General features: G+C 37.0%; 5 protein-coding genes across 5 annotated transcripts; all 5 read left to right on the top strand.

Moving 5' to 3' along the window:
* The first annotated feature begins 5121 nt into the window (after window positions 1-5121).
* Window positions 5122-7792, top strand: LOC133817259 (phytoene synthase 2, chloroplastic-like). The gene is made up of 5 exons (XM_062249724.1): window positions 5122-5687; window positions 6040-6090; window positions 6572-6744; window positions 6843-7078; window positions 7256-7792. The coding sequence occupies exons 1-5, from the start codon at window positions 5327-5329 to the stop codon at window positions 7608-7610; spliced, it is 1176 nt and encodes a 391-aa protein (XP_062105708.1). The 5' UTR covers window positions 5122-5326; the 3' UTR covers window positions 7611-7792.
* A 7326-nt stretch (window positions 7793-15118) lies between these two features.
* LOC133817258 (proteasome subunit beta type-3-A) lies at window positions 15119-17735 on the top strand. The gene is made up of 7 exons (XM_062249723.1): window positions 15119-15275; window positions 15382-15563; window positions 15665-15772; window positions 15870-15959; window positions 16473-16557; window positions 16976-17070; window positions 17439-17735. Exons 1-7 carry the CDS (start codon window positions 15270-15272, stop codon window positions 17485-17487), a joined length of 615 nt encoding a protein of 204 aa, XP_062105707.1. The 5' UTR covers window positions 15119-15269; the 3' UTR covers window positions 17488-17735.
* Window positions 17736-18978: 1243 nt separating this feature from the next.
* On the top strand, window positions 18979-20783 carry LOC133817257 (uncharacterized). Its single transcript, XM_062249722.1, has 4 exons — window positions 18979-19464; window positions 19625-19744; window positions 19867-19967; window positions 20057-20783. Exons 2-4 carry the CDS (start codon window positions 19647-19649, stop codon window positions 20614-20616), a joined length of 759 nt encoding a protein of 252 aa, XP_062105706.1. The 5' UTR covers window positions 18979-19464; window positions 19625-19646; the 3' UTR covers window positions 20617-20783.
* A 26170-nt stretch (window positions 20784-46953) lies between these two features.
* LOC133817256 (uncharacterized) lies at window positions 46954-50158 on the top strand. Its single transcript, XM_062249721.1, has 7 exons — window positions 46954-47844; window positions 47938-48127; window positions 48281-48384; window positions 48471-48573; window positions 48678-48988; window positions 49178-49483; window positions 49582-50158. The coding sequence occupies exons 1-7, from the start codon at window positions 47071-47073 to the stop codon at window positions 49915-49917; spliced, it is 2124 nt and encodes a 707-aa protein (XP_062105705.1). The 5' UTR covers window positions 46954-47070; the 3' UTR covers window positions 49918-50158.
* A 16285-nt stretch (window positions 50159-66443) lies between these two features.
* Window positions 66444-69066, top strand: LOC133817255 (phytoene synthase 2, chloroplastic-like). Its single transcript, XM_062249720.1, has 5 exons — window positions 66444-67037; window positions 67426-67476; window positions 67900-68072; window positions 68170-68405; window positions 68494-69066. The coding sequence occupies exons 1-5, from the start codon at window positions 66662-66664 to the stop codon at window positions 68861-68863; spliced, it is 1206 nt and encodes a 401-aa protein (XP_062105704.1). The 5' UTR covers window positions 66444-66661; the 3' UTR covers window positions 68864-69066.
* The last annotated feature ends 2476 nt before the right edge of the window (window positions 69067-71542 follow it).

Below are 71542 nucleotides of genomic sequence, written 5' to 3'. Positions count from 1 at the left end.
ATAGTTTTCATTTTCAAAAGAATTAGAACCACATCATTCAAAAATCAAAAGTAGTTGTAAATTTGAGAAAATGGAAAGCCACTTGTCATGAATATTTTAAAGATTTTTTGTTTTTAATAAAACATCAATCCACATTTCATAGTTGAACACGATTCTTGTGATATCATATCAATTGTTTCTTGTCAAACCTTTTATCTAATAAATTAAAACGTTGGTATTCTCAAAATACCAAAATGAATATTAAAATACATATATTTATAATTTTATAAAGTGGTATTTGCGTTATCCATATCTAATGTTTCACATTTGTTCCACTTAAATACCTAGTATTTAATATATGTTAAAGATAAATATGTAATATTTTTTCTTTGTGGCAAAAATACTTATAGTTGCTAAAACATTACTTTTATAAGTACTTCATCTGTTAGAATTGTTAAACATGTTAACTAAACAGACATTTATCTCTCTATAATCGATCAATTTCATAATATTTAAAAAAAATATTTTAAATTAAAAAAAAAGAATTAAATAGACATTTTAAATCAATTCAGACTTAAAAAATTCATATTTTGATAATAAAAATACTCAAATTATGGAGTGATACATATATGGTGAGTCAACAGCTAACAACTTCAACAGATGAGGTACTGATAAAATAAATGTTTTAGCAACTTTGAGTATTTTTGCCGCAAAAAAAAGATTAGATATTTATCTTCAACATATATTGAATATTGAGTATTTTTGCTGTAAAAATAAAATATTGGGTATTTATTTGTAACAAGTGTAAAACATTGAATATTTATGCCGCAAATACATCTTTTATAAATATAGGATTCCAGTATATCCCTAGAAAGAGTAATGGTAAATAACAATGGGAGTCTCATACTTTACCAATTGTATTATTTAGGTCCCAATTTTTATTTTATAGTAATTAGATCCAAAAATTTGTTTTATGACTCACATAGGTCTCCAAATTTATATTTTATTAAATAAATCCTAATTTAAAAGGGTAAAATAAGATTTAAAAAAAACACCTATTTTTTTTGTCAATAAACCCTTCTTTATTACCAAATATTATATTTTATTTTATTGTAATGACCTAAATATTCTTTTGAAATATAAAAAAAAATATTTTCTATCATACATCTAAAATATTTAATATATTAATTAGTTTACTATTTTTAATACAAACATCTATATACATTAAATTTTACAAACATTAAATTTATTAAGGGGCCTCTATCTATATCTTAATCTTTTCTCATAAATTGTTAAAAATTCTTTCCACCTTTATAATTTATTGCTTATTTTTTTTATATGTGTGGAAATAGTTTTTAACAATTTATGAGAAATTTATATATGTATTTAGTGAGAAAAAATGATGTTATAGATAGAAGCGTCTTTAATGAATTTCATGCTTCTAAAATTTAAAGCATGTAATTTTTTTTATTAAAAATGATAAACTAATTAATATATAATTGATATATTATAAATTTTAGAGGTATAATAGAAAATATGTTTTATTATTATTTCTTAATATATTATATAAGAATATTTAAGTCAATTACAAAAAATAATATAATTTATAATAATTAGAAATAAAGAAAGGTCTGAAGAAAAAAAGTAGATTTTTTTGTTAAAATTATATTTTAACCCTTATAAATTAGGATTTGTTTTATAAAATATAACTCTGGGACCTAAGTGAGCCAAAAAGTAAAGATTGGGATCTAATTACTACAAAATATAAGTTAGGGACCTAAGTGATAAAACTGACAAAATTTAGGACCCTAAGTGATATTTACCCAAAAAGTAATCTAGTTCATCATCATTATGAAAAACATCAACATGGAATGCAATAAAAGAGGAAAGAAGAAGTGGAGGAAAGAAATGAAGATATGATTGTAGATTTATCTTTAATCATTAAAGATTAACTTTTTTATGGTATTTTTCTCTCCCAAAAACTTGTTCACCATGTTCTATTTGTCTCCTATGTGATCTCCCAAGTCTAGTCTATCAAGACCTCTCTAATAGGCTCTAAAAAATCACTTAAATAGTTATGTTAAAACATCAATAACTCTCTTAATGAAATTTTAAATGTGATGATTCAAAATAGTATAGAAAGATAAAAAAAAAATTACAAACGAAGGGGAGACCTAATATTAAACTACTCTAAATTGGACACCATGGTACCTCATAGTTTTTTCATAAATTAATAAAACTCAAAAGAAAATAAACTTTAAACACGTTGAATTAATGCAAATTTCATTAAAAAATGATTCTATTTCGTAAAGTTAATAATTAGAAGTGAAAAATGAGATATTAATAATAAAACATTTAGAAAAAATATTTGTATTGAATGTAATATAAATATTTTAAACAATAATATAAAAAAGCGAAAAATGTATAAGATAAAAATTATATATGAAAAAATATATATCATTCAATATAAGGTATTCCAAAAATGAGTCATTTTTCAAAATTTTTTATTATTATTACAATCCATTATTTAGGACCATAAAGTATATTTTTCTCTATTTTTCATATTCCAACTCAATAATTGGTATATATCATTCGTTTAATTCAATGTGTTGGTCGCAATTTAATATAAAAGACATGTATATATTTATATAAAATAAGAGCGGTCTAGACACATTTTTTTACTCATAAATTACATACATAATTATATTGACAAAATTTTTTACATAAAAAAAAGTGAGACTTATGCATCATGTTATGGGCTAAGGGCAATTACAATGGGACCGTATGATGTGTGTTAATATCATCCAACTGAATTGTATTTGTCCTATTATTATGCTGTTAAGCTACAGTATCTCACCAGATAATAGATTATTGTAGCAATATCAATTTTTTTTTACTTTTTTTATATTAGTATTTAATAATAAGTATATATGTATGTTATTTTATATATAAGATAAAATAATATAGAATATATTTTTTTAGTGTAAAATTTAGTGTTGTGGTTAGAATAAAAAAAATATGATCTTAAAATTATACTATTTTGATGTTGGTTCAATACCAAAATGCATTTTATGGTTGGACTTAGCCTAAGTACAAGTCCAATGGACTACAAAATGGTCATAATTTCACATCATATTACATTCCAACCAAACTGCATTTGTCTTACCATTTTGTTGTTAAGTTACAGCGTCCTATCAAATATGGTGGATATTATAGTAATGACAATTTTTGTTGTTGTTTTTTATATATTATTTTTTTGCTTTTTATATTAGTATTTTATAATAGATATTTATGTATATTATTTTATATTTAAGATAAAATAATATAGAATATACTTTTTTGATGTAAATTTTAGTATTGATGTTGAAATGAGGAAAAAAAAATAGTGCTAAAATTTGATTATTTTTGTGTTGATTCCACATCAAAAATAAGTTTGATGGTTGGAGATGCTCTTGTAATAATTCTGTTTTATTAATATGTGCATAAGTTATATATAAAATATGCGAGTCAATTATTATTATAACAAAAGATCACATCACTACCAGTCGCATGTGCCTTAAATTTCAAATACGTTACTATGCAACCTTAGACCAGCGAATTTGGCAAATATATTCATTTCATATTCTCCAAATTTATGGTTAAAAGGATTGACAAATCTTCCCACTCAAATTAAATAAACAAAACATAGATTATATAAAAATGTTCTTAAAAAATTCTTATATTTATTTTTGTTATCAAATTTCTTATATTGAAAAATCTTATGTTTTTTAATACTTAAAGTATGAAGGGCCCATATAATCCTTGATTGGTAGGTTATTTTAAAAGCAAATTCAAAATAAGTTTTGGAAAATGAATCAACTTTTACACATAAAAATTGAAAATGATTTTTTATCTTTTCCTACAATTTCCTTAACTTTTAGAAGGTCCTCCATCATTTTTAAATGTAAAATCACTAACTAATTAAAATTTTAAAAAATAAAATATTATTTTTAAAATGAGAATTTTCAAATCAATTAACAATCTAAATATATTATTTTTGAATGTTGAACCAATCTAGCCTTAAGGCAACGTGACCAACTTTACTCCTTTAGTTCCGTAACCAAACCTACAAGATAGTATTTTAGTATTAGCAAACTAAAATATACTAACCCTTTTTTTTAATAAAAAAGTAGAATAACCTTAGAAAAAAAAAACCATGTAAATTGGAGTTCACACTTCATCAAATGCATGAAATAATGAAATACACTTTTGTGAACTACTGCAGTTAATTATACATTTTTAAATAGGTAAACTCAATTTTTTTTACATGATAATATTCACAATAATCACTACCAACATTTTACAAATTTTAAAAAATATTTAAATAATTTAAAGTATTAAAATTAAAATCTAAAATAATATTTATGCTCATGACATATCGTTATTAAAAGTTTGAAATCTTATTTCCACATTCAAAATTATTGAAATTTACAAGAAATTTAACGTGGATGATTACAATTTTTACCATCTTGTAAAAAAAAATTGAAATAATAATTTATACACGTGTATATAAATGTACAATTTCACGTGATGGTGTATATAAAAAAAAGTGTGCACCATAAAATTTGTGCTCTATATATATTTACAAGTTAAAAAAAAAATTGAACACCATATAAAATAAAAGGTTTTTGGGTTGGGTTGGCCGTCAGTCCCGTGTGGCTGTAATTGTTAATTGAATCTCGCGACTACTCTCATTTTCCTCCACTCAATAATTTCCTTACTTTTTTATTTTTTTCAGACCAAACTACGCTCTTAACTCTTAATCATTTTAAATTACACTCTTAACTTTTCATAATAATTGCTTTATTATGACTAATTCTAACTCTAAACTCAATTTATAAGCTAAGTCCTTCTGTTCTTGTACATGAAAAATCTTCACTTTACTACTATTAACTAAGATTATAACTAATGTGATGCTGAGTCATCAAGTCAGATTTAAACTTTTCAATTACTATTTTTTGTTTTTAAGTCAATTTTTTAATATTGATTTTAACATTTTAAATCCTTAAATTAAATTTATGAGTCCTTGTCCACATATTTTTCCGAGTCAGAGTCAGCTGTTATCCTTTTCTCTATAAAGCTCAGTAAATTTGCAATAAACCAAAAAATAGAGAGAAAAAAAAGTTGTGTTCACTCGTTTTTGCCAAATCACAGAACGCTTTTTCCTTTTTCCTCTCAAGGAGCCATTGAAAGGCTCCAAAAGGCCTTTTTCTGAACTGGGAATTCGAGTTCAAGAAGAAGGAAAAGGATTGGAAAAAGAAGAAGTTATTGGTGAAAAAAGAGAACACGTTTTCTGTGTTCTTCAAAAATGGCTGCTGTTCTTTGGGTACAGGTTTGTCTTAAAGAGAACGGTAACTCTCTGGTTAGCCTTGCACCCAAAAATGGTGGACCGAAGAGGCCCAAAATGTGCTCTAAGCTGAGTTTCTCAAGTGGGTCTTTAGCGTTATCGGGGACTATTGCACACCCAGCAAGATCTTCAGAAGAGAAAGTGTATGAAGTGGTGCTGAAACAAGCGGCTCTGGTTAGAGAACGTAGGAAGCCCGAAGAGAAATCTCTGGACTTGAATCTGCCCATTAAAACTGACGGAACCACCAATTGGGATCTCTTGAACGAAGCTTATGACCGCTGTGGTGAAGTCTGTGCTGAGTATGCCAAGACTTTTTATCTGGGTACTTTTTCATTTCTTTTCTCTTTCTGCTTGTGTTTGATTGGTTCTGATTTGTTTCCATATTATCCTTGTTTATTTTATGATAAAAGGTTTGTTTTCTTTGATTATTTTTTTGGTTTTGTTTTCTAGTTCCTTAAGGTTAAAAAGTAGTCTCCCATTATGGTTACTTTATGTATTTGTTTATTCCAATGCTTTAAAAAAAATGAATAAAAAATACAACCTTTAATCTTTCTTGTTGTATGATATTTTGGTTTTTCCCATAGAGAATTTTGTTTTAGTTGAGAATATTTGGAATGGTGAGAAATGTTATTAGCAAATTCTAATTGAGCTTATTTTTTCTCCTTAATTTTCAGGCACTTTACTCATGACACCAGAACGGAGGAAAGCTGTTTGGGCAATTTATGGTTCGTATGACTATTCATTCATTTATAGCTGAATTGCTTGCATTTTACTACCTCTTGGCTTAATTTGTCAGGTTTGTGGTCCACAAACTTTGTCTATTAGTTTTGTTATCTAAGTCTTTTAATATCACCCTAGCATTTCTGAATGGTGTCTGTCTGTGCTTTATCCTAGAGTCCAGCCTAGTTATGTGGTAAAAGACCTTAAATATATTCTTTGTTACAATAACACAATCACTAACTATGCTTTTTATGAAGCTAAGTACTTTATCATATGCAGAAAAAAGCAATGCACCTTAGGTTTGGGCGTTATTGAGTTTGATATTGGCCTTGTTCCTTACACTATTTAGGCTTATTACAGATCCAGAACCCCATTTCTTTTGTCCTGCTTACATGATGTACCATCTCAAGTGGCTGCTGCTATTGAGTCTTTACTCCCAATTATTTTCAAATTGTAATTGAAAAGTGTATTCTCTTCTCCCTACAGTGTGGTGCAGAAGGACTGATGAGCTCGTTGACGGGCCTAATGCTTCGCACATCACACCAAAGGCTCTTGACAGATGGGAAAAAAGATTGACTGATCTTTACGAGGGTCGCCCGTTCGATATGTATGATGCTGCTCTTTCTCATACAGTCTCGAAGTTCCCTGTCGATATACAGGTATAGATAGACACATTATTTGCTTGCATTTTAGCTTGTGAGAATGTCTCTTACTAGAAGTGGAAACAGATTACTTAACAGATATTATCTTTGTACAGCCCTTTAGAGACATGATAGAAGGAATGAGGTTAGACTTGAGAAAATCAAGATACATGAATTTCGATGAACTATACCTTTACTGCTACTATGTTGCTGGGACTGTGGGACTTATGAGTGTTCCGGTGATGGGGATAGCACCGGAGTCAAAGGCTTCAACTGAGAGCGTTTACAATGCTGCATTGGCTCTTGGGATAGCTAATCAGCTCACTAACATACTCAGAGATGTTGGGGAAGAGTAAGATGCTTGTTACACCTTTTTTTACTCTTTACTTGACACTACTGAATCTTTTTTGTTTTTGTTTTAGCATCATATTGAAGTTTGACTGATCACATCATCTCTTTCCATATAATTACTATTTCTGATTCGAGTAACAATGTTGATGAACTTACATTGCTGAGTTGATGGTGCCAGTGCTAGGAGAGGCAGAGTGTATCTTCCACAAGATGAACTTGCACGCGCTGGTCTTTCAGACGAGGACATCTTTCGTGGGAAAGTAACCGACAAATGGAGGAGTTTCATGAAGGGACAGATAAAGCGAGCTAGAATGTTCTTCGACCAGGCGGAGAAGGGTGTGGCAGACCTCAGCGCAGCCAGTAGATGGCCAGTGTGGGCATCTTTGTTGCTATATCGACAGATATTGGATGCCATTGAAGCCAATGACTATGATAACTTTACAAAGCGTGCTTATGTAGGAAAAGCAAAGAAATTCTTGTCACTTCCCGCGGCATATGGTAGAGCACTTGTAGGCCCCTCAAATATGGCTTAGTTTACAATTAGAGACAAATTTGTGTATCTTTAGATTTTTGTATCAAAGTCTCAAAATTGTACATTTCTACCTTATAATATTGAAGTTAAGTATTCATTATAGGCTCTCAAAGATGAAATGTGTAAATCTTTAGTTCAATTTTGCCCAATGATAAATAAGTAGCTTTTGAATATTTTATTGCACTTACTTTGTTTTTCTTCGTATAATTTACAGATTCAGTGTTCTTACTATGGTATAAAATAGAAATCAAATGCTAAATAAATATGTAGGAGCTTAAGTCACATTTCAACTAGTAAGTCATAGCTACATTTAGTAACTAGCAAAAACTAGAAACACGACGGTAACTAAGCAATAAATCAGTATTATAATAGTAACTACTTACTAATATGATAGTAACCACTTAAAAATTAATCAGTTACTAGTTACTATGAAACCCAACAACGTGTAATAAAGCTTGGGGCAGAGCTTCAGGCGGAGCTTCTCGATGACGATCTCACTTGGGTGGAGCTCCAGGTGGAGCTTCTCTTGGCGACGATCTCACAGGGGTGGAGCTTCAGGCAGAGCTTGAGGTGGAGCTTCTCTCGGTGACAACGGGGAGAAGGTTGGGCTGGGCGAAGGGCAAGGTGACGGGGAGGAGGAGGTTGCGTAATGGTGAATTTGGGTTTCGCTCTTAGTGGTCGAAGCTAGAGGCTAGAAAATCTGAGTATGTGAGTGTTCAAAATATTTTTTTTCTTTTTCTTTTGGTTGAACAGATTGTTGTTGCATCCGAGTTTTCGAATCTCATTTGGTTTATGAATATGATGAGATTTCATTGGTTTTGAAGATTATTTTTGGTGTTTTATGATTTGGATTTTGAAAAGCAAAGGAAGAAGAATTGGTGTTATTGAAAAGAAGAACGGAGAAGAAGAATAAGATATGAGTTTTGAACTGAAACAAAGAACACGAACATCTTCACCTTGCCTTGCTCAAATAGATCTGAGTTTTAATTTTTTTATTTAATTATTTGGGTAAAATCAGATTTGATGTAACGTCCAAAATTTCTTAATATGGCTTAGTACCTGGATTAGGGGGTCAGGGCAATAATTGGTTTAATGTGTTATCATGTGATTATATGCATGATTATGTGAGTTATGTTATTATAAGGTTGTATTTACATGCCTGTGGCCCTGTTTCTTATTAGAAGGGAATTTTCGTAATTTTGGCCCGTTTATGTCATATTTGTATATATGTGCATATATATGATATATGTGTGAGACCACATTATTATGTGAATATATTTGAAATACTCGGTACGTGGCGATCCTAGGAAGCAAGTTAGTGGTTTAGTCATAACGGGGTCAAATACCCGGTTCGGGGAGAGCCTAGGAGTAATTTGGTACTAAGTACATTACCTGGATTGAGAGGGTAACGGGAATTTTTTTGGTAATTATTTGAGGATATTGGGGGTGACGGGAATTGTGAGTCGTTAATTATGATTAACGAGAAAAATGGTAAAAGACCAAGCTGCCCTTAAGGGGCTTTGAGTGAGAGATGTGGCCTTAGGGGTATAGTGGTCATTTCCTAGCTTAAGGGAGGATTTATATAGAACCTAGTAGAATGAACAACTCAAACTCTCAGCTCTCTCTTTTCTCCTTCGATCATTCTCTCCCTCTCTTGGTTTGATTTTGGGGCAAAGCTAGAGTATTCAAGCTTGGAGTTCTGAAGCTTAGGGTTTGAGATTTAATTGCTGCAACTAAAAGGCTTCAATTCACAGCTGAGGTATGGGTTTATAAACTCCGCTCTTGTTAGTTTTCTATATGGTTTTGGTTGTTATTAAGCTTGAGAGTTTTAGGTTGTGATTGGGTTTTTTGGTGGTGTTTTGGATGTGTTAAAGCCTGGGTTTTGATGCTAGTAGTGTGTTGATAATGGCTGGGGGTTTTAGTTTTGGCTTTGGGAAGGATTTGTTATGAGTTTGGGTTGATGGAAAAACAGGGGTGCTAGGTTTGCAGGGTCAATTCGCGACTGTGTTCTTGGGGTTTGAGGCCTGTGCGAACCCCAGAGCCTAGGAATGGCTCTATCCTGGAGGCGCGCCTCGGCCCGCCCCTGAACCCAGACAGGGGGCTTTCTGTCTAGGAGGCACGCCGCGGCCCTTGAGGGCAGGTCGCGGCTCGCCTGGTCCTTTTTGGCTAGCCTAGGTTTTAATGACAGGGTTTTGAACCTTAAGGCTTGGGATCGAATCTACTACCCGGTTTGGTAGAATTCGAGATCCCGGAGGCTAGGATTTGGTCCGGAAGCCTTTAATTGCTCATTGTTGATGGGATTTTATATTTGAATATGACTAGGTTACCGCTAAGGGCTAAAGATCAGGATCGTGCTTGAATGTCGTTCTTATTTTACATTATACTCATACCTGAGGTAAGAAAATTGCACCCATTATGTTGTTGGAAAAAGCTTATACATGATCTTTATTTATTTTCATGTATATCTAATACTAAACAAATTAATACAAGACAGCCTAAAAGATGTTTCTAAAATTGAACTCAAAGAGAAACAAATAATATAATACTTACAGTATACGCAGCAGAATTAAGAGTCCTTCCTTCAGTTTCTCTAACTCTTGTATCCTTTCTGTCGCAGAGTATTATCAAGAAACTGAACCGATCTTCTATTTTCTTAACAATCTTCCAATGTATCCTTAGAACCACCTAGACTAGTGTGGGAAATTCTCAACACATGAGATAGATATAGAAAGAAGAAGAGAAAATAACAAAGTGGCTTAGAAAATGACTTGTGTTTAGAGAGAATATAAAACTATCAGAAAATCTGACTTGTGACTTATCAAACTTCTTCTTTTGACTTCTCTCTAAGCACTCCTTTTATAGACTCAATTAGACCATTTAATTTAATTAAAAAATCAATAAAATAACAGTCATTTTGAAGCCCTAGGTCGAAATTATCATGGGCTATAGGCCCGTGAAATTTCTCATTTGATTATAAGCCCATTGGACTTAAAATTAAGGCCTGTATTATTTATATTGATTTAATTAATTAAATCATTATTTAAATCCTTTATCAAATTAATTATTTATAATTTGAACCTTGATTTAAATTTATTTATTAATTTAGATATCAATTTATCTTAATTAATAAATCTGCCATAATTTCTCTTTCCTTCTCAAAATTACACAACTCTGTGAAACTATCCAAAATTAACCTGGTCAACTTTGATAATTCTAATTGATGATTAAATCAATTAATTTAGACTATCTAGATGATTTTATCCAAGGTACAATGGGGACCATGGGCCTATGAAATCAAGCTCCAATAAGTTATCATAAATCTAACAAATAAATTTACTAACTTATTAATTCCTCGTGACTCCACTATAGACTTGGAATTGCACTCTTGATTTCATAGAACGCTCTATAACAAATATAGATACGCTATTAATTATCCATTGTTACAACCATAATTGTCACTCAATCCTCTATAGACGGTCTACAAGGAGACAGGACTAAAATACCGTTTTACCCGTCATTGTATTTTATCCTTAAAACACTTAGTTCCTTGTAAATGATATTTCAATAAACTAATTTAATTACTGAAATGAGATCTCTATCATTTAGCACCTTGAACCAAACTAAAAGGAAACCATCATTTCACTTCTTCAGCAGAAGCTATAGATGTTCATATCTATAATTAACACTCCCACTCAATTGTACTACCGAGTTCCCAAGATGTAAGTATGGGCTAGTCCGTAGGGTAAGCTGGTAACGAACAAGTCAAAGAACTCAAATAATACAATCAGTTAGAATACTAACCACTCAGAATTGAGATTGAATTGACCTATGGTCAACTATATGATATGACTAGAATAGATAATAACGGTATGTTTACTTATCTTATCAACTGTCAATATCGGTCCTGTCCGATGTAACAAATACATCCGATCTTATCTACTTTGCTAATGTTCTAGAAAGAACATAACACTGTAATGTGTAAGTAGATCATATCGTAGATTGGCAAGTCAGTGTAAATCTGGGGCACTGACTAATCTTAGGACTAACTTATTTTTGAACATATAATCATATTTATATTCCACTGTGATTACGTCACTATAAATAAGATTAGCTATATGCTCGGGATTTAATAGAAGTTTATATTAAACAAATAATCATGAAAATAAAACATGTGAGCAAAGTGATTGACCAAGTCAAAAAATGATTTCTATTCTTTTATTGATAATAAAACGAGATTACAAAGAATTTGAGTTTTAATTAGGGCATAAAACCCCAACATATGTAACATACATGATTAGGGCTTGGCCCGAATGTTGAATATGGTTTTGATTGCGCATTGACCTCTGTAAACGTGCATGATTATGATTATGCCTGTGATTATTGATGAAGCATGTTGAGTGCTCGATATATGGATATATGTTATATGATGAATGCTTGTTTGCATTATATACTTGAGAAAATCGTTGACTTATCAGTTAAGGATGCCAATAATGCTGAGCACTGGTTGTAAATCATTGACTTATGAGTCAAGGGTGGCAACAGCCCGTCGAGCACTGGTTGATATGATTAGATCTAATTAGGAGAGCATTACACGCTCGTTCGACCCAATGGTCATAGAAAACTAAAGCGTTTGACTAGCTCTATGGCTAGTTACGCAGAGCTAGGGCAAATGACCCAGGTTGACCTTATGGTCACATAGCTAGGGCAAAGGGCCCCAAGTTGACTCTCTGGTCATCTATTCAGGGAAAAATACCCCAGGTTGACTGTATGGTCATCTGATTAGGGTTGCGAGCCCCAGAATGATTCTATGATCATTTATTGGAACTTGTATGTATGCATGAGTAGGTTATTACTGTTGGGTATGCTAGATCTACATCTGAATCTGTATATGTTATTCATGCACTTGTATTAAGTTTTATTGTTGAGCATTGACTCACGGGTGATATGTGGTGCAGGTAAAGGAAAAGAAAAGCTGGACCAAGCATGAGTTGGAGAGCTTAGGTGGCGACGTGTATATATGCGGCCGCTTGACCACCACAGCCAAGGCTCCCAGAGGAACTAGGGTTTAACCCTATTTTTGCTGCTTAGGTCGGCGGATTGTAACTTTTGAGTTGTAATGACCATTTTGAAATTGTAAACAACGTTGCAAACGTTTACTATGGGATCTCATGTACAATTTAATGTTTTTAATTAAATAACCATTCATTTTGACCGATATTTTAACCCTGGCCCATTAATTACATTTAGATGCATGTTTATGGCCTAATGACTCATTTAGCGAGTTAAGCACTATTTAAAATACACAATGTAACAGTCTTAGCTAACCAAAGCGTTACATCTAGGATATGAGATTTTGCGTCTTTTGTGTTGTGATTTGGTTGTGATGAAGAAGAGATAAACACTGATAGATTTGAGTTTTTTGAATATGAAATTTTGTGTTTTTTGTGTTGTTATTTGGTTGTGATAATGAGAATATGAACAAATTGATAATTTTTATTTTGTTTGATTTAGTTTTTATTTTTGACTTTGTTTAATTTTTGTTTTAGTGTTTTTAGATAAATAGGTTTTAGTTTTTTTAATTAAATTAAAAATATTTACGTTTTTTTTTATATTATTTATTCTTATTTTAAATTAAATAAATTCAAAATTTTATTTTTAATTCATTAAATAATAAAACTCGAGATCATTTTGGTCATATTTAAAAATTGTTTGATCAAAATTGGGTACATGGTATCATTTTGTTCAATTTTACAAAACACATAGTCTAATTTGTCATTTAACAAAATACATGGGTTGATCGAGTATTCAAGCAAAACATAAAAGTGAAACTGGTATTTTCTCTATAATTAAAAAAAATACGAGCGTTGAAGAAAATATTAAGGAAAAACAATGATAATGAATCATAAAAAATTTGAACATTGTTATCGAAATTGAGAGGATTTTTTTGTTTGTTTGAATAAACATCATCAAATTCATAGAATATGAAAAGTAAAAATGGAAGAAATCGTGAATAACAAAAGAAAAAAAAAAAAAAAGGACAATAACAAAGAAGAAAATAATATGTTAATAGAACATCAAAAAATTGAAATAATGATATATATAATTACATAAATAACTATAAACAATACAAGATAATTAAATACACCACTCAAGTAAAACTATGGTTTAAAATTAAAAAATATTTAATATAAAATAAGAAAGTTATAATTTTAATCAAGAAAGTAACAACCGATACAAAACTTAAAAATTTCCAAAATCCTTTACCAATCATATCTTAGAAAGAAAAAAATAAGAAAAAAATGACCCATAACATTGTAAATTTTGTTTTATTTTTTAAAAAAAGATATTGACGAGGATAATACTTAAAATTTTTCAAAAGTTACACTTTAATACCAAAATAATTTTTTTGGCGGTAATAATACATAAATCTACAATTTTGGTGCAACTGTTAGTACTCACCGTTAACTACACGTTAAGTATCCACGTGATACATTTTTATATTCGTAAATTTAAGTATTAAAGTGTAACTTTATAAATGATTTGAGTATTATCGCCGCCAATATCTCCAAATTCTTTAAATACTATAAAAATCATTTTAAATTTTAAAATTTTGAGTTTCAATTTTAATTTGGGTTGTTTCGAATTTGTAAATTTTAGTTTTATTAATTTTTTAGATTTTTAAAAATTTAAAAATATATTTTTTATAATATTTAAAAAATTTAAATAATTTAGTCTAAAATCATCCAAAAATCCATACGTGCCACCTTGATACTTAATGGGCACTTGATACTTAATGGGCAGTTAACGGTGAGTACTAATGATTACACAAAAATTATTGATTTATGTATTATAGCATATTTTTTTTGGATATTAAAGTGTAACGTTTGAGAAGATTTGGGTATAATCGCCGTTAGACTAATACAAATGTGTCACGTAGATACTTAACAGACAATTAATGGTGAGTACTAACGAATGCACAAAAATGATAGATTTATGTATTATCACTGCAAAAAAAAAGATTTGGGTATTAAAGTGCAACTTTTGAAATTTTTTGAGTATTATCGCTGCCAATATCCCTTTACAAAATATAGAATTTTACAAAAATTACAAAAATATGGATAACAGTTTGTAACACTTCTATTATTGCTTGTTACAATTTTCTATTTTAGTTGTAAATGTTGTATACAAAATTGTAACATATAGAAAACTTTAGTTATAAATTTATAAATTTTGGTTACAAAAAACTGTATTATTACAAAATTGTTTTAAAAAAAATATTGTATTTACGATTATATTCCTCCGTATTTTTTGTTTTTTTTTTAATTTCATATTTTTAGTATTTTTCTAAATCTTAGGTATTTTTGTAAACTAAAAAAAAAGTCATATTTTTGAATAAATTCATCCCTACTTTATGGTGAGCAAAAACGGGCTATCTTCCTTCCTTTAGTAGTCAATACCCAATAAGCGAAACGGCCCAAGCCCATTATTAACTAAGAGCAAAGAGAAGAAGAAAGAAGAAACTAAAGAAAAGAAAAGAAAAGAGTCTCAAAAAGCTTGGATTGAGCCCCAAGCCACCGATTTCCTCTGAAAAAGCGATCGACATTGCAAACACACCTCACTCAGACCAATTTCAACTACAACGAAACCCTAATTTTCTCCCATGTCGGTAAGTTTCGCTATGCATTTCTCTCATGCAGTGATTCAGTGATGTAGGGTTGTATTTGATTCGTATAGGTGTGTCTATCTCTGATTATACTTTTGTGGATGAACAGATCTTCGAGTACAATGGAAGTGCCCTGGTTGCCATGGTGGGCAAGAACTGCTTCGCCATCGCCAGCGATCGGAGGCTCGGAGTTCAGCTCCAAACAATCGCCACTGATTTCCAGAAGATTTACAAAGTCCACGATAGGCTTTACCTCGGTCTCTCCGGCCTTGGCACCGATGCTCAGACTCTGTAAGAACTCCCCACCCCATTCTCTCGCTTCGTTTTTTTTTCTTCCCTTTTTCTGTTAAGGGTTTTAGTGCTATTACTGAGTTTTTCTTTTAATGGGGAAGGTACCAGAGGCTAGTGTTCAGGCACAAGCTGTATCAACTTCGTGAGGAAAGGGATATGAAGCCCGAGACTTTTGCCAGCCTTGTCTCAGCTATTCTTTACGAGAAAAGGTTTAATTTTTATTATTATTGAAGAATCTCACAGAGATGAAAATGAGTGAAGAATTAGGTTTTTTATAGATTTATTTATTTCCTCTCTCTAATTTAGGTTTGGGCCATATTTCTGTCAACCTGTTATTGCTGGATTGAGCGACGAGGATAAGCCTTTCATCTGTACCATGGATTCAATTGGCGCTAAGTAAGTTTGTCAATCATGTTAGTGTTGCTATTATTTTGAAGTTAGGATCTGTAGAGGAAAACCCCAAGCTTTTCTTTAGTATCCTTAAGTGAATACTTTCTTTTATATTAAATGTCATAAATTGGGATTTCACTTTTACTGTTTATCTTGTTAATTTCATATTAGTAACCATTAAGGAATGTAGAGATCTTTTTCTTTTAGTTCATTTCAAATTTACTCTGGTTGAGAGACGTTTTTTTATTCAAACCTTGAAGCTTGTTGAAGGGGTTGTTCACAGTCAATTATTGCCACTTTTCCCCCTTCTCTGTCTTTATTTGTGAAATGTAGAGCCATTTTCGTTCACGTCCTTTTTTAATGTGCTCTTGTTACAGTGGGCCTTTTATTTTTATGTAAATCTCGGAGCTTGCCGAATGGGTATATTGGTCAATTTTAGGCACTTTTATGTTTCTACGAATTCCCCACTCGTGGACTTATTTGAAAACAAAGTGTAATATTGATGTTACTTTTGTGCAGGGAACTGGCAAAAGATTTTGTGGTTGCTGGCACTGCATCTGAGTCTCTTTATGGTGCTTGCGAGGCAATGTTCAAGCCTGACTTGGTGTGTTTTCTTTCTTAGCTTTTCTTTCTGCCTGGCAGTTTTGATGTGGTTGTGTATTTGTTTTGAGGTTGCTTCATAAAAATTAGAAATGGTAACTATACTTCTTGTTTGATTTTGAGTCAAATTTTTTATACTTACTGCGTGTTAAGAGGTACCTTCATTATTCTGAAATTTTATGAGGGTTTGGAGTATTATTATTTACACTTTGAAGGGGTTCCGTTATAATTTGGTAGTACTTCAGTAAGGCGAGCGTGTAGCTTAGTTTATAATTTTTTTCCTCTTGTATTGCAAACTTGTTGATTATGAAAATCATATTTCTTGTTGCTTCTGTTTGGTGTTTCTGAACTAGAAATGATTCCTTTTCAATTATCGTACAGAAGGAGAAACTATAACATTCTTCTTTTTTATTGTCACTCAGGAACCAGAGGATCTATTTGAGGTTGTCTCACAAGCACTGCTATCATCAGTAGACCGAGACTGTTTGAGTGGATGGGGAGGCCATGTCTATGTTGTGTAAGCCCATCTAAAATACATTCTTAATTACTAGAAAGCAACATGTTCTTCTCAATTCAAACCTGTAACATAAAAGTCTAAAAGACTTGATCACAACTTCTTGGTGCTTTTCTTTTGCTGCTGTGAAGTGCTTTTTTGCTTATTGATTGATAGTAGATCTTAGAAAGGTTGACATCTGAAGGTTCTTGAGCATTTTTTTGGATTCATTTTTCTCGCTTGAATCAGTTCATTCTTTCTTCCGTCTGTTCTGCCATCATTCAAATAGTTCTGATTCAGCTGATATCATCGTGTATAACCTGAAATTATTGCTATTTGTGCATTAACTCGTCTAACATATATTATTTTATTTATCTGGTAACTTTTCACAGAACACCCACTGAAGTGACCGAGAGGATCTTGAAGGGAAGAATGGATTGAGGTTTGCTATTACGCCGAAGCGAATCTGTTAATCGAAGCCTTTCAATTTTCTTTTAGGTGGTCAGTGTTCCCATGTCCTTGTCGCTTGTCGATGGGAATGTGGGAAACCATAAAGCTTTTCAGATGACCAGGGGATGGGATTTACTTTGTGTCAACGACTTGTTTTATGTGCTCTGATAATGATTTAAGAACTGTATTATCAATTGATATAGTTGCGTTTCTCATCAGTAAGAAAGAATTCATCGGAAGCAGAACTTGTTTTTCGTTGCATGTTTATTCCTGACACTGCATTCTAATTTGCCATTGAATTTCGTTTGGAATGCATCTGCTGACCCTCGAAGCATCATATACGTATAGGAATTGCATTTTTCTTTATGGTCTTTTTATATTTTTCAGAGGATTTGAATTATCAACATTTCTCATATACTAAACTATTATCGCAACTGTTTTTTAAAATAATATTTTTGACTAGCAGTGTTGGCAATGTTGCCGCATAGATTGAAATCGAATATTTGATCCTACTCGGGATATGAGTAGAAGTGAAATGAAACCGTTCTGGGAATCCCTAAGCGAATGGGAATTTCATTTGGCACTGCACGAACGTTGGGTATCGAAGAGGAATTCAATTCTCATCCATCTTGAATTTAGGTAGTACATCCAATAAAAGTTCTGACGAAGAAGAAGTGACAATAGTCTACTGTACTATATAAAATGGTAGGTACAAACACTACCAATGGAATGGTTTACAAGCCCCACAAATGGGGCTTTATTAACTAAATAAAAACAGATCAATAACAAAAAACTAAAATAACACAAGAAGGCAGCCATAGATCTTGACTCAACGACCCTCAAGCCGTAGAGCTAACCCACCCACCATGAATGTCCCTAGATCCAACCCACTGACACATCGACCAATCAAATTCAACCCACTATTGGTGTTTGGCCACCCCACCGGTCGCACGTCACCCTAGACAAGGATCGCCTCGGTCTCCTTCTGAGCACCAACACTACCACAGCAACAGTCGCCATCACTAAGGGAGAGAAGAAACAACAACGCTAGCGAGCCAAGCTTAGCAAGACTGCCATATGCACCCAACCGGTTGTCGGCCACAAAGAATGATAAGGGAGATACGCACCCCTCCTAGCATCTCTGCTTTACCCGAAGCACCAAGGAGCACTCTACCAACCTATAAGTAGAAAATCAGCCTTAGCTAGAGCATGATTGGCGTGCACAAGACATGCTGTCAGCTTTTACCGAGGAATATAGAGAAACGCTTAAGCTCCTATGGCCGACGCCAAGAGCTTTTTTCTAAAAATGCACTATTACTATCTTGGAACTTTTAGTACTTTATTGTTTATTATAGAACTAACTCAATACTTTATTATTTAATACCTTATATATGATGTATATTTTCACCATAGTTTATTTAATTATTTTTTTCGAATTAAAATACATTTATAAAAAAATGGTAGTAATACCTTGACGCTTGTGAAGAAAATTATATCATGTTAGAAATAAACATTAAAATAATATAAAAACATACAAATTAATTGGAACTTTGATTATCCACAAGATTATTTCTTTCCAATTCTAATAATACAATTGACAAACATATGCAACAATACAAATATATATTACAAATAATAGTAGAACTCTGTTTATCAGTTTATGTGTGTATTTTCTCAAAACTATTTCCATATTTGGTTGAGGCCATGGAACTGGGCCAAACCTAAAAGGAAGGCAATATTGGGCCTTGGATTGATATGAGATGGCAACATCCTAATCATAGTTGATTTATTTTGGTGGGAAATATTTTGAAGGACGGTTGCTTACTTCGATATATCATCCAGATTCAGTTATTTTCAGATCCCAAAAAAAAAAAAAAAATTGAAAAAATGAAATACTGAGAAGAATCTTTTCTTCTGGCTATTGTTTTGCAGGCTATGGACAAATGGTTCTGGAGCAAACAATTAGATGTAACACCCCTCTTCCTCTTCTTTGACGAACTTTTTTAATTATATATGTATTTCAAGTAACACTTATAAATCTATTGTTTAATTATATATGTATTTCAAATAAAATGTGCATGTATATCTTAACCTTAATTGTTTTCTTCTTCTTCTTTCTTCTTTTCAGTTTCTAGCCTGATAAAGATCAAATGGGAAATGTGATTGATTCATTCTTTTCTGGGTTTGGTAAAGTTGTTGGCAACCTTTTTGGTTCCCCATTAGATTTCCTGGCCGGAAAGTCTTGCAGGTTAAATCAAATTTTAGACTTAGAACATTTTTTATGTATTTAATATAACTTCACTGGTGATTGTTATGCATGTATTAATCTGGAATATTTTTTGTTTCATGTTTCATAATATATCTAATCAGCTCAGTCTGCGGCTCCACATGGGATTTCATTTGTTACATCGAAAATTTCTGTGTGGCCAACTTGCTTAAATTGCTCTTGGTATTTCTTCTGCTCTACATTGGTGAGTCTCTTAATAAATTTTAAAATTAGCACAAACAAAGGCAATAATTTGCTAAAATTATTTTGGTTTGATTATGGTTTTTCATGCAGTTCTCTTATTCATCTACTTATCATACAAATTGGGCATATGCGAGTGTGTGTGCCGGAGCCTATGCAGAATGACATGGGCATGTTTTGCTTTTAGTGCATATTCTTGTGACTACTTGTGCACTTTCTTATGGGTCAAACTCCTTTCGGTCAAAAGAAGGAGACGAAGACGAGGACGGGAAAGAGACCTCGAAGTGTTTGATAAAAGTTCTAGCAGTATTGATGAAGAAGAAAATGGCGGAAGTTTGTGTGACTATGGTTCTAATCATCATAATAATCACCACAAGACTAGGAAGAGGTCGTTATCTCGTCCAAGGAGGAGGGATTACAAAGGTGCCCATTTGAAGAAGTCGTTGAGGCCTAGGAGCCATCGAGTTGGGATTAGAAATAGAGATTTGGGTTTTCATAAAAATGGCACTCGAAGAAGTCTTGTTAAAGATCACGGTCATCTTCATCACCATCGTGATGATTCAGGAGATCATTCCATTAGGGTTATTAGGACCTCAAAATTTGTTCGTAAAGGAACAATCTCTAAGGGAAGAGGAGTTTATAAGAGAAGGTAGGGACAGTTCATTTCATTATGTTCTCTACTGGTAAATAATATGCTAGTTTAGTTATGATGCCTCTGCTGGTAGTTTGTATGATATTTCTTAGATAAATGGCACAATTTGTTTAAATTATTATTGTTTACATTTTAAATTATTTTTTTTAAATGTAAAAAAAATATTTTACTATTTAGTATTTCTGCTACCTAAACTATGACCTATACATTATTGTGTTCCCTAATTTTTTTGCCGTTAAAAATTCTGGTGTTGTTGTAAAGTGGGACGTATGTCCAATATGGTTAACGACGTGCTGACGTGACTAGCTAACGACGTGTCACATGTATATTTCTAAAAAAAATAATTTAAAAATATTAAAAAATCTTTTTTTTTAATGAAAATTAATAAATTAAAATTAATGGAAGTGAAGGGAGAGAGAGAGGCAGAGAGAGAGAGAGAGAGAGAGAGAGAGAGAGGGAGGAGGAAGGAAAATGGGGGAAAGCTCTTAGGTTTCTCGATAGATGCTTTTGGGTAGAATTTTTGAATTTAGAATCAAAGGTTGCCATGGAGATGGAGCTTTGCGATGGAGAAGCTTTTAGACAAAGTGATTTGGGTGAGAGAAAAGAATGAGGAGAAAGAGAAAGGAACAAGGCTTTGCGATGGAGAAGCTTTTAGACAAAGCTTTATGCATGAAAATATACCTATATTAAAAATTATGAAAATATTATTAAGTATCCCAAAAATAAAAAATTGGTCTTTTTGTAAAATTTTGATCATCTTACCTCTGCGAGTAATTTTTCTCTCTCTCATAACCTATCTTTCACGTTCTCTCTCTATCAAGGCGACACTACATACAAAATTTAAGATTTTACATGATTTAATCTTGTAGATCTCGAAAAAATATCTATTTTTAAAAAAAATCATTTGACTGAAAAGATACGAGTCTCTAAAGTTTTTATCAAATTTCAGCATAAATCATTGATTTGGCATTAGTTTGGTATTGATTATGCATCGTTTTAGTAAAAAATCAAGTTTTCATGATTACATCACAATAACATCGAAAAAGCATCGATATGGAAAAAAAAAAATCAAGTTGTCATGATTCCATCGATTTGGCATCAAATTTGCACAGTTTTGCCCAAAAAATCAAGTATTCGTGAATGCATCACAATTGTATCGAATTTGCATCGTTTTCATTAATTTTGGTAAAAAAATGATGGTGTTTATCAATTTTTTGCCCAAACAGATCTCTACCCGTCAAGATTATGCACCCTATGAATACAAAAACTTTTATACACAGTAAAAATTTCAAGAACATAGCAAGAACTAGAAACGTTTTTCTTTCATGCATGAAAATGGAAGAGAATTGTATAAAAAAGAAGTAAGGTTCGACAAACTTACACAAAGTCGATCTTGGGAATGAAGAGATCCCGAATTGAAAGATCGGAAGTAGCAATGATGCAATGGAACCAAACGATCTAAGGTTGCTTTGTTTTTTTGGCTTGGAGAACCTACAAAAATTTGAGGTTCTGGTTCAAGTTTCTTTTCTGAAAGTTGAGATTGTAAAGTGGGGATGGAAGAGATGAATGAGAATGTAAATAGATGAAAATGTGGCATTGGGGGATTAATCTAATCCCTTGAAATAAATTGAATGGTGATCCAATGGACCATGTTTGATTCCGAAAATTGGCGGCAAAAAGGGGAATAGGAAAGAACGTGTGCAGAGAAAAGAGTACTTGAGCACTCTCAATATGTAATCCCCTAAGGACATGTGTCCACACTCGAGTGCGGTAGGTAGGCACATTTCCCAAAAGTGGAGTTCAAAAGTTTACTTCTCATAGAATTCAAACCAACACTTTTGAGGGGGCAAAATGTTACGCCCGAATTTCGAACATAAATAAGTAGACTCGAAATATAGGCTCGTAAAGAGTAAGCTAGGGATTACCAAGTGTTAACATTATATCTGTACGAATTGTCATAGTTCTAGAGCTGTCATCAGCGTTCGAGCATAAGTTGCAGGCCCGAAGGCATTAACCTTCTTCGAGGGATGAGCTCGACAGATTGATCAAGTGAAGAGGAGGTGACAACTGGAATGGTGAGCTTGAGGCTATGAGTGATATCGAAAGCGTGTTGAAGCAGTGTTCAAGCTCGATGACGCATTAAACATACGCATAGAAAAACTGTTGGGAAATTCCTATTTCTTTGAGATTAATTAAGACCGTGTGTTAAATCCTTATTTTTATGAGAACTTTATATAAATAATACATTTAAGTTGTAATATTATTATTATTACTATTTCAAATATTCATTTGAATTTAAATATGTGTTGTAACTTCCTTAAATTGGGGGAATATATTCTTGTAACCACGTCTATAAATAACTTCGATTTGGTCATTTGCACTGACGCACAATCTTGTACTGAGAAATACTCTACAAAATTATTCTCACTTGAAGCTTTCACGGAGAGTTTATAATAAAAGTGACTCATGGACATAGACAGATTTTAACTACTGAATCACGTAAAAAATCTCTTTCATTTTTTTTCTTCATAGGTAATTGTTTATTGCTCTACATAATTAAGTTAATGAAAAACGGCGTCAACAGTTAGAAATTGTTGTACATAGATAAAGCCCAATCCAAAGCCCATAACTATAACTTATTGGGAAATCTACAAAATTACATTAAAAACTAAAAAAGATAAGAAAAAAATGGTTCATAACAAAACTACAAATTTTTTTTACAAAAATACAGAAGGACAAAAATGTAAATATGAAGTAGCAAAAATGTAAATATGAAGTAGCAAAATTGTACCCACAAAATAGCAAATACAATTTTTTTTTTTTTGTAAATATTTGTTACAATTGTAAATATCTACTACAAATTTATAAATATTTATTACAACTCAATGGTAAACAACTTTTACATTTTTGTAACTAATATTTAGAAAATTAGTTTAAGAAGAGATTAAATTGTAACTAACAAAAGTTTCTAGAACTAGTTTTATTATTAGAAAATATATTTTTGTAACTAATATTTACAAAAATATTATATAATTTTTATTAGCATAATTGTAACAAAGATTTATAATTTTAATTTAAAAGTATTCAAATAATAATATTGTGACAATGATTAACTATATTGTAACATTAAACTAATAACTAATGTAACTCAACGATATTTTTTTTTGAGTAATCATGGATACGGAATTTGAACACAATAAATAAAAAATAAATTTATTTAGTTTGATCAATTTTTTTTAATTATTTATCCTTTGTTATTTTTATCTCATCTCTCAATATATATACTACTAATTTATTGATTGACTTATTTAAAATAAGTTTATTTTAATAGTAATATTATATATTCTCTCAAGCAATATCATAATTATTTTGTTTATATAAATTTTTGTTAAATTATTTAAATATAAGGTAAAAAGTAAAATATTAAAAAAAAACAGAGATAGAGGAAAAAATTAAGTAGGAAAAGAAAAATGGAGAATATTAGCAAAAAGAAAAAAATATATTTAGTTGATATATATTTATATACTAGGTAGAATCAACTAGATATGCACATTTGTTTAGTTTTAAAGTTATAAATATTATCTATAATTTTAATAAAAATTGGTTTAGTATTTTATATCAATAATCTCTATATTTTATATTAACAATCTCTACATATATGACATCTAAGCACAACATTAACATAGATATATATTTATATGGCTACATGAAATATACATAAATTACAATAATATTTAAAAAGAAATTAATAATAGAAGGGAAATTTGATAAATCATGCTTACATTAGCTTAATAATTAAAATTTGAACCAAAGTTAACCATTATATGATACAAATGCTCATCTTTCATTTAATACCAAAAATACCCATCTCATAACAAAATCTCATACATTTCCTCTCTAAAATCTTGCAAGAAAGATACACATGAGTAAGTGATTTTCTTTGATTCTTGTTGTTGTTGGTTGTTTTTATGATTTAGAATGCTGTTTAGATGTTGGATCTGTAGTTTGTTGGTATTTTTTGCTGTTTTTTGGGTGAAAATCGTGTTCTGTGAAAATCTGCGTTTTTTTTGGGTTTCTTGAGTTTTTTTCTAAATGCTCGATAGAGGCCTGATTTGGGCACGATAGTTGTTGAGTTTCAAGGTTAGGGATGAAAGTCCGATGGCAACCCGATGGTTGCCTGATAGTTTGGTTACCCGATGGTCATAAAGGTTCGATGGTTACCCGATGGTTGCCCGATTATTATTTTGAATCTATACACCGTTTAAGTACGATAATGGATCGATCGTAGTCCGATATATGCCCGATGGTTGTCATTAAGTTACTGCGAACCTAATAGTACGATTGTACACGATGGTACCCGATACTTGCCCGATAGTACGATGGTACACGATAGTGATAAAAAACATAAATAAAAACTGTAACTTTTCCCCTGCCATTTCCAGTTCCCTCTCTCTGCCAAAACTCTTCACTCCCACAAAACCATCGAGCAACCCATAACTACCCTCACCCGACGCCTCTCTCTCCCTCACCCGACGGTCAGAAAAACCCCCATCACCCGACGAAGGAAAACCCAGACCACCGGAGACCAAGCCTCCCTCAAACCCCGACACTCACCCAAACCCCAACCACCACCGGAGACGAAGAAAAACCTAGACCCCGAAGAAAAACCGACACCCCATTACTCAAAAATGTCTAGGGTATGTGTTTTTTTCACTTTCTTTTCCATTTCAAAATGTGATAGTATGTATTGTCAAAATCTGATAAACCGTAAAATTTTGAAAATTTTCTGGGTTTTTTGAGAGGTACAATAGGGTACGATAGTGGGTCGATAGGGGTACGATAGTGTTTGTGTTTTCTCATAACTTCAGGTTGAAGATGACTGTACGATAGGGGTACGATAGTGGTTCGATGTTGGTACGATAGTTTTGTTTTTCTGATAACTTGAGGTTGAAGATGAAGGTACGATAGGGTACGATATTAGGTACGATGTGTGCCCGATATTGGGAACAAATTGTTGTGTTGTTATATTCCGATGGTGTACGATGTGAGGTACGATGGTGCACGATAATGTTATAGTTCTTGTTTTTTTTTTTTTAAGTGGTGTTCGATATGGTGCGATAGTGTCCGATAGTTGCTCGATAGTAAATTGCAGAATATAAAATTTGATGTTTTTTTTTATTCTATTTAATTGGGTATTTATTTGTTTTATGCAGAATTTAAGACCTCCACAACTGATAGTTCCAGTAGAAGAACATTTTACAGGACGTATCACTTGGCGCGGCAGTTGGTACTTTCCAAAGATTAAAGCAAAATTTATACAGTGTGGTTTATTGGATAGGGTGAAGGAATCCCCTTTCAAACAGTTCTTCATGGCGGAACCATTAAATTTTTCTGGTGCCTTAGTCCATCAGCTGTTGTTACACAAATTCAGAGGGGAGAAGACTGACGAAGTCCAGTTTTATATTGGGAAAAAACGATGCAGATTTAGCCAATTGGAGTTCGCTTTAGTTACTGGTTTAAATTTCGAGGCCGGACCGTCTGAAGCTGAGATTAAAGCGAAGACCACTTCAGATCAGTTGATTTTGAGTACTTCAATGGTCATTCCCCAGTGAGCATAGGGCAACTGCGCAGAACTTTTGAGAGTTGTCAAATAGTTGATGATGTGTACAAGATTGGTTTGTGCTTATTAGTAGAGGGTGTTTTGAAAGGTCGTGAGGAGAAGTTGATGGTTTAGACTGACATGCTGAAGATGGTAGATGACGTTGACTTCTTTTTCCAGTACCCGTGGGGGAAGATATCATACCAGAAGTTGTTATAAACTTGTCAAAAAGACTTTGTAGAAATGAAGAAGCATTTACAGAAGAAGATTGAGAAAGGAAAGACTCAGAAGGAGGCCAAGTACTCTATTTATGGGTATGCTGCAGCATTGCAGTATTGGGCTTTTGAGTCCATCATTGAGTTGGGTCAGGATTATGCTGTGAGATTGGGCCAAGACATTCCAAGAATGATCAACTGGCAGAGCAAGGAGAAAGTAGAGATACACAAAGAGCAACTTATTAAATTGTTTGCCAAAAATGTGAGCTTTTACTTTACTTTTTAAATATTTTGAATGTTCTATATTTTTTTCTAGATATGCAATTCTATGGGTACTGCACGATAGGAATACGATAGTGTATGATTTGAGTACGATTGTGGGGTTATTTTGTGGTTTTTTGTCAACTGTTTGAAAACTGGCTAAGGGGTATGATTTGGTACGATGATGGTCCGATTGGGGTACGATATTTATTCTTTATTAATGTAGTTGTAGAGGTACGATGATGGTACGATAGTTAGCAAGTAATTCTCACTTACGGGTACGATATGGGTACGATAATTGCATGATATGGGTACGATATGGTACGATTAGGGTACGATAATTGCATGATATGGGTACGATATGGTACGATAGGTTACCATTGTTCACCGATGACAATTACTTATTTTTTATATTGTTTTACTTTCCAATCTAAATATTCATTGTTTTTTGTGGCAGTTGACAGTATACCCCTACCTGTGTGCCCGACCTGCTGAAGAACAGTATGTGAGGACCCTTACAGACAATGAAGCCCCATTGTATGTGGACATGGGGTTAGAGGAACTAGAGGTGGGTGCCGATGGACAGCCTACACAGGAAGCCTTACAGAGCCAGGCTGAAAAGCTTGCTGAAAAGTTAGCGGAGCAAGCAGAAGCAGCAAATATTTTTAAGGAGGTTCCACCACCTGAGGCACCTGAGGTTCCCCCATCAGCACCTCATGCCAGCACCTCCTCCCAAGCTGAGCAACCAGGCTACTCTATGATTTTGGCCAGGTTGGAAAAGGTTGAAGGGCAACAAAGTGCCCTTATTAAAGGTCAGTCCGAGATCTTGGGTCAATTGCAGAAGCTGATGACAATGATGGAAGATCTTAGTAGGCCAGCTCCAGATCCACACCCTCAGTCCACTGAAGAAGGCCCTCAGTCTCCTGTAGATGAAGACACTCTCCCTAACGATTACAGACCTGATGATGTAGATGATCACATTTTTCGCACACCAGAGGATATGCAAATTACTGTAATCGGAGATACTGAAGATTCTGAGGTACAATTCTTAGACATAGCTCCATTAGCACCGGAGAAGAGGAGAGAAAGAAAGAGACCTAGGTGGTTCGATGAGTACACTGCAATGAAGAAAAGGAATAAGAAAACGAAGACAGCAGTGAATGTGGATCCATTGAGGGTTGTTGATGGAAAATTACTTATGACCTTTCACAAGTGGTTGCTTGGCACTATTGGGAATAAATATCCGAGGGAATGCTTCTCAGGGACACACGATGCTGCTTGGTTCCTGAAACTGCATACTCCGAGGACATGGCTTTCTGACTCTGTAAGTTTTCTATAACTTCATAATTAAAAAATGTTGAAAATTTATTTAAATGTTTCTATATGTAGTGGTACGATATAGGTACGATTGGTGTACGATGGTAGTACGATATTTATAAGTGTCAAATTATAAACTGTTTATATTGTCAATGGTACGATGGTGGTACGACACTAGCACGATAGGGGTACGATATAATTTGTTAAGTAGTTACTATTAACATCATAATTTTAGAATTTGTAGTGGGACGATATAGGTACGATGGTAGTACGATAATAGTTAGTTTCTATATGTTAACTTACTTTGTCAATGGTACGATGATGGTACGACAGTGGGACGCTAGTGGGTATGATGGTGTATACTACCGTAGTTTTTGCCATAAAGTTACGATGATGGTACGACATTAGCACGATATGGGTACGATAGAAGGTTTTATTGTTGTTATTTAGTTACTATATTCATGTACGATTGGGGTACGATTATGGTACGATTGAGGTACGATAGTTACTATATTCATGTTTGATAGTTTTTTGTTTATTTATTTTGGTACGATAATGTGGTTACTAACTTAATTTTCCTTTAATTTAGCATTTAGATGCAACATTCCATCTCATGAGGAGGCGTCTAGAATTTTATCCTAACGTGTACCCTCAGAACTGTGTTGTTATGCCTGCAATTTTTCCCGAATCATTGAAGGCTCGGTGGGACGCTTTTCCAGGTTCTGACTACTCTAGCTTTAGTTGGGATGACAGTATATTAGACTTGGTTAGGGGTGATGCAGTCCAGTTCTTACCGAGTTGGCAGAACAAGGAGTTCATTTATTTTGCCATCTTCTTGAAAGACCAATTGCATTGGGTAGCTGTAGAAGCAGACCTGAATGGGTGGATGCTCAACATCTTTGACTCCAGTATTGGATCAATTTCCGAAAACGATTTGATCAGCTTGATGGTTGACTGGTGTACCATTTTCCCGTCGGTCTTGCGACAGTCTGGTTTATTTGAGAACCATGACGTTATACTCGCGCCTCAGTTGACAGCATCAGAGAGCCAGGTCAGACCCTTCGATTGGAAACTCACTCCACGTGAATTCGTACCGCAAACAAAATCCAGGTGAACTTTATTAAATATCACATATTAATTATTATTTCTTAATTACAAAACTTTATTAAATTATTGTTTATTTTCTAATGCAGTGGCGATTGCGGATGTTACGTAATTGAGCATATTGAACATAAGCTTCTACAACTACCATTTGATAATGTAACTGGCAATAATATGAAACTTTTTAGGCAAAGGTGGTGTGTAGACTTATTCTACCAAAACTTATGTTGAACGGTCTTAATTTTTTTGAATTGTACAATTTTTTTGATTGCTCTTTTTGTAATTACTACATTTTAATGTGCTTAATCTTTGCATCGTACTATCATCGATCACTATTGTACTCTATCGTACCCTCACATGTCTCACAAATTTCACGAAACTGTACTGAAACCATACCATCGTACCACTATCGGACCACTATCGTACATTATCGTACCCTAATGTCGTACATTAACTATCGTACTACATCGAGCAACGTCGTACCATATTGTAAGATCCATTTAAATAATCATACAACAAACTATATCGTGCATTGTCGTACCAGCATCGTGCACTATCGGACCAACACTGGATTATTATATATTTAAGAGTTTCATAATGGAGAAAAAAACCTGCAAAATCCAGCACATAACAAATATTACTAGTTCAAGCAGAAATAAAACATAATAGGTCTACTAGAATACAAACAAAACAATTTAACCTCGGTACTTGCAAGACGCTTTGTTGTGCCCTTTACCACCACACTTGCTACAACATCGTTGTATCACAACCTTGTCTCCATTAGAAGGATATCGATTTTTCCTAATTCGCCCGACCTTTTGCTTCTTCGGTCGGCCTACAGGTTTCTTCTCAATCGGTACTCCAACTTGGATGTTCTTAATGTCTTCAGGCAATTCCCAATCATCCTCATCACCAACTGGCATAATTGTCCCCTCATATGTGCTCTTCCAACTCTCTCTTGTGTAATATTGAGAGCACAATGCGTACATGCTAATATTTCGTTCTTGAGCAGCAGCACATGCATGTGGACAATGAATCTTCATGATTTGGAATAGGCCGCAACTGCATGTTCGTGCCTCCAAATCAACTATACCACCGCTCTGAACTGTTCCTCCGAGGTGGACATTAAATGTATAAGGTCCAGCTCTGTCGATGCTTAAGAACCGAGATTTCTCAAATTGACATGACAAGTCCCTCTCCATAACTGGTGATAGAGTCGTGCTACACTTTTCAGCGTTTTCCTTTCGAGTAGCAAACCATGTTTGAATAGTAAACCTGATGAATTTAACAAAAGCAGTGATCGGGAAGGCTCTTGCGTCCTTAGTTTTGCTGTTGAAACTTTCAGCCCAATTACTTGTCATTACATTGTAACGGTCCCCTGGAAGTACGCACGAACCCATCTTTCAAATCCAATGCCCTCAAGATATAGTGCAACTTGAACATCCATTGCTTTTATCTTCTCAAATTCTCTTTCCAAATCTGTCTTCTTATACGAGTATGCACAACTGTAAATATGATCCGTGAAGCAATCAGTCTTTAACTTGCTAGCCACGTTCATAATAATGTGGTGGTAGCATGCGCCGTGGGGTGCATCAGGGAAGACAAGTTCCAAAGCATGAACAATGCTTTGATGCCTATCCGATACGAATGCTAAGTTCTCAACATCACCAACCGCTTGTTTCAACTTCCTCATGAAATAGGTCCAAGAGTCGTGGTTCTCACTGTCAACTATTGCGAAAGCAATCGGAAATATGTGGCTGTCTGAATCCAATGCCACGGCACACAACATTTGGCCACCATACCTAGTTTTCAAGAAGGACCCATCAATACATATAACAAGTCGACAAAACTTGAATCCCCGCCTACAAGCACCCAGAGAAAAAAAGCAATACTTGAAGCGACCCTCGTCTACCTTGAAATCAGTAATGGAATCGGGATTGTTCAACTGCAGCATGTGCAAGTACCCAGGTAACTTCGAATATGAAGCTTCAGGCGTACCCCTAACTATGTGGAGTGCCTTCTCTCTGCATCTCCAAGCCTTCTCATAACTCATTTCGATCCCGAAAGAATTCTTCATATCTTCTCTTATTTTGGAGGCTAAATAATATGAACCGTTAACTGAGAATTTATCCTTGATCAGTTCGGCAACTACCAAAGGTGATGCTTGACGGTTATCTTTTTTTCGAACATCGAGGGAACATGTGTGTACATTTTCAAATGCTGTCACCTCGAACATGTTAGAAAGTTGCTTCTTCTTCCCTCTTAACCTCCACCCACAATCAGGATCCTTGCATGTAATCTACCAAACATCAGTACCAGACTTCTTAACTATAAAGTCGAATCCCTTCTTCATTGCAAACAAGCCAGCAACCTTCTTTAAATGTTCCTTGTCTCTGAAAAACTTTCCTAAATGAATCTCCCCGCCCGATGTGCCACCCATAGATATATAGTGACTATTATCCTCAATGTCTTCTCTTGTAAACATCTGAGCTTTGAATTTACTATAATATGTCGAAGAAAAGAGTAGATCACTAAATTCTCTAGCATCATTTGTTCCGTCTGGACGACTACTACTAGTACCAGGTGTTTGGCGATCTTCTCTACGGGGTCTACTTCTACATGTTGTTTGCCTCGGTATTCGGTACGACAGTGGACTCAGGCTCAAAGCTTGAGAATGGACCTCTGTTTCTTGGTTGTCTCTTACATCATCATTGCAATCAAAATCAGCATCAGGTTCAGGATAATCAAGAAAATCGTCATTGCCCTCAAAATCATCTTCAGGGTCAGGACAATCAGGAAAATCATCATGAAATGGCATCTGTGCTACATGATCAACTGTCAGTATGAAAGGGTTTGATTCAGGTACAGCCGTGGCTACCAGCACCTTCGGATTTGTTTCTGGAACATAAGTCCCAACCTCACTACGAGTATCCTTAACAGTACTTGGTGGAGGATTACGATCAACAATGATATTCTTCTCCACCAAAGTCACAAAAAAGGGAACAAATTCATCTGGCTTCTTCAAAAGCATTGACAAATATAAGCTTACACCCTTGTCATTCCTTATAAGTTCAGGCCGATACATTAACCCTTTCATGTACTTATAATTCACTTCTAATTTCAGGTCATACTGCACTTTGTCAACCTCCAGCTCTGAGTACAAAATTTCAACAAGTTGTGAGTAAGTTATGTCCTTCTCCAACTCGAACGTTAAATTTTCGGCTCCATTAAAAACCCAATCTCTACCTTCACACTCCCAAACACCATTATACATTAAGTACGCGAACAAAGTTGACCCTATCATGTACAAAGAAAAAAAAAATCAGTAATTGGCAACAAAATGTCGAAATTTAGTTCAAATTTTTTGGCATCGTACCAGTATCGGGCCATATCGGGCGGTATCGGGCAAAGTTTTATTTATGTTTTTGATCACTTAAAACACTAATATCGGGTAAGTATCGGGTAACATCGTGTACCATCGTACTATTAGATCCGTAGTAACTTAATAACAACAATCGGGCATATATCGGACTACTATCGATCCATTATCGTACTTAAAAAGGGTGTATAGATTTAAAATAATAATCGGGCAACCATCGGGTAGCCATCGGACCTTTATGACCATCGGGTAACCAAAACTATCGGGCAACCATCGGGTTGCCATCGGACCTTCATCCCTAACCTTGAAACTCAACAACTATCGTGCCTGAATCGGGCCTCTATCGGGCATTTAGAAAAAACTCAGGGAACCCAAGAAAACGCAGATTTTCACATAACACGATTTTCACCCAAAAAAACAGCAAAAAATACCAACAAACTACAGATCCAATATCTAAACAGCATTCTAAATCATAAAAGCAACCAACAACAACAAGAATCAAAGAAAATCACTTACCCATTTAATCTCTTCACTATGAGCAAAAATAACACAAAGCTTGGTGTTTCTCCTCAAACAATCCACAATGTCTGAATGTGTATCTTTCTTGCAAGATTTTAGTATAAAAATCTTGTGTGTAAAACGTATGGTGAAGAGAGAGAATGTATGGTGAAGAGAGGTATGGTGAAGAGAGGTAGAGAGGAAGAGGGAGAATATAGAGGAAAAGTGTTATGAGAGGGGTATTTTTGGTATTAAATGAAAGATGAGCATTGATATCATATGGTGGTTAACTTTGATTCAAATTTTAATTATTAAGCTAATATAAGCATGATTTATCAAATTTCCCTAATAGAATTAAAATAAAATTAGAAAAAGTCATAGTGTAGATAGTAGTATACATACATCAATTATTTTTTAGTTTCTAATGTATCTCGCAATGTCCTTTGGTGAATTTGATGAAAAAAAAGAGTTTCAATCACTTGATTAAGAAAATAAACTACTACACAAATTTATAAGATAAAGAAAATGATATATATGTCATTATTATTTTTAAATAAATATGATTTAATTATTTAAATCATCATAAAATATCTTTAAAATATCATATTTTAATAATTAATTTTTGTTTAAGTTTAAGTTTATATTTGTTCTAGTTTTTGAATTTATTAATAGTAACAACAAGAGATTATATATTATATTGTTGACGCGGTTCTTCGCCAACAGGTAATTAAGAGAAGAAGAGAAAGGGATTAGTGCTGAATATAGAACCATCACAGATATAGAATCTTAGAGAGTGAACTAGGTGACTCAAGACACATTTTTAAGTGGTTCGAAGGTTAAAATCATTCTACTCCACTATTCAATATTATTGATATATTCTGGGTATTTGGTTACAAAGCATATATCTATTCAGAGACTATTTTTTTCAACCCTTATCAACTCCCAGGTTCTCCATATTTATAGGAGAAGGCACCTGGAAGTTGGTAAGGAGGTCATCCCGTGACCTTATTATTTGTCATATCAACTCTGTGACATTCATGATTAATTCCTAAACCTGACACATAAGTATGGTCAAATCGATAGGTAAGAAGATAATGGGCCGCACGGCCCAACCCAGCCGTGGGTTTCAGAACATGCACGTTCCTGTTGCGTGTCCAAGAAGTCAGGGAGATATCGGACACGTGATGTCAGATATATGCACGTTTATCTTGCGTGTGTTGACTTTACAGAGGGTCAGAGCTCCGTATATAGCTCATGCCACGAGCTGCTCCCCTGACCCGACCTTCGACCTTCAGGTTCTTTCCCCCAGTCCTGGGCAACCTTGGCGTGTCCTTAGGGATTGCTCGAGCTAAGAAGGTACGACATCGAAGCGGGAGCTCCGGTCTTGGGGATGTTCATGGACTAATTGTGATTAGTCAGTAACTCGGTCTGCTAATCAGCCCGTGGGAAAATCAGGGCGTACATCTGTCCCCCAAGCTCCTGCTCGTGGTACATGACGTCGTATATAAGACCACAGTAGGGGCTTTTAGACTTCCCCGTAGACTCCTCACATTCCACTTCTTACGTAGGCGTCTGATACGTGGAACGTTGTGGGTGGTGACGGTACATCTTACGAGAACCGCATTTAATGGCCTAGCCTATGCCCAGCCGTCGTTTCGTATGGAGTGGAAGGCCTCGGATCCCTCACCAGGGTCATCCAAGAGCCTTCTACACGTGATCCTTCACGTATATAAAAATGGGGTGGCCACCTTACGCACGGGCCATCCTTTCATTCGAAATTTTCCAAATCTCCTTTCTTCTTCCCTCTCCATATTTCAGAAGAACGAAACCCTCAACCCTGTTGCTGCCATTTTCATCGCTCACGAAGCTAAGGCGCACGGACTTCTCTGAAGCTTTGGAAGCTACTACACCGACGAAGCTCCTACCAACGCAACGCCCTCGTCTACCTCCCAGCCATACACTGTAAGTTTCCTGACCCTGTTCACTTTGAAAACATGCTACTGTAGCTTAGGTAAAAAATTTCACTGTAGCCGCATGCAAGGGTTTTCTGGGTTGTGTGACTATGGGGGGTGACAGCCCTTTTTAGGTTAGGGCACATTTGTTGTAGGAAATCGCTTTAGAGTATGGGTTTCAGGATGCTTTTTCTGGAAAAATTTATGGGTAGAAGTTTTGGGAATTTTTGGGTGCAAAACCAGGTAGCTTAGGGAACACGCCTTTAAGCGGTTTTGTAATTTTCTACCTGCTGAAACTTTCCCCCCCAAGGAAAATTCTATTTTGAACCCCCTGACACGCGAATTCCGAGTAATCTGGGATCTGTTGGGAGTATACGCGCGTGTTCACTGAACCGCGTGGTTCCGCTCTCCACGGGCTGGGCTTACCTCAGCTTGTGCAAATAATAATTGTTTCTTTCTCCTGCTTGGGTCGCCTTTTCTAAAGTGTTTTCTTTTGTTCGCTAGGCGACTAGATGGCTCCAAAAAAGAACCTTCCCCAGAAGAGCGTTGGAAGCTCGGCCTCCCGGCAGGAAAAAGGAAAGGCGGTGAGGCCCAGCTCCCCGATCCCCCGCTTCGGCCCGGCCGTGGAGAAGGAGGTCGAGGTGGCCCCCGACGCATTCTTTGAGGCGGAGAGAATCATCTCAAAGATAACCGACCAGATGAAGATCAACAAACTCTTCCTCAGTCACAACATTCCACTGGGGAAAGCCTCCGTTATTGCCCGACCTGCCTCGGATGGCGAGAGGAGCTGCACGCCGCTCGATGAATCGTTCGCGGCCTGGAGTGGTGAGCACTTCAAGGCAGGGGCCTTCCTTCCCCTGGATCAGTACTTCGCTGATTTCCTGAACTACGTGGGGTTGGCCCCATTTCAGCTCCCCCCCAACTCCTACCGTCTGCTGGCGGGGTTGAGGTATTTATTCAAGAAGTAGGAGTAGGAGGTCCCTACCCCTGCTGATATTTTATATTTCTTTTGCCTCAAAGCCAGCCCGGATCAGCGGGGGTGAGGTGACGGGTTTTACTATTTAACCCATTTTCCCAATACAGCGGCGGTCATCAAGCTGCTCAGCCACCCAAATGACTTCAAGGACCAGTTCTTCATGTCAACTGGGTTCTGGAACTGTGACCACCACTACTTCAATCGTCCTCGTAAGTAACCTCCGATCTTAGCTCGCCTTTAGAGTGTTATTTTATCTTAGCTTCTCCCGGATTCCACTCTGATTCAAGCCAATCTTGCAGCCATCTACGCGAGGACCGAAAAGTCTGTGACCCTCGGGGGCCAATATGAAACACTGGCGGGCTTGCCCCCCAGCGAGAAGGACTATCGCGTGCTCGTGACGGACGTGACGATGGTGTTTTGCAAACAGATTTTCCCAAATCAGACCCTGAACCTGAAGAGGCCCCGGGGGCCGCCCCCAGCCCGCGACAACAGACCTATCATCGTGGAGGAGGTCGCGGTAGAGGAAGACGAGGAGGACGAGGCGGCCGAAGTTCCGCTCGTGAGGAATAGGAAGAGGGCCTTGGAGGAGAGGATCCAATCCGGAGCAGCCGCGGGTCCTTCCGGCCAAGGTAACCCTTACTTGTTTAAGCATGTAGATAGGGCCACTGCAGACCCCCGGCTGGTTAGGTTCAATCCTAGGCAGCTCGTCCACCGTCACCGAAGGGACCTGGACCTGAACACACTCTTGCTCCATTGTGTTGACCGGCTCGTGCTGGATCACCAAGAGAGCCGGCCTAGGGGTACCGTAGTAGTAGATAACACCCTAGCTTTTAGGTCGATCTTATTCGAGGAGTATGGGACCAACCTACGCACATGGCCATCACTCCAGAGGGGTACCTATGCTCCGGGGCTTAGGCAGTATGTAGAAGAGTCTAGCCCTAAGTCAGAACCGGACCTAGAACCTGCGCAAGTTCGTGAAATAGTCGTCTTAGGTTCTTCCAGCTCGGGGGGTAGGGCTCCCTCAGTATTCATATGCTTTTTTAGCTTTAACCTTTTGTCTTTATCTTTGTATGATTGCTAACTTGTAATAACCATGTTTTTTTTTTTGTTTGACAAAGAGATGTCTCAGCCCGAGGATAGCTTGCGGGGCATAGTCTTCGGGGGGAACCCCCCAGCCGGGCCAAGAGCGAAAAGGCTCCGGGGTTCCAAGAGCTCTGCCGGGGTCTCCACTAAATCTCCTGCAAAGGAGAAGGAGAAAACCCCGCCAGCCCAGGTCGTGGGGGCGATCCTTCCAGCTGCCGGAGCAGGACAAATGCTCCCACCGCACCAGCGATCTCCATCAGCCACCCAGGACGTGGGAATGGAGATCGGGACTCCGGCCGTGGTAGCCCCTGAGGTACGCATCCCGATCGATCCCCGGGACTTGGAGAAGATCCCAGAGGCCTTCCGGGGAACGGTGTACGAATCGGCGAACTACGCCGTCAGCCATTTTTACAAGTTCAAAGAGAAGGAGCTCCGGGCTATTGAGACAATGAGCCCGGTTGACGTAATAGAGTCTTCAATGGGCATGACCCTAACGGTAAGCTGCCCTGTTCTTTTAAAGCTTTTACCTTTGCATATTGCCTTATTGTTCCACTTAGCCAATTTATCTTTCATTTCTCGTAGGGCGTCGCTGCAATCCACCGGAGCATCACCAGGGCCAGAGCTCAGCTCGAGGAAATGAGGACCGAGCACCAGGCCGCTCTCCAGGAGGCTCAGGCGGCAAAGGATGCTTTGGCGACCTCGAATGCCGAGTTGGAGAGGACACGCTCGAAGGTTCAAGAGCTCGAGACCTCCCTTGCCACCTCGCGGACAGACCTCGAGGCAGCTAAGACTGAGGCCCAGGCCGCCCTGGAAGCTGAACGGACCACCTCGGAGCAGTCCATGCAGGACCTGTTCTACCGTTGCTGGGCCCACAACTTGGAGGCTGACTTCTCTTTCATGCCACCGAGTCTCTGGGCGCGCTTGCTGGTGAAGTTCCAAGCTCGCCTCGACAAAGAGGCGCCACCTTTGGAGACTGGGGAAGCCTCTGGTGCGGCGGAGCAAGGCGAAACGGCGACCTCCAAAGGGCCGAATGACGGAGCTTAGGGCGCTCTTCTCTTTTTCTCTATATATATTTTGAAGTATTTTGTGTAACCTTTGCATGAGGTGTTTTCACCTCGAGACACTTTGCCTTTAATTCATACTTTTTAACTTAGGCTCTTTTTTTTTTTCATGCTTTTGGCTACATTATATATATATTTTTTTTTTGAAAAAAAACTTAGTTCGCGTTAACTTTTATCCATATCTTGAACTCTTTAAGAAGAGCAACGATAAATAGATTTAAATCAACTTCTAAGTTTTATGACCCAGTTAAAACCAGGAACTTATTTTGAAAACTTAGTTCGTGTTAACTTTTATCCATATCTTGAACTCTTTAAGAAGAGCAACGATAAATAGATTTAAATCAACTTCTAAGTTTTATGACCCAGTTAAAACCAGGAACTTAATTTGAAAACTTAGTTCGTGTTAACTTTTATCCATATCTCGAGCTCTTTAAGAAGAAACACGATCAATAAACTTAAGTTAACTTCTAAGTTTTATGACCCAGTTAAAACCAGGAACTTATTTTGAAAACTTAGTTCGTGTTAACTTTTATCCATATCTCGAGCTCTTTAAGAAGAAACACAATCAATAAACTTAAGTTAACTTCCAAGTTTTATGACCCAGTTAAAACCAGGAACTTATTTTGAAAACTTAGTTCGTGTTAACTTTTATCCATATCTCGAGCTCTTTAAGAAGAAACACGATCAATAAACTTAAGTTAACTTCCAAGTTTTATGACCCAGTTAAAACCAGGATAGGACTTAGTTGGCGTTAACCCTTATCCGTATCTCAAGCTCTTTAGGAAGAGCAACGATCCATAGATAAAAATCAACATCTAAGTCGTTAAGGAGACCTGGTTATATCCAGGTACCATATGCCCCCCAAGTAACTGGGAAAGGGTCTTTCGTGGTTACTTTAAGATTACAATTGCAAATATGCGTCAAAAGCTGATTTTTATTAATATATAGAAAGTGGCCTTCCAGGCCTTACAAGTGGATCATTGATAATATTTCTTTAAGTGGATGGCGTTCCAAGTCCGTGGTACGGCTCCTCCATCAAGTCGGGCTAACTTATACGTTCCCTCCTTGACGACTTCGATGACCTGGCATGGTCCTTCCCAGTTTGGTCCCAACACTCCATCTTTGGGATCTTTCCCGGCTAGGAAAACTCTCCTTAGGACCAAGTCGTCAACGCTAAAGGCGCGTTTTTTGACTTTAGAGTTGAAGTAGTGAGTGATCTTCTGCTGATAATGGGTGAGCTGGAGTTGCGAATCCTCTCGCCTTTCATCAATTAGATCGAGGGAATGGCACATGAGCTCATGGTTCCGATCTTGGTCGTAAGACTGGACTCTATGCGACAGAACCTCAACTTCCACGGGGAGGACTGCTTCACTCCCAAAGGTTAGGGAGAAAGGAGTACGACCCGTAGGAGTCCGATGCGAGGTCCGGTATGCCCATAGGACCTGGGGGAGCTGTTCTGGCCAGACCCCCTTTGCCTCACCTAGCCTCTTCTTGAGGCTCGCCTTTAGAGTCTTGTTGACAGCCTCGACCTGGCCATTCGCCTGAGGATAGGCCACGAAGGAGAAGCTTTTCACAATTCCGTGCCTTTCACAAAATTCGGTGAACAGGTCGCTATCGAACTGAGTGCCGTTGTCGAAGACGATTTTCTTCGGCAGGCCGAATCGACAGATGATGCTTTTAACCACGAAGTCGAGTACCTTCTTCGATGTGATTGTTGCCAATGGTTCTGCCTCGACCCATTTGGTAAAGTAGTCGATGGCTACTACGGCATAACGGACCCCGCCCTTTCCAGTGGGCAGGGCGCCCACTAGGTCTATTCCCCAAACAGCAAACGGCCAAGGGGCCGAGATCATCCTCAGCTCGACTGGAGGAGCTCGGGCAACTGCAGCGAATCGCTAGCACTTGTCGCACTTCTTCACGTATGAGATCGCGTCTTTGGACAGAGTTGGCCAGTAATAACCTTGCCTGAGAACCTTTAAGGCCAGGCTTTGCCCCCCAGTGTGGTCTCCGCAGAATCCTTCGTGAATTTCCTGCAGGATGGCCTTCGCCTCACCTGGAAGAACGCACCGGAGGAGAGGTAGGGAGTGCCCACGTCGGTACAATAACCCATCAACTATTGTATATCTAGGGACTTGATATAGGACTCGTCGCGCGTCGTTACGTCCTTCAGGCAGCTTGCCCTCGACGAGGTACTCAAGAATGGGGGTCATCCAAGTCGGCCGAGCATCAATCATCTCGACCTCTGCCCGATCCCCTTCTATACTTGGCCTTTCCAAGAATTCTATTGGCACCAACCCCAGGGTCTCCGTCTCTCCTGAGGTGGCGAGTTTGGCAAGGGCATCCGCATTGGCGTTCTGTTCTCGAGGAATCTGTTCGATCGATCCTCGCTCAAATACGGACAGCTCGGCTTTTACCTTTGCCAGATAGGCGGCCATCTTGGCTCCCCGCGCCTGATATTCGCCCAGAACCTGGTTTACCACGAGCTGGGAGTCACTAAAGCACTGGACGGAGCTCGCCTTTAACTCATTGGCTATCCTCAACCCGGCTAACAAAGCTTCGTATTCCGCCTCGTTGTTGGAGGCCTTGAACCTGAACCTTAGCGCCGAGTGGAACCTATGTCCCTCGGGGGATATCAGAATGATTCCAGCCCCGGAGCCATTCTCGTTGGATGAACCATCTACAAAGATCTTCCACAACGATTCGGGCGAGGTGAGCTGAGATGAGCCTTCTGATGGATCCTCCTGGAATCCCGTGCACTCTGCCACGAAGTCGGCCAAGGCCTGACTTTTTATAGAAGTTCGTGGAGTATAGAAAATCTCGAACTGATTGAGTTCGACCGCCCACTTTAACAAACGTCCCGATGCTTCAGGTTTTTGCAAAACCTGCCTTAGAGGCTGATCGGTCATGACGTGTACCGAGTGGGACTGGAAGTACGGTCTGAGCTTTCGAGAGGCCGTGATTAGGCAGAACGTCAATTTTTCCATCAGTGGGTACCGTGATTCTGCTCCGAGGAGTCTCTTGCTGATGTAATAAACTGGCTTCTGAACTTGGTCTTCCTCTCATACTAGTACGGCGCTGGCCGCGTCCTTAGTGACGGCCAGGTAGAAGAAGAGAGACTCTCCTGCCTTGGGCTTGGATAGCACAGGTGGTTCGGCCAGATATGCCTTCAGGTCGAGGAATGTGCTTTCGCATTCTACTGTCCACTCATACTTCTTGTTTCCCCGGAGCAGGTTGTAGAAGGGCAAACACTTATCGGTTGACTTGGAAATGAACCGGTTGAGTGCTGCCACTCTTCCTGTGAGGCCTTGGACATCTTTCCGCGACCTAGGGGAAGGAAGCTCGAGCAGTGACCTGATCTTGTCGGGGTTTGCCTCGATTCCTCGGGTATTAACTATGAACCCCAGGAATTTCCCAGATACGACCCCAAAAGTGCATTTATGGGGATTGAGCCTCATGCCGTATTCCCGTAGTATTTTAAAACATTCTTCCAGGTCGGAAACATGGTTGTCAGCAGTCTTTGACTTGACGAGCATGTCATCAACATACACTTCCATGTTTTTTCCGATCTGGTCCGCGAACATTCTGTTTACCAAGCCTTTGGTAGGTAGCTCTAGCATTCTTCAGACCGAACGGCATGACCTTGTAGCAATAGACATTAGTCGGGGTCATGAAGCTAGTGTGTTCCTGATCCGCCGGATTCATCGCGATCTGATTGTAGCCTGAGTACGCGTCCATAAAGGACATGAGCTCGTGCCCCGCCGTGGCGTCCACCAGCTGGTCGATCCTTGGCAATGGAAAACAATCCTTGGGGCAGGCCTTATTCAGATTGGAGAAGTCAATGCAGGTCCGCCATTTCCCGTTGGGCTTCGGAACTAGCATGGGATTGGCGACCCAAATTGGAAATTTGGCTTCCCGGATAAAGCCACATTTTTTGAGTCGGGCTACCTCTTCTTCTAGGGCTTCAGCTCGGGTTGTCCCTAAACCCCTTTGCTTCTGAGACTTGGCGGGAACGCTTTTATCCAGATGGAGCGTGTGCATGATGACACTCGGGCTAATTCCTACCATGTCCTCGTGCGACCATGCGAATACATCTAAACTAGCCCGGAGGAATGTAATCAGCTCCGCCTTCCTCTTGCTGCAGAGGTTTTTCCCGAGCTTGACTGTCCGTGACGGATTTTGTGGATCAAGGTTCACCTCCTCGAGCTCCTCAATAGCCAGGAGCTCGGACCTATCTTCGCCTATTCGGGGGTCAATGTTCTCACTAAGGGCGACACTTTCCCCTTGGGCGTTTTGAGGTTTTTCAATCTCAGGAGCCACCAAGGGCTCCTGGGATTCCTCTTCACTCAGAATGGCCATAGCCAGCTGCCCGGGTTTAGATTTTCCCTTCATGGAAATGTTGTAGCATTCCCTGGCAGCGAGCTGATCGCCCTTGATGGTGTAGATTCCTGTTGAAGTAGGGAATTTCATGGCGAGGTGTCGAATGGAAGTGATAGCCTCGAAAGCTATGAGCGTAGGTCGGCACAAAATGGCGTTGTAGGCAGCGGAGCAGTCAATGACCACGAACTCAAGTAGTTTAGAGACTGTCCGAGATTCTTCCCCTAGGGTGATCATCAGCTCGATCGTCCCTATTGCTGCCGTTCCTTCTCCCGAAAAGCCATACAACATCATGGAGGTTGCCTTTAGGTCGGCGACAGCCATACCCATCTTCTCTAAAGTGGAGCGGAATAAAAGGTTCACCGAACTCCCGTTGTCCACCAGCACCCTTCTGACTTTCCGATTGGCGAGCTGGACTGTTACAACCAACGGATCATTGTGAGGGAGCTGGACATGGCCTGCATCTTCCTCCGTGAAAGTGATTGGTTGCTTCTCTAATCGTTGCTATTTTGAATGATGCTGCTCCGGGACGAACTCCACTCCGTTGTGGGCCTTTAATTCATTCACATATCTCTTCTGGGCACCTCTGCTCGTTCCAGCCATGTGCGGTCCTCCAGAGATGGTGGATGTCTTTCCTTCGACCACGGGAGGAGGGACGTCCTGATCTACTCGAGGCCCGGGCTGACTGGCTGGGACTTCCGGAGCGGGTCGACTCGCCGGGACCCTGTTTCGTGAGTATTGCGCCAAAGGACCTGCTCGAATGAGAGTTTCGATCTCATCTTTTAGATGCCTGCAATCGTCGGTATTGTGGCCGACGTCGTTATGAAAACGACAGAATTTGGAAGTGTCTTTCTTTCCCTTGTGGTGTTTCAATGGTTCCGGCCTCTTCCAGGGGACTCGAGTAGAGTTGGCCAGGAAGATACTTTCCCTGGACTGGGTGAGCTCGGTATATGTTGTGAACACAGGCTTGAACTTATCCACGGACTTATTCTTCTTTTGACCGTGCTGACTGTTTTCACCATTCCCCTTTCTTTTGCCACCACCGTGCGGGTTGTTTTGCGCGACGTCGGGGGTCGCCATCACGATCTCCGTCCCCGTTCCAGCGGGCTTCTCGGGAACCTGGCTGGTCCCCGCAGCTGAAGCTTCAGCTTCTTCCAAGTTTACCCACTCTTGGGCTCTGTTAAGGAATTCGTTAACCGAGCTGACTCCCTTCCTCTGAATGTCCTTCCACAGGTCTCCCCCGACCAGGATTCCGGTTCTCATGGCCATGAGCTTGGAGCTATCATCTGCGTCCCTGGCTCGAGCAGCGACATTCGGGAATCTGCTCAAGTAGGCTTTCAGCGTCTCACCGGGTTGCTGCCTTACGTTGGTTAGTGAGTCAGCTTGAACACGGGCGGCTTGAGAGGCGCGGAACGCCCTTTTGAAATCAGCTGAGAAGGTCTTCTAGGAGCTGATTGACTGTCTTTTACTCTGCTTGACCCACTGCCTGGCAGGTCCAGTCAGTGTGGAAGGGAAGATCAAGCAACGCAGCTCCGGGCCAATGTTATGGGCCATCATTAGGGTGTTGAACATCCCTAAATGGTCCGATGGGTCTCCGTCCCCGTTGAACTTTGACAAGTGAGGCATGCAGAAACCAGATGGGTATGCCGTCACTGCTATGTTGGGGGCGAAGAGTTCCATCTCGTCTCCCGAATCATATTCGTCCTTTTCTTTTTCTGATAGGAGCTTCCTCATCAGTTCCTCCATCTGAGTTAGGCGCTCGAGGGTTTGGTCCTGAGATCCTGGGTTATTCCGGGGCTGCTCAACAGCTCCGGACCCATTGTACATATTAGGTGGGTTATTGCCCCTCCTATCTTGAGATAGGTTATTTGGGACATTCCCTCCGTTATGTACTTCGGATCGGACCCCCCCCCCCCCCCCCCTCGAGTGAGCCCGGATACCATCTCTAGCTCGATCCTCTCTGTGAGAGTTGAGGCGATCTCGAAGGTCGCCTCCCTGGGTGGTCTGGTGGCTTTGTGCCGAACTTAGTCGCTGACGTAGATCTCCTCCAGAGAGATCACTCCGGCGACTACCGGTCCAATGACTCCTGCTGGACAGACTTGGAGTCCGTCTTTGGTGGTGAGGACCTGGGCTTTCTTCCGGCGCCCTGCTACGCCGGTAAGGTCCCGCTGATGGTGGGTTTCTCCTACTACTCTCGTAAGCTGGGATGTCTCAGACGGGCCGAGGAGGAGACGGATATCTGATCGGAGATGGAGGATGCCTGACTAGAGAAGCGATCCTGGTTCCATCTGGACGGATCAAATTTGGTGGGGGCCTTTCGGCCCTGCCAGCTTGCTGGTCCCGCACCGGGGGACCTGGACGAGGCGCAGGACGATCTTCGGGGATGGGCTGACGTCTTTGGCCCTCCTCGGATCTCCTCCGGGAATTTCCTCGAGCTCTTCTGGGCGTCCTCGTGGATGGTTGAGAGCTAGGAGTCGACGTCCTAACCGAATGGCTGAATTGCTGTTGTCTGGTCCCAGGCATTTCCCTGAAGTTTGCGTCTCGATGGTGCGATGAAGGGGTGGAGTTGGCTGCTGGAAGTCTATTCGAGCGGCTATGCCTGGACCGACTACCCCGGCGAGACTTAGGAGCCTCACCTTGCCTCTCTCCAACGTTAGCGTTGGTTGTGAGAGGGGGTAATCGGGCCAAGATATCCTGGATTTGTCGACTAGCAGTGGCCAACTGGCTCCTCAGCTGAGCGTTCTCCATCTCCACCGCAGTATAATAACACGGGTTCGGATTAGGTGGCCGGGGCGCCGAACTACCAGTATCGTCTTGGCCCGCTGGTTGCTTTCTTGGCCGCTGCTGGACTTCAGGAATTTGTTCATCAGGGATGGCGATATGATGAGCCTCCTGCCCATCATGCTGTTCTGTCTCGTTGCCATGCCTGGATCGAGTAGTCACCATAGTTGGATGTTTGTGGTAGCACTAATCAAACTTGCTCTCAATGAAAGCACCAAACTGTTGACGCGGTTCTTCGCCAACAAGTAATTAAGAGAAGAAGAGAAAGAGATTAGTGCTGAATATAGAATCATCACAGATATAGAATCTTAGAGAGTGAACTAGGTGACTCAAGACACGTTTTTAAGTGGTTCGAAAGTTAAAATCCTTCTACTCCACTAGTCAATATTATTGATATATTCTGGGTATTTGGTTACAAAGCATACATCTATTCAGAGACTATTTTTTTCAACCCTTATCAACTCCCAGGTTCTCCATATTTATAGGAGAAGGCATCTGGAAGTTGGTAAGGAGGTCATCCCGTGACTTTATTATTTGTCATATCAACTCTGTGACATTCATGATTAATTCCTAAACCTGACACATAAGTATGGTCAAATCGATAGGTAAGAAGATAATGGGCCGCACGGCCCAACCCAGCCGTGGGTTTCAGAACATGCACGTTCCTGCTGCGTGTCCAAGAAGTCAGGGAGATATCGGACACGTGATGTCAGATATATGCACGTTTATCTTGCGTGTGTTGACTTTACAGAGGGTCAGAGCTCCGTATATAGCTCATGCCACGAGCTGCTCCCCTGACCCGACCTTCGGCCTTCAGGTTCTTTCCCCCAGTCCTGGGCAACCTTGGCGTGTCCTTAGGGATTGCTCAAGCTAAGAAGGTACGACACCGAAGCGGGAGCTCCGGTCTTGGGGATGTTCATGGACTAATTGTGATTAGTCAGTAACTCGGCCTGCTAATCAGCCCGTGAGAAAATCAGGGCGTACATATATGTTTAATATAATATAAATATCATATTTTAATTATCATAAAATATTTTTAAAATATTATATTTTAATTAATTAATTTTTGTTTAAGCTTAAGTTTATATTTGTTATAGTTTTTGAATTTGACAGCAACAACAAGAGATTATATATTATATGTTTAATATAATATAAATATTATATTTTAATTATCATAAAATATAAATATCATAAAATATCTTTAAAATATCATATTTTAATTAATTAATTTTTGTTTAAGCTTAAGTTTATATTTGTTATAGTTTTTGAATTTGACAGTAACAACAAGATATTTAATATTATATATTATATATTTAATATAATATAAATATCATGGATTTTAAATTTAAGTTTGTTGCTAGTTGATAGTAAATTATATTACATTATATGTTTAATATAATATTATTCTAATATGTGAAGTTTAAGTTTAATAAATTTTATTTAAATTATTAAAATATAGTTTTATTAATTTTAAATAATTATTATTGTAAAATATATTATTTTAATTAATTAATTTATTTAATTTTATGTAAGTTTAAATCATGTTTATAATAAAAAAAATCCAATAATTTAACATTTATATTATCGTTCGAATCATTGTGTGGTTAATTCAGGAAAAAATAATAATCAATTTGTGTGGCAAGTAAGAGAAAGCTAATAATTAAACTTTATACCGTAAATTTTGTTAATAATTAAACTTTATACCGTAAAGCTAATATCTAGATTTTGTTTTTAAAAAATATCGTGCAATTTGTAATTTTATCGAACTTATTTTTCTCCTAACCCTAACTCACTTTCAGATCTCAGCCGCTCTCCCTCTTCAATCTCATTCTCTCACAGATCGGTCATTCCTTTCTCTATGGCTAGGAATAGGAAATACAGCAGTGATCGTCGTAGTGGAAGGGATTCGAATTATTACAGTCGCCGCCGTGATGAAAGTGATTCCTCCGATTCCGACAGGAGGAATAGGAGTAGAAGAGATGAGCGAGGTAGTAGTGAAGATGATAGGGAGAATGTCTCTCAGGTGGATGCGAAGGATAGAGGTCGGTGGCGGCCAAGCGATGAAGAAGAGAGAGAGGTCTCACGGAGAAGAACTGATGATGAACGTGAGACAGGTAAAAAAATTGGTGGTCAGCTAGAAAAGGATAAGAGTCGAAAACATGATAGATTGAAGGGGAACGAAGAAGAAGCCAGGGCAATTGAAAAGCCAAAACCTCAGGAACGTTCGACTACGGAAAGCAATCCGACTACATCAAATTTTGGTAAGAGTGGAGGAGTTTACATTCCCCCATTTAAGTTGGCTAGGATGTTGAAAGAAGTCGATGATAAAACTAGTGTTGAATACCAGCGATTAACCTGGGATGCCCTCCGGAAGAGTATAAACGGGCTTGTGAACAAGGTCAATGCTACAAATATAAAAAACATTATTCCAGAGCTTTTCTCAGAGAATCTGATCAGGGGCAGGGGTTTGTTCTGCCGTTCTTGTATGAAGTCACAAATGGCATCTCCAGGATTTACAGATGTCTTTGCTGCTTTGGTTGCTGTTGTCAACACCAAGTTCCGTGAGGTTGGTGATCTATTATTGAGAAGGATTGTATTGCAGCTTAAACGAGCATATAAGCGGAATGACAAGGTACATTTTATTTCCCTTTCTTTCTCTAGTTTGATTTTAATCGACTTTGTTACTGTATGTTCACATTTATATATATTGTGTATTCATTTTCAGCCACAATTACTAGCTGCTGTTAAGTTTATAGCACATCTGGTAAACCAACAAGTCGCACACGAGATTATCGCTTTGGAATTGCTCACTGTGCTTCTAGAAAACCCAACTGATGACAGCGTTGAAGTCGCTGTTGGGTTTGTGACAGAATGTGGTTCTATTCTCCAGGATCTTTCACCTAAAGGATTGCACGGTATGGTCATTTTTTAATCTTTTGTACTCTGTGCTTGTATTTGTTTGCTGAGATGTGTGTTTATCATTCCTTTACCTTCTGTGGAAATTGCTTTTGGTAGTGGTCATACAGTTTATTTGTTTTGTTTACTTATTTATTTTATTTTTTTTACAGGTATTTTTGAACGATTCCGTGGAATTCTCCATGAAGGAGAAATAGACAAAAGGGTTCAGTTCTTAATTGAAGGCTTATTTGCAGTTCGGAAAGCAAAGTTTCAGGTAGAGTCTAGTGTTCCCATCAAGTCTAGTGTGTGCAGCGAAAAAACTTTATAGGACTCATTTTTATCTGATATGTGAATTTACAGGGTTACCCGGCTGTGCGTCCAGAACTGGACCTTGTGGAGCAAGAAGATCAGTGGACACATGAGATTTCTCTTGAAGAGGAGATAGATCCAGAAATTACACTTGGTATGTCTTGAAATTCAAAATCATTAATAGCTTCTTGATTTGCATACCTATGTGTGGTTGTGGTTGTGTGGTTGTGGATTCTAACAATTTCAATGTCATTTCAGATATTTTCAAACCGGACCCTAATTTCCTTGAGAGTGAAAAGCGTTATGAAGAGTTGAAGAAAAACATACTTGGAGAAGAGTCTGAGGATGAAGAAGGTTCAGATGCAGCTTCAGATGGTGAGGATGATGAAGATGATGATGATGATGATGAATCTGACGAAGATGAAGAGGAGCGGATGGAAATAAAGGATGAGACAGAGACGAACCTTGTAAATCTTCGTAGGACAATATACTTGACAATTATGTCCAGTGTGGACTTTGAGGAGGCTGGTCATAAGCTACTCAAGATTAAACTTGAGCCTGGTCAAGAGGTAAGTTATAGAAGTTATCTCCTCACTGCTTCAACATTTACTTTAAGTTTACTTTTGATCATCAGTACCTTCAGTTAATAATATTTGCTGTAGGCAGGAATGTGATTGTAAATTGTAATACTTCTTTAATTAATTAAAGGGCTGCTTAACAACCCTAGTTAGAGTTTTAATTCTTCTGATTTGTTGCAGATGGAGCTTTGCATCATGCTTTTGGAATGTTGTAGTCAAGAGAGAACCTACTTAAGATATTATGGTCTTCTGGGGCAGAGGTTCTGCATGATTAACAAAGTGCACCAGGAAAATTTTGAGAAATGCTTTGTCCAGCAATACTCTATGATTCATCGGCTTGAAACAAATAAGCTGCGTAATGTGGCCAAGTTTTTTGCCCATTTACTCGGTACTGATGCTCTGCCATGGCACGTATTAGCTTATATTCGTTTAACCGAAGAGGATACCACTTCTTCATCTCGTATCTTTATCAAGATTCTCTTCCAGGTACCTATTCATTGCTCATCAAGCTCTTTGTTCAGGTAGTTTTTATGGTGACTTATTTTTGACAATGGAGCAATAACTTGGTATTTTCTTCTTTGCAGGAATTAGCTGAGCATCTTGGCATCCGGTTGCTAAATGAACGGCTCTCAGACCCCTCAATGCTTGATTCATACGAGTCTATATTTCCAAGGGATAATCCGAAGAACACCCGATTTGCCATCAACTTCTTCACATCAATTGGTCTCGGAGGTATCACCGAAAACTTGAGGGAGTATTTGAGGAACATGCCTCGCCTTATTATTCAACAGAACAATGCGGCAGAATCCAGCGATGAGTCATCCGATAGCTCTGAGTCCGACGCATCAAGTTCTGAGTCAGAATCAGAATCAGAATCTTTAGAGGAAGAAAAGAAGCATAGAAAGCGCCGCAGGCGATAGCGAGTGATTTTGTAGGATTGAGATAGTTAGAAGTAACTTTGTATTTGTTATATATCAAAATGTGTGTTTTGGTTTGGAATTATGGCGCTTCTAGATAGGAAAAATTCATCTTTATCTGTTAATGAATTTAAAGTATGATCACTAACAAGAGAATCATTAGTGGCATTTTTTTTTCTTCCTTTTTAGGACACTCTGAATGGGTGTTGTATAATAGCAAAAGTTTTAAGAACTTGAAAATTTAGATTTGTGAGGATGTAAAGCAATATGTATAAGTTAAAAGTTTGAGGTAAAATAAAAAAAAAAGATCTTAGTGATATAACTTAAAAGCACTGATTGGATTACTCTTAGTAGGTTTATTTCTTTTGCAAATATAATTTTATAGTTCTCTAATTTATGGATGATTTATTACATAGAGTCAGGTTAGAATGGAATTAATAAAAAAAATCCTTGTGATTGATTATTGCTACAAGAGAAAAAAGGTAGTGAATACTTTCATGTTATTATATTATGGTTCTTGAAAAAAATTATAATTTTTTGTATGGGAAAAATTTGAAATCTGGTTTTATAATTTTTGAATTCAAAATATGAAACCAGGTCTATTGTTTCATAAATAAACCAACAAAAAATTGCGAACTAACTCATACGAATACCACATTGAGAATTTCTCATTTCTATAGAGAAAATATTAATGCGAATTCTAATAATCTTTTATTTGATGAGTATTAAAAGAGATTAATGTAACTAATTTAACTAATCTTATTTCTTCCTTTTTAGTTATTGTTTTTTTTATTAATTTAGTACTAATCAGTGTTTGGTATAGTACAAATCTAAATTAATATATAAATAATTTATAATTTTAAATAATATTTAATTAAAACAAATAAAATAATTTTTAATAAAAATAATAATTTTGGTATTAAAATAAAATTTAAGAAAGAAAATATTATATATAATTTATTATTTTAAATTTATATATTATAAAAAACAATAAATAATAGAAAATTAGATATAAAAAAAATATTTTAATATTTTAATTAAAATATTATATGTATTACATATTAAAATAAAGAAAAAAAAGCATCGATGGCAGGTTAAAATAGTACTCTTTCTCAGGGTACTAATTCAAATTATAGTAAGGGCCAAAGATAACAAGAGAGGAAGAGGATCAGGGAAGAGCTACCCTGAATGTCCTACCTGTAAAAAGAGACATTTCGGGGAATGCCGAGCCAAGTCTTGCTATCAGTGCGGTGAAGCATGACACATCAAGAGAAATTGTACACAACTGAAGCAAGTTGCAACCAGTAATGAACCAAAGAAGACTGAAAGTCTATCTCCTGCACTCGTCTTCATCCTGACACAAGCACAGGTAGATGCGAGCACTTCAGTGGTCACAGGTCAAATCTCTACAGCTGGAATTGATTGCAATGTCTTAATAGATTCTGGTGCTACTCATTCTTATGTTGTTGATAGAATAGTGGACAAGTTTGATAGGTATTGTGAATTATATGCGGTAAGATTTTGGACCATGTTAACAATTGGGGAGGTGGTAAAATCTAGGAGGTGGGTCAGAGCCTTGCCTTTGTGGGTAGATGGGACGCAGTTATTTGTGGATTTGATAGAACTTAAGGCTATGGATTTTGACATCATTCTCGGTATGGATTGGCTTGCAAAGTATGTCGCTACCATTGATTGCAAAAGTAAAGTAGTAAGAATTACACCAGAGGGAAAATAGCCATTTGTGTTCATAGGAGCCGCAAGTGCAACAAGAATACTTATTGTGATAGTACTTAAAGTAAGGGAAATGTTACGAAATGGATGCATGGGGTTCCTCGTGATAGGTTAGTTTTAATAGTGTTTTGGAGAGTTATTTTAGGGAATTTTTGTGCTTATTTAGCTATGCTCGTGATGACGCTTTTGTTGCTTGTATTAGTTAGTGTTTCAGTATCTTATGCAAAATGGAAAAATGGACCAAATTATGGTGATATCGTGGTATTCTGATCGTAAAATACCTGAATTAAAGAAACTAAAGTTAGGAGATATCTGCCGGATTTAATTTGACCTTTGATGAGGCTCTCAGGATTGAAGATGGCGAATTTGGAGAAAAAATTGATTTGAGCCGCGGCGCTATGCCTTAAGGGTCGCGACAATATGGTAGTTAGAGAATTACCAGCGGAGCATTACCGGCGGACCCCCGCCGGTAATATACATTACAAGCGGAATGCCCTATTATTACCGGCGGAAGCCTCCGCCAGTAATACTGCCTTTTGTTGTAGTGGTACTACGTTCCCAAAATACCCCTAGGCTTACTCCGAGCCAGGTATTCGACCTCGTGGTGACTATTCCTCTAATTCATTCCCTAGGACCGCTTCGGACCACACATCTCAAATATATATCCACAATACTGTGGTCTCAAGCACAACACACACATGATTACATTTATGCCCACAATGGGCCGAAATTGCAAACATGCCCTTAATAACCAAAATGGGCTCACATGCATATTTAATACACCTAAACATGTATATTTATTCACATTACATCATAACTCAAACAATCAAATACCGATAGTTGTTGTAATGTCCCGAAGTCCCTAATGCGGTTTACTGGTTGGATTAGTAGGCTGGGAGGGCCATAACTATTTAATTATTCCATTAAATGAATATATGCATGTTTATGTGAATTATATTATAATATGATGTTATATGCATGCATATGGGTCCACATTTGACTATTATGATATTTTGGTAATTTGGCTTGTTGATGGCATATTTGTATGTTTGGGTGCATATTGTGATTTGTGAATGAGATCCCATTATTATGGAGATATATTCGAGCTATTCGACATGAAACGGTCTTATATTATAAATTAGCGGTTTTGTCATAACATGTGTCTTTTATTGGGATATAGCGATCCTGGGAAAGATTAGAAGCTTCTTGACCGAAGGATTTGATGAGAAACAACCCAATCAAAGGTAATCTAAGTTTTAAGTTTTGAGTTTTTAGTTTTTAGAATTTCTAAGCTTCGAATTGGCTTTTGTGAATCATTGAGTTTTTGGTTCGTTTGAGCATTGGGATTTGATGGTTTTGGATCATTGGGAAGCTTGTTAACTTTGATTTGATGATTTGGAAGTGTTTAGGTATGCTTTTGAAGGGTTTGGGATAAAGGAGAACGAGTTTGGGGATGGCTTTGGGTTGGGGGCCGCGACCCTAGCTCCAAGAAGCTGCTGGAGTGTTTTTGCCTTTGCTGGGCGCCGCGGCCCTAGGTGTTGGGCGCCGTGGCCCTTGTTCCTGAAGTGGCTGGGGGTCGCGGCCCAAGGTGTTAGGGCCGCAGCCCTTGAGTAGGTTTGAGCTCGTTTGAGTGTTTTGGCCACGGGAACTTGGTTTTAGGCCTCAGGATGGTTCCTACTACCCGGATTAGTGGAGATTGATGTCCCGGAGGCTAGATCTTGGTTTGGGAACCTTTGATGTTCATTTATTGATGGTGTCCCATATTTGGTTATGACTAGGTGACCGCTAAAGGACTAAAAGTTAGATCGTTCTCAAGGGTCGTTCTTTTATTCATTCTCGCTCGAATCAGAGGTAAGAAAACTGCACCCCATATGTGACATGCAAGATTATTCTTGAGGCATGTTGATTGTGTAAATGTGGGCATGGATTGATTATTGAATGCTTAGCAAATCTTGCTCACTTGTGCATGGCACTGACTAATTAGTCAGATTTGGCAAAGGTGTCAGTATCAACTGTGAAGCTGGGACTTATTAGTCAAGTTCGGCAATGGTACTGGGCACTGGTCACACAGTGCTGACTTATAAGTCAGGACGACTTTAGCGTGTTCAACGCAAGCCAATAAAGATTAGATCTAATCGACATCTGCATTAAATGACTCAGAAGAGCGTTAATGCCGGACCGACCTCAAGTTCGATGAAAACTAAAAGCGCTTGTGTGACTTACCCATCAGTCACTCATCTGTTAACTTAGAGACTTACCCATCAGTCTCGCATCTGTTTAAGATAGTGGCTTACCCAGTAGTTACTCAACTATTTAAGCTAGTGACTTACCCAGTAGTCACTCATCTGTTTAAGTTAGTGACTTACCCAGCAGTTACTTATCTGTTTAAATTAGTGACTTGCTTGTCAGTCACTCATTATGGTTTACTAGAACCTCAAGTGATATTCACTCATCTGTTTAAGAGCTATAAGCTCTGTGTGATTATAATAATAATCAGTTGTTAATATCTATATGCATTATTGTGTTTTCTTGCTGGGCCTTGGCACATGGGTGCTATGTGGTGCAGGTAAAGGGAAGAAAAAGCTCACCCAGCCTTGAGTGGAGAGCTTAGGTAGTGATGTGTACATATGCGGCCGCTTGACCACCATGGTCAAGGAGTTCTCAGAGGAACTAGGGGGTTTACCCTATTTTTGCCGCTTAGGTCGGCGGGTTTGTAAATTTGAAACAGTAATGACCAGTTTGAGTTGTAAATAACTTGTAAGAGTTTTATGGGCCCATGAACAGTTTCATGTATTTAATAAAATATATATTTTCCTTTTTATTGGTTTTCCACCTTAGCTTGTTAATAACACTTAGAAGCACCTTTTTAACCAAAGGACTCGGGCAGCGAGTCAAATTTCCGGTTCACCGTAACTGTTCTAGGGTAACCAGGGCGTTACAACTTGGTATCAGAGCGTGCCAAGGTTAGGGTTCTTGTAGAATGGCTAGGCATGTACACACATCAATGAAGTCAAGCTTGACTCATGGTTTGGTAACTATTTATGTAGTTATATGTATAACTGCTTAAATATAGTATATATGTTTTACCTGTATGCATGAGACACCATGTTAAACCTGTGCCCTGAATAATACATTCTCAGCAACCGTGTGCTAATTAGTACTGAAATTGCTGGAACATACTTATAAGTATTGTTGATTGTGGATTATTATGTGATACATGCTAAGTGCTAAATGATATAAACATGTATCTGCTTGTATAATGGTATGACTGTGGAATATGATAATTTTCTGCTTGTTCTTAGACTGTAAGGCGACAAGAGGTTTAGTTATTACTACCTGACTGGCCGTATTGATCATTATTTCAGCAAGGTATCAGTGATGAGAATGAATCCAGGGCAGACAGATACTTCAGCTGGCTAGAGTGGTCAGGGCCAGAATAATAACAGTCAGGGTCAGGAAAATGACCAGTCACAGATTCCACAGCCAGCTCGTGTAAACTGGCAGCAGATAGTTAGTGATCTGCAGGCAACAGTGTTGAGATAGGGGGAAGAGCTTCGTCTCCTGAGATAGCAGCAAGCGCTTGCAGTGGCTAGTGTATCAGAGGCACCTCCTGTGTCGCTGTCAGCAACAGAGCAGCTGCCTGAGGTTGGAAATAAATGGGAACCTCTTTATGAAAGGTTCACGAAGCAACAACCACCAGTTTTTGAGGGCAATGTAGACCTTGCTAAGGCGGAGCGATGGATGAGTATGATTACCACTATCCTTGACTTCATGAGGGTAACTGGTAATGAGAGGGTGGCCTGTGCCACTTATATGTTTCAGGAGGATGCCCGGATTTGGTGGGAGGTTATTACCCAGACCAAGAATGTTAATGCCCTGAGTTTGGAGGAGTTTCAAACTCTGTTTAATGAAAAATATTATAATGATGCCATTAGGACAACTAAAGCTGAGGAGTTCATCAGGTTACTTCAGGGACGTTTGTCAGTCACTGAGTATGCCTTAAAGTTTGATCGGTTGGTGAAATTTGCTATGGAGCTGGTGCCCACTGATGGGACCAGGAGAGAGAGATTTCTTCAGGCGCTTCAGCCTAGATTAGCCCGTGATGTATGTATCACCACTGTGGCTGGGGTTACTACCTATGCACAGGTGGTTGAGAAGGCACTCACAGCTAAGAGTGCAGAGAACAGGATCTGGCGAGACAGTGCAGCCAAGAAGGATTTTAGGTGGACAAGTCCTCCATTTGTGGGTTCTGGTAAGGGTATAGGCCTAGTGATCATAAGAGGAAAGTTCCTGATACCTTCCCAGTTCCAGGTCCTGATAGGCGGCGCTGTGGTATTTCAATGGGTCGTCCAGGGGGTAGTGAAGCCTGGAAGACTCGTCTGGAATGCCCTAGATGCAAGAGGTGTCATTTGGGATAGTGTAGGACAAAGGCCTGCTACTTGTGTGGAGCAGTAGGTCATTTTAAGAAGGATTTCCCTCAGGCAAGAAAAGAAGAACCCAGGAAAGCGGACAGCTCAGCCCCAGCTCGAGTGTTCGCATTGACTCAAGCAGAAGCTCAGGCTTCGCCCTCAGTTGTTATAGGTCAGCTTCTTAGTGTTGGAACCCCTTATAATGTATTGATTGATTCTGGTGCTACACACTCTTTTGTTGCTAATAGTATTATTGATAGACTGTGTTGACCTTGTGATTTTTATGCTGTGGGGTTTGGAACTTTGCTACCCACTGGAGAGTTAGTGGTATCCAGGAGATGGGTCAGATCTTTGCCAGTGACAGTAGAAGGCAAAGAGTTGTCAGTGGATTTGATAGAGTTAGTCATGACTGACTTCGATATTATATTGGGTATGGACTGGTTGGCGAAGTATGGGGCAACCATTGATTGCAGAAGGAAAATGGTCACCTTTGAGCCTGAAGGTGAGGATCCTTTTGTGTTTGTTGGTACTGTGCATGGACCTCTCATACCTATGATTTCTGTTTTGAGGGCTAGGGATCTATTTCAAGGAGGTTGTATTGGATTCTTGGCTAGTGTCGTTGATACCACTCAGGTCGTGCCGGTGAGACCAGAAGATACTAGACTTGTATGTGAGTTTCTGGATGTGTTTCTAGAAGATTTGCCAGGGTTGCCACCGCACAGAGAAATTGAGTTCGTTATAGAACTGGCACCAAGGACAGAGCCATTGTCTAGAGCGCCTTACAGAATGGCCCTAGCTGAGTTGAAAGAATTAAAAGTACAGTTGCAAGAGCTGTTGGATTTGGGTTTTATCAGACCTAACTTCTCACCTTGGGGTGCGCCAGTTCTGTTTGTGAAAAAGAAGGATGATTTTCTGAGGATGTGTATTGATTACGGGGAACTGACTACTTATATAGTTGATCAGTATGCAGATCTCTATGTGAGAGAGATCGTGCGGCTCCATGGAGTGCCTAGGTCGATCGTGTCAGATCGTGACCCCACTTTTACTTCCAAGTTCTGGGGGAGTTTACAGAAGGCCATGGGGACACAGTTGAAGTTTAGTACTGCTTATCATCCTCAGACAGATGGGCATTTTGAGAGGACGATTCAGATGTTGGAAGACATGCTGCGAGCATGTGTGCTGGACTTTGGTGGATCTTGGAGTAAGTATCTATCTTTGATAGAGTTCTCCTACAACAACAGTTATTAATCTACCATTGGAGTTGCACCTTATGAGATGTTGTATGGTAGGAAGTGCATATCTCTCATTCATTGGGATGAGACAGGTGAAATGAGATACTTGGGTCCTGAGGCAGTTCAGAGGACCAGTGAGGCCATTGAGAAGATTAGAGCTCGGATGCTCGCTTCTCAGAGTAGGCAGAAGAGCTATGAAGATCCCATGCGCAGGAACGTGGAGTTCCAAGTGGGAGACTATGTCTTCCTTAGAGTCTCGCCATGGAAAGGGGATAAGGTTTGGGAAGAAGGGCAAGCTGAGCCCTAGATTTGTAGGTCCATTTGAGATCCTAGAGAGGGTTGGTCTGGTGGCTTACAGATTGGCCTTGCCACCGGCGTTGTGAGCCGTGCATAATGTGTTTCATGTTTCAGCTCTTCGTAAGTATATATCTGATGTGAATCATATTTTGAGCTATGAAGATCTGGAGCTTGAGGTAGATCTCTCCTTTGAGGAGCAGCCAGTCCAGATTCTTGACAAAAAATATAAGGTCCTCAGGAATAAGACGATACCTTTGGTTAAGGTGTTGTGGAGGAGCAGCAAGCTCGAGGAAGCAACTTGGGAGCTGGAGTCAGATATGCAGAGTTAGTATCCCGTGCTGTTCAGGTAAATTTCGATGACGAAATTTCTGCAAGGAAAGGATAGTTGTAATGCCCCGAAATCCCTAATGCGGTTTAATGGCTGGATTAGTAGGCCAGGAGGGCCATAACTATTTAATTATGCCATTAGCTGATAATATGCATGTTTATGTGAATTATGATATAATATGATGTTATATGCATGCATGTGGGTCCACATTTGATTATTATGATATTTTGGTAATTTGGCCCGTTGAGGGCATAATTGTGTATTTGGTTGCATATTGTGATTTGTGGATGGGATCCCATTATTATGAAGATATATTCGAGCTATTCGGCATGAGACAGTCTTAAATATCAAATTAGCGGTTTTGTCATAACGTGGTCATTTATTGGAATATTGGGATATTGAGAATGTTATTTGATGATAAATTGGGAGTTATTGAGATCAGGAGAAAATTATGGAAGTTTTGGCTATAATGTCCCCGGGGGTGTTTTTGGGACCCCGAGCACTAGGTTTTATTTGAGGTTACTTAAGCTTGAAGTAGCTTGTCAGATAGAACCGTATGTTAGAAAACCTCTTTCTCTCTTCCCATTAGTTCATTTTACTGTTCGAGGCAATTTCGAAGAAATCTCGAGTTCTAGGAGTTGGAATCAAGCGAGGATCGAGACATAGTGATCCTAGGAAAGATTAGAAGCTTCTTGACCGAAGGATTTGACGAGAAACAACCCAATCAAAGGTAATCTAAGTTTTAAGTTTTGAGTTTTTAGAATTTCTAAGCTTCGAATTGGATTTTGTGAATCGTTGAGTTTTTGGTTCGTTTGAGCCTCAGGATTTGATGGTTTTGGATTATTGGGAAGCTTGGGAACTTTGATTTTTGGTTTTGGAAGTGTTTAGGTATGTTTTTGGAGGGTTTGGGATGAAGGAGATCGAGTTGTGGCTGGTTCTGGGTTGGGGGCCGCGACCCTGTTCTTGGGCGCTGCGGCCCTAGCTCGAAGAAGCAGGTGGAGACACTTTTGCCTTGCTGGGCGCAGCGGCCCTGGGTATGGGGCGCTGCGGCCCTTGCTCCTGGTGTGGCTGGGGGCCGCGGCCCAAGGTGCTAGTGCCGCGGCTCTTGAGTGGTTTTGAGCCCGTTTGAGTGTTTTGGCCTTGGAAACTTGGTTTTAGGCCTTGGGATTGTTCCTACTACCCGGATTAGTGGGAATTGATATCCTGGAGGCTAGATCTTGGATTAGGAACCTTTGTTTTTCATTTTATTGATGGTGTCCCATATTTGGTTATGACTAGGTGACCGCTAAAGGGCTAAAAGTCAGATTATTCTCAAGGGTCGTTCTTTTATTCATTCTCGCTCGAATCAGAGGTAAGAGAATTGCACCCCATATGTGACATGCATGGTTATTCATGAGACATGTTAAATGTGTAAATGTGGACATGGATTGATTATTGAATGCTTAGCAAATCTTGCTCACTTGTGCATGGCACTGACTAATTAGTCAGAATTGGTAAATGTGTCAGTATCAACTGTGAAGCTGTGACTCATTAGTCAAGTTCGGCGGTGGTACTGAGCACTGGTCTCCTGAATTATAAGTCTGGAACGGCCTTAGCGTGTTCAATGCATGCCATTAAAGATTAGATCTAATCGACATCTGCATTAAATGACTCAGAAGAGCATTAATGCCGGACCGACTTCGAGTTCGATGAATACTATAAGCGCTTGTCTAGCCAAAGGCTAGTTACTTAGAGCCACAATGACTATTTAGTCACATGGCTATGGGTGCTGAGCCCCGTGTGACTTACCAAGCAGTCACTCATCTGTTTCAGCTAGTGACTTACCCAGCAGTCACTCATCTGTTTAAGCTAGTGACTTGCTTGTCAGTCACTCATTATGGTTTACCAGAACCTCAAGTGATATTCACTCATCTGTTCAGAGCTATAAGCTCTGTGTGATTATGATAGTAATCATTTGATAATATTTATATCCATTACTGTGTTTTCTTGCCGGGCTTTGGCTCATGGGTGCTATGTGGTGCAGGTAAAGGGAAAGACAAGCTGACCAGCCTTGAGTGGAGAGCTTAGGTGGTGATGTGTACATATGCGGCCGCTTGACCACCACGACCAAAGAATTCTCAGAGCAACTAGGGGGTTTACCCTATTTTTGCCGCTTAGGTCGGCGGGTTTGTAAATTTGAAACAGTAATGACAATTTTGAGTTATGAATAACTTGTAAATGTTTTTAGTGGGCCTATGAACCGTTTTATGTATTTAATAAAATATATCTTTTCTTTTGATTGGTTTTCCACCTTAGCCTGTTAATAACAATTAGAAGCACGTTTTTAACCAAAGGACTCGGGTAGCGAGTTAAATTTCCAGTTCATTGTCCACCGTAACGGTTCTGTGGTAACCAGGGCGTTACAGACACGGAGTTAGAAATAAGATTATCAAGAGTGTAATCTAATGGTAAAGAATAGACACAAATAATTTATAGTGGTTCGGCCCCAAAGAATGGTAATGACCTACGTTCACTTAGTGCTATTATTAATATTGAATTCTAGTGCCATGATCAAAGAACTAGGGTTCTTGAGTTTCACAGACCTTGGGATAATTACAACAAGACAATGGATAATCGCACCATATCCTCTCTCTTAGTATTCAGAAAAAAGATTCAAAGGTCAAAAGTGTCCATTCCTTGAGTTATTTCATACATATTTATAGGCTCAAGGGGGGTTACATGAGCCAATGGGACTTAACTATCCTTAATATCCATGTATCAAGGCAATAAAGAGGAAATAATCAACGTAGTTATTACAAGATTACAATCTTTTAAGGAAATAAATCGAATCATACGACAAGCCTGGTCGTATCTAATCGTGAGGTATGGCGAAGCAATGTGTAGCTGGTCGATAATCAAATAACACCTCCTTATTTCGACTCTGTCACGTGTGTGAAATCCTTGCCACGTCATCAACAGCCGTTTTTGGGTAAACAAGTAGTATAATTGAGTGAGAGTATTATTCATAGATATGAAATCTATAACTTCTGTATGAGAAATGAAAATATAATTTCCTTAATTGCTTTGTTCAAAAGGTTAAATGATTGAGATCTCATTTCTGTGATTAAGTTCACGTAAATATCATTCATAAGGAACTTAGTGAGAGTTAAGGATAAAATACTGATGAGGGGTAAACCAGTAATTTGCACCTAGCTCGTTAGTAAGTCATCGATAGATGATTGACTGACTGTAATGGTTATAACAATGGATAACGAATTTATGGTTTGGAAAATACATTTGATGAATTCAAGAGTTCAATTCTAACTCCATAGTGGAGTCACGAAGAATAAATAAGGTAGTGAAATTATTCATAAATAAATTCACGGTAACTTATTGGAGCTTGATTTCATTGATCCATAGTCCCCGCATCACCTTTGAGTAAATCATCTAGAATGTCTCAATTAATTGATTTAATTATCTGTTATGATTTTAAAGCTGACTAGGTCAATTTCAGAAATTTACAAAGATATGAGATTTAGAGAATAAAAGAGAATCTTTGGGTAAATTTATTAATATTGATAAATTAGTGTCAATATAAATAAATAATATTAAATCAAATATCAAATTATAATTAGTTAATTTGAATAAAGATTTAATTAATTAATTAAAAATAAATAAATAAAATGTTTTGAATTTAGGCCAAATTGATATTTAAATTAAAAACAAAGAAATTGGGCCCAAGTCCACTTGTGGGAGCCGAAGATTTTTACCTTTTAGTTAATTTAAATTTAAATAAAACCCATTAAGTTGCCTATATAAGGAATATGATATCCAGGGTTTTCATAAGGAAGTCTGAGTTTATTCATTGGGTAAGTGAAAACCTAGATAATCTAATATTTTCTTAGATATTATCTCTTCTTTTCTTCTAGATCTCTATCTCATATGTTGAGAACCAGCCCACACTAGTTCTAGGTTGATCAAAGGCTTTGTGAGGAAGACTGTGTTGCTGGTCCAGTTCAATCTCTTGATAATACTCTGCTACAGAAATGAATCAATGGTTAGAGAGATTGAAGGAAGGAGTTATTTCAATTCCGCTGCGTAATGTAAGTTTTTACTTTACTCTGTATTTGTATCAATTTCATAGGAACATGTTCTAAGAATTTGCATGATTGTTTGATAATATGTAAATTGCATGAAAATAAATAGAGATCCTTCAATATGTATTTCCTACAAGTATGTCAATGGGGCGGGTCGACCCACCCCGCAACAAAACCCGCCCCGACCCATTTAATAAATGGCGTCGGGGCGGGTCAACCTGCTTGCCTCGTTAACCCGTTTTTTTTTAAAAAAAAAAAATTGTGGAAAAAAAATACATTTTCTTAAGTTGTTAGACAACCATTATTCTTTTAAAACAATTGCTCTCAAAACTAAATACAAGACTAATAAAAAAAAATCATTGTCAACCATAAACTAATAAAAAAAAATCTAATATCAATCTTCACTTCTCTTTATAATTTAATTTTCCCAACAAAAAAAAAAGTTTTATGCATGAATAACAACAAAATAAGTCACTAAATAAAAAAAAACATTAAGACATTTTAAACATCAAAGTATCAAAGCTTCTTTTAAGCTATAGATTTCGATTTTTTTTTAAATATAAATAAGTATAGGGGGGGTCATGAGGCAGGTCGGGTCTGATCCACCCTATCTCGTTTAATGCAGGGCAAAAATTGACCCACCACGTTTATTGACCCACCCTGCCGTCCCATATTGCCAACCCTACTTGAGAGAAGAATGGGAAGGCAAGAAGTTGCAAGAATAACTAGTAGAAGAATTGCAAACAATTAAGCCCATCCTATGAACGACTCTAGGAAGCTGCCTTCATGTGCTCACTCTTGAGAGAGGTGTGCTCGCTACCAAAGGGAAAATATGCCACTTATTGAAAAAGAAGGCACCTACGTACCTGACCACCACCACCACCACCACACTTGTATAGCCATTATTCAATGCATTTTGTTGTATGTGGAAAAGTGATCTTCATGAATATTATTGTAAAGGAAGAAACTGCCTCCTCACTTAAAATAGGGAGGGAGTAGCCCCAGAGAAATGAATATTATTATGCACTTTCTAAAATATTTTCCCACATCATAGATCCGAAAAATAATTAACGAATTCTTAGCGTTAACAATTATTTTTACTACATATTTTGCTATATTACTTTTTTTAATTAGCATACTATATATTATGTAAAAATTATAATAATTTATTTATTTTTAAAAAAAAATTAAAATAAAATAAAAGTAGGAATACAGCACAATTCGATAAGTGATGATGAATATTATTCATCATGTATAACGAATACACAAATATGCAACGTCATTGATTCACGAATGGAACCCTTAATAAATATGTGTAGGCACTACTAGGTAGGCAGCCAGGCAATAGACACAAGGTGATGAAAATGTTGATCAAAGCCATTAAAAACAAAGAAAGTAATTTGGTTAATTTAAGATTGTAGTCGTGGGATGAGTGAGAGTGAGTGGGGTCTTATGAAAGAAAATAGAGTATTGTTAAGGTACATTATTGGTACTCAATAGTACTATATATGGAGTAGCACATACTGGTGTTGGTCATGACTCATATATTTCAATTTTATAAATAATGTTGATTTTCATTAACCAATCATAATGAGTCACTTCATGTGGTATTATTGTGTACCTTAAGATATCAAATAACAACACTCAATAAAAAAATTAGAATAATTGAAGACAAAACCTTCTATTTTTTACATTTTATTACACTCAAACTCTCAATCTTTATTTTTGGTGGGTAAACTTCCCAAACCACTATTGTGTTGATAAATTGACAACTATGTTAGTTTCACTCCGTTATCTACTAGTATGGACACACGTGACCATCTAAAACAATGTCACGTCATAATTAATTAATTACTCTTAAAGAGAAATTGATGATAAAATGTCATTATCTTTACAATTTATTACACTTAACCCCCAATCTTTGTTCATAATTCATTTGTTTTTATATGGCTTCGTGTGTCCATGTTGTCAAATGTCAAAGTAAAACTAATAACAAGACTGTTAATTTGCCGATAGAGTAATGGTTTGAGAGGTATGCCACAAAAAATAAAGATTACAGGTAGGGGTGAGCATCGGTCGGTTTAGGCGGTTTTTTCACACAAAAAAATCCAGAATTCGGTTTTCGGTTCGGATTGGTGCAATCCAAAAACCGACCGAATCAAACCAGTTTAAAAAAAAATCGACCGTTTTGGACCGCGGTTTGGTCGGTTAAACCGACCAAACCGAATTGATTATTTTTTTTTATTTTTTTATTTTTTGAAAGTTTTAGTTAAAAAATTAAAAATTTTGGATTGTTAGAATTCATTTTTTTGTGTTTTTAAAACATAAATATATAGAACATAATTACATTTACAAGTGCCCTAAGTTTTTTTTTTTTTATTAAAAATTTTAATAATTAAAAATTATATAATATTATATTATTATTTTATTGTGTTTGGTCGGTTTCGGTTTTATTGGTCGGTTCACCCAAAATTTCCAAACCGACCGAACAGTGGCGGTTTGCACCGTCGGCGGTTTTTTCGATTTTCGGTTTAAACGGTTTCGGTTTTTTCGGTGTTCGGTAGGTCGGTATACACGGTTTTTTCGGTTTTTCGAATTTTATGCTCAGCCCTAATTACAGGGTTAAGTATAAAAAAATTGTAAAGATAAAGACGTTTCGATGGAAATTACTCAAGAAAATAATGTTAGGCTGCAAATAATAATAAGAGAATTGCTAATTATGTGACTTATAAATTACTTTAATAGTATAATTTAGTATCGAGTCTTATATATTTTAATTTTAAAATAAAATGTGTGATTCTATATTAAATTAGATCAATTAATTAAGTGGTATGTAAGAACATTTTTAATGCTGATGCTAAAATGAGTGCCAAAGCTATTTGTGAGTACCCAAATCAAAATGTAGATCCCAAGTAGATTGTTGCTAAAAATATTAACAACGATGCCTTCTATTTTTTTTTTATAAAAATATTTTTGATTAGGTGACGAAGGTGCTTGTAGATGCTATCATATGTATGCTATAATAATAATAATAATAATAATAATAAAATAGCAGCAGCCAAGGCCAAATTACGAGTACCGAAAGTGTTCAGTGGACAATACTCTGAGTCGAATAAGTTTGAGTTGAGCATAAACTGAAAAAGAGACATACATACGTGGCCTAATCCAGCACACTAAGACACAAAAATAATTCACAAGAAAAGCTTAATTAATTAATAAAGAAAGAAAGATAAGCAAGAGAGAGGTAAGTAAGGTAGAGAGAGTTCTCGGAACTGTGAGAAGGAGAAAGACGTACGTGGCTTACGTTTGCATGCATAATGAATGGTATCGCTACGTACAGCGCAGCGCAGCGCACACAGAGTTGGGAATGGGTCCCATTTTTCTCCACTTTATCAATGCCCCACGTCTCTCTTCCTTTCCCCACTCACTCACTCACTCACTTTCTCCCACTCTTCCTTCTCTATTTTTGGTGCCATTCCACCTGGGATCGAAACCCCCACTTTTTCTTTTTCTTTTTCCTTTTCTTTTTTTTTTCAGAGTCAAATTCAATGTTAACATTTCTATTTGTTATACCTTATAAATTTCCATTTCCATTCCCATTTGTGCTTAACACTGTTCCTTTCCCTACCTAGTAAAAATCAAAATCACATCAACGTGATTATTATTATTATAGGATATTATTAGACCAGATTTCATTTGAATTAGTGGAAACATTATTTTGAGTTTGGATTCAAAAGTAGTGTCTCATTACTCGTTATTATCAAAATAATTGTGCTCCTCGTCCCCCCAAAAAACAATCATATTAGTCGACAACCTACAAAAATTGTCAAAGTTTTTTTTATCTTGTCGCAACTTATACAACTCTTTAATTTAATGGATTGTTTCATTTTTGTTATAAAATGTTGTTTTTATCAAAATATTTTTATCAGGTGATTCAAAGACATAGTACAGTAATACCCTACCTCTATAGATCTACTCAACCTAATTTTCAATCATCTATCTTGCTGTTATGATTTTAAAGTTAGGCCTCGGAACATTGACTAATATACTTGATCTTTTTAATTCAGTGCCATTATTAAATGTTTGATGGATGTAACGCGGTTCATTAAATGAGACTTGAAATTTGAAAAATATAAATATAGTTTTTCATCAATATTTTCTAATGTTTTGCATTTAATTTATCATATATAAATAAATAAAATTAGGTGGAAAATAGCTTTACCGAAGAAAAGTGGAGCCATAGCCATACAAAAGGCATATCCATATCTTTCCAAGTGTCATGTTTAGAGAAGTGGACTATATTCCATATACCTATCATTTTATCTTTTACAATATAGATGTGATCACACTCATAGGTATATCCGTAATCTTTGGATAATCATTTTTTTAATAAATGTTATAATAATACAAAACTAAACAAGACCATGAATCTATATTATATATTCATTTTACCTAAAAAATAAGAAGAATATAGAAGTTGAAAGAAGAAAAACACTTTTCATTATATACAAATACTTAAAATCATATTACTGGTCTGGTCAGCCAACATGCCAACTCAAGAACACATTTTTAAGAAGCTTTAGTGATTCATTTTTTTTCCCAAAGCTATTAGAGTACAAAGTTTGAGGAATCAAAGAAAAAGAAAAAAGTAAAAGACTCTGTTTTTTCTTTGAGATGTCTAGTGTTGTTCTTTGGGTACATGTTTGTCCTAAAGAGAGTATAAGCTCTGTGCTGAGCTTTGTGCCCAGCAAAAATGGTGGACCAAAGAGGTCAAATATGTGGTGTAGTCCTAAGTTGAGTTTGTCAAGTGGGGTTTGGGCTTACTCGGGCACAGTTGCGAACCCAGCAAGGACTTCGGTAGAGAAGGTGTACGAAGTGGTGGTGAAACAAGCGGCTCTGGTTAGAGAACAGAGAAAGCCCAAAGAGAAAAGTCCGGTCTTGAATCCACCCACCATTCAAACTGATGGAACTACCAATTGGGATCTCTTGAATGAAGCTTATGATCGTTGTGGTGAAGTCTGTGCTGAGTATGCCAAGACTTTTTATCTGGGTACTTTTCCTTCTCTCTGTTCGAGTCCTCTTTTTCTTTTCTAATCTTCTATACATCAACAGTGGGGTTAGCCTTTGATTATTATTATCATTATTTACTTTTGATGATCAGTATAATCATCATAGCTCGGACCAATTTAGTTTAACGCAGATAAATCAACTTCTTTGGCTTCGGTATAACAAGATTGTGTGTATCATGGGTTAATTATATAGCTAATGCTTTCTATATCAATCTTCTTCTAAACCAAGTTAAGTAGAATATGATTATCAGACACTGATGATAATTATTTTACTGCAATGGAATCGAATCTATATCATAAGTTTGAGGCTTCTATTTGGAAAATCAATCTATATTGAGTTCTTTCTTTTTTCTCTTTGTTGATTCTCAGGCACAATGCTTATGACACCGGAACGAAGGAAAGCTATCTGGGCAATTTATGGTTCGTATGATTATTTGCACTAAGTTTGCATTTTTTTATTTTTTATCTATCTAGTTTTTGGTCCAAAAAAGTTAGACATGTCTCTAGTACTTAGACCCTTATTGGTTTCGTCATGTTTTATAGTATTTAATAGCCAAGTGTTTCCAAAAAACAAATAAATAAAGCTGTCATTAGTATTTTAACCAAGTTAAGAAGTTAAGCAAGTGAAGATATAGTATTTTAACCAAGTATTTTAAATACTTTTGTTACCTATGGACGGGGGCAAGGCAATGGTTTAGACCAAAAAGTCTCGTGTTCTTGTTTATTTGCTTAGCCAAGAAAGTGAACAAATAAGTAGCTAGGTAGGTTGCTCTAGACTTGTGAGTATAAAATTGTAACAGTCTTAAAAATTAATGTATTGAAGAATGTTTTGTATTGACACAGTGTGGTGCAGAAGGACTGATGAGCTGGTGGATGGGCCTAACGCTTCACACATCACGCCAAAGGCTCTAGACAGATGGGAGAATAGATTGGCTGATCTCTTTGAAGGTCGGCCTTTCGATATGTATGATGCTGCTCTATCTCATACAGTTACAAAGTACCCTGTTGATATCCAGGTATAATAGCTAGCCTTATTGCATATGTCGAGATTGAATTGTCACTGGTAGCCATGCCTGAACGTACCAACTGATACAAACTTGCTGTTTTGGACAGCCCTTTAAGGACATGATTGAAGGAATGAGATTAGACTTGAGAAAATCAAGATACAACAACTTTGATGAACTATACCTTTATTGTTACTATGTTGCTGGAACTGTGGGACTCATGAGTGTTCCGGTGATGGGGATAGCACCAGAATCAAAGGCTTCAACTGAGAGCGTTTACAATGCTGCATTGGCTCTTGGAATAGCTAATCAGCTCACTAATATACTCAGAGACGTTGGAGAAGAGTAAGATCTTTTCTCTCCTAACTTGACATTTTCTATGTTAAAACTAATTACACTGCCGAGTTGTTGATGATGATGGTGATGATTGCAGTGCTAGGAGAGGAAGAGTTTATCTCCCACAAGATGAGCTAGCACGAGCTGGGCTATCAGATGAAGACATCTTTCGCGGTAAAGTGACCGACAAGTGGCGAAATTTCATGAAGGGACAGATAAAGAGAGCAAGGAAGTTCTTTGATGAGGCTGAGAAGGGTGTTTCTGAGCTCAGCCCAGCTAGTAGATGGCCGGTGTGGGCATCATTGTTGCTCTATCGACAGATATTGGATGCCATTGAAGCCAATGACTATGATAACTTTACAAAACGTGCTTATGTTGGAAAAGCAAAGAAACTTCTATCTTTGCCTGTGGCCTATACCAGAGCACTCATTGGCCCCTCCCCCTCCCCCTCCTCAACATTGTCCTAGCTACGTTCTTACATCTTTGTGACCAATTTGGGGTCCTGAAGTTTTGATTCAAGTCTCCAAAATTTGTAAATTTCTTTGTTATAATACTGCAGAAAAAGTCAAAATGTACTCTAGGGTCATATAGTATAGATTCATTAATGAATACTTGTCAGTGCATAATTTCCCAACTAGAGTAAAACCCTTCTCTCTCTGATTTTATAAAACACACACACACAGAGTCAAAATAGAGGACCGCAAGTTTATCGAATTGGTGATGTTATTAGAGCATTTCTCACGAACTGAGGCTTTTTTTTGGGGTGTGGGGATACAACAAATTGCAGATTCTATCAGAGTATATAAAAAGAATTTATTTAAGATAATGTTGGATTAAGTTTTCTTTCTTCAATATCTTCTCCAATTTCGTAAAATAATCATTTTACTCTCCCAACGTTACCAATGGTAAACTGTAGTTTTTTTCTTTCTTTTTGAAGCCCGGTAAACTTTAGTTTTATTTTCATTAAATTAAAGAAAAATATAAACAAATAAAAAGAGATAGAGTAGTATCAATTAGACAAATGACACTAAATTAAATGTACCAATTCATATTTTTGGTTTAGTGGGTTAGTAAAAGTAAAACAATATGATAATTTGAGTAGGGTAAATATAAAATTGCATTTAGTAATAAATATTATAGATAGTAGGTTACACATTTTTTTTGTAATATTTAAATTACTACTTTTTAAGCTATAAAAGACCTTAACATTATATGGGGCACCCCTTTGTATTTTCGGTATTTGGATGATTTTCAAAGCAATTTTTTTATGACCGTGTACATTGTAATTATTTATAGTACCATACAAATTTTTTGGAAATTTTGAATAATTTACAAAACAAAAAAATCAAAGTTAAAATAGTTTGTTACATGCGTGACTATTTTTTTTATGCGCGCGAAAAGTAATAATTTTGAACTCTATTTTTTGTAAAGTAAATTATTCAGAATTTATCAACAATTTGTAGGGTGCTTTAAATAACTACAAATACACTATTAGACAAAAAAAATTGCACCAAAAATGATCTAGGTATTAAAAACACAAATTAAGTGCACCATGCACCAAAAAATAGAGAGTACACATTAGAATTTCCCTATAATTTTGCATTTAGTAATAAATATTATAGATAATAGGCTACACGTTTTTTAAGTAATACTAGATACAAGCAATGTGCAATATGCAAGTTTGCTTAGTTTTATTTATAGAGTTAATTAAATTTATATTAATATCATATTAATTTCAAATAAATATCATATTTTAATTAAATAATTTATTTATTTTTGTTTAAGTTTATGTTTGTTCTAGTTTTTGAATTTTGGAGTGATAATTATATATTATATGTTTAATGTAATATTAAATATTATATATATATTTTAAATTTAAGTTTCTTGCTAGTTTTAAAAAAAAAATCAATTTGTTACTAATTGACAGTAGATTATATTATATATTTAATATGATATTATTCTAATAAGTGAGTTTAAGTTTAATTAAATTTTATTTAAGTTATAAAATAATTTTATTATTTTTAAATAATTATCATTGTAAAATATCTCAAAAATATCATATTTTAATTTGTTTAATTATTTATTATTTTAAAATAATTATCATTGTAAAATATCTAAAAAATATCCTATTTTAATTTTTTTAATTATTTATTTTATTTTATTTAAATTTAAGTATTTACAAACTACCGTTAAATATAAGAATATTCTGTTAAATATAATAATATTCCGTTAAAATTAACATTAAAAAAATAAAAAACAATTAAAACTAATAATTTTCGTTATCTACACACTTATTATATAAAAGAGATTTAAATAACTACTTTTTTGAACGACAAAAGTGACAACTTTATATATATTTAATGCAGTGGTAAATCTATAGTCGTACTCGTATAAGTGAAAAGGAATGTTATTCGATTTGTCGGGTAAGCCATCTATTTATTGTTATATTTTCATCCTATAAATTATAGGGTTTATGTCTTTTGGACCTTGTGTTTTTTCCCATTATCTATTTGGACTCTGTATTTTGACAAATTTCTTTTTGGATCCTATGTTTTGTAAAATGGTTAAAATGTTACCCTAAACCCAATTTTGGTCAATGTTTTCTCAACTAAAATTACAAATAATTTACCAAACTAACAATTCAGAACAAAAATAAAATCATTCTGCTTAAAAACTGTGTTGTTATATTCATTTTTTTCTTCATCAAAGTTGAGTTTATGATTCTATTTTAACCATTTTACAAAACATAAGGTCCAAAAAATAATTTGTCAAAACATAGGGCCCAAACAGGTAATGAGACAAAATACAGGGTCTAAAATGAGATAAAATATAATTATTTATAGTGATGCTTCATATATATATTATATTATTTCTTCAATTGTGTATTTTCTTATAAAATAAAATTAAGTGCTTCATTTGTTATAAATTCATAATTAAGTTTTTTTCTAAATGAATTTGAATTTTTATTGTAAAATTAAATAATTAAAATAAACAATAAAAATATTTAGTACAATCTTAAGTATAAATTTATGAAAAATTAACTGCATAGTAAATGTACTTTTATATTATATGATTTTTTTTCATTGACCATTGTTCTAATAATAAATATAATTTTAAAAAACTAGAAATACTAAATTTAGAAAAAA

This window comes from Humulus lupulus, chromosome 2 (assembly GCF_963169125.1).
Source record: "Humulus lupulus chromosome 2, drHumLupu1.1, whole genome shotgun sequence".
Taxonomy (NCBI): Eukaryota; Viridiplantae; Streptophyta; class Magnoliopsida; order Rosales; family Cannabaceae; genus Humulus; species Humulus lupulus.
Note: the sequence above shows the minus strand (reverse complement) of the source record. Positions and strands in the feature narration are given on the sequence as shown.

What these genes read in the sequence shown, in the direction of transcription:
- LOC133817259 (XM_062249724.1), top strand. Translation starts at nt 5,327, where the DNA reads ATGGCTGCTGTTCTTTGGGTACAGGTTTGTCTTAAAGAGAACGGTAAC. An exon ending in AGCTGTTTGGGCAATTTATG is followed by an intron (nt 6,091 to 6,571) that starts GTTCGTATGACT and finishes TTCTCCCTACAG; the next exon opens with TGTGGTGCAGAAGGACTGAT. An exon ending in CTCAGAGATGTTGGGGAAGA is followed by an intron (nt 7,079 to 7,255) that starts GTAAGATGCTTG and finishes TGATGGTGCCAG; the next exon opens with TGCTAGGAGAGGCAGAGTGT.
- LOC133817258 (XM_062249723.1), top strand. An exon ending in GCTATTCTTTACGAGAAAAG is followed by an intron (nt 15,773 to 15,869) that starts GTTTAATTTTTA and finishes TCTCTAATTTAG; the next exon opens with GTTTGGGCCATATTTCTGTC. An exon ending in GGAGGCCATGTCTATGTTGT is followed by an intron (nt 17,071 to 17,438) that starts GTAAGCCCATCT and finishes AACTTTTCACAG; the next exon opens with AACACCCACTGAAGTGACCG.
- LOC133817256 (XM_062249721.1), top strand. Translation starts at nt 47,071, where the DNA reads ATGGCTAGGAATAGGAAATACAGCAGTGATCGTCGTAGTGGAAGGGAT. An exon ending in CATATAAGCGGAATGACAAG is followed by an intron (nt 47,845 to 47,937) that starts GTACATTTTATT and finishes ATTCATTTTCAG; the next exon opens with CCACAATTACTAGCTGCTGT. An exon ending in AGATCCAGAAATTACACTTG is followed by an intron (nt 48,574 to 48,677) that starts GTATGTCTTGAA and finishes ATGTCATTTCAG; the next exon opens with ATATTTTCAAACCGGACCCT.
- LOC133817255 (XM_062249720.1), top strand. Translation starts at nt 66,662, where the DNA reads ATGTCTAGTGTTGTTCTTTGGGTACATGTTTGTCCTAAAGAGAGTATA. An exon ending in TGCCAAGACTTTTTATCTGG is followed by an intron (nt 67,038 to 67,425) that starts GTACTTTTCCTT and finishes GTTGATTCTCAG; the next exon opens with GCACAATGCTTATGACACCG. An exon ending in AGTACCCTGTTGATATCCAG is followed by an intron (nt 68,073 to 68,169) that starts GTATAATAGCTA and finishes TGTTTTGGACAG; the next exon opens with CCCTTTAAGGACATGATTGA.
- LOC133817257 (XM_062249722.1), top strand. Translation starts at nt 19,647, where the DNA reads ATGGGAAATGTGATTGATTCATTCTTTTCTGGGTTTGGTAAAGTTGTT. An exon ending in CTGGCCGGAAAGTCTTGCAG is followed by an intron (nt 19,745 to 19,866) that starts GTTAAATCAAAT and finishes ATATCTAATCAG; the next exon opens with CTCAGTCTGCGGCTCCACAT. An exon ending in ATTTCTTCTGCTCTACATTG is followed by an intron (nt 19,968 to 20,056) that starts GTGAGTCTCTTA and finishes TTTTTCATGCAG; the next exon opens with TTCTCTTATTCATCTACTTA.